The following is a 72,089-nucleotide window of genomic DNA, read 5'->3' on the forward strand; positions in this document are numbered from 1 at the left end:
GCTGGTCTCTAACTCCTGACCTCTAGCAATCCTCCTGCCTCGGCCTCACAGAGTGCTAGGATTACAGGCATGAGTTGTTTCTAGTGAGATACATTTCCGTAACTATATCTCCATTTTTTCCTCTAAAAATATTTTTTCTACTTAATGTAGAAAAAGCTTTCTTCTTCACTCCCAATCCCCACTCTCAATAATGTTTGGAGCATGTTCCTACAAATTTGTTTTTTGATATGCTTAATTTTTTTGAAAAACAACTAAAGAAATGGATTTGTACTTTATATATTGTTTTGAAAATTGTTTTTCAACTAATCTATGTTGAATCTTTTTATACCTGTATGTAGAGATCTGCCTTACTTCTTTTAATGACTGCATAGTACAGATCTGAGAGAACTATAATGTCTAAGAGAAATATAATACAAGATTCAAATGTGAGTCACACATGCAATTTTATATATTCTAATAGTTACATTAAAAAGGTCTAAAAAGGTGAAATTAATTTTAGTAATATATTTAGCCCTATATATCCAGAATGTTATTATTTCTACATGCAATCAATATAAAAATTAATGAGATATTCTATTATTTTTTCCATACATCTTCAAAATCCATTGTGTGCCCAGTTCAGACTAGTTACATTTCAAGCAGCTATACCTACTGTATTGGACAGCACAGGAAGAGATGTACCATGAAACTAACGATTTCCCTATTGAGGAACATTCCGGTGTTTATTAATATGAACAATTTAAATAAAGAACATCTTTTTGACATATCTTTGAGCACTTGTAAAAGTATTTTTATAGGATGAATTTGTAGAGGTGTAAAATGCTGGGTCAAAGAGACAGAACATATCGAATTTTAATAAAGTTGACTCCGAAAAAGACTGTATTAATTTACATTCTCAACAACAGAGTGTTGGAGTGTCCATTTCCCTAACAGACTCACCAGCGTTGGATATTACAACTATTTTTTGCCAATCTGATTGGCGAAGATCTTATTGTGGTTTGGTTAAGTACTGAGATTGCAAACTGGAATTTCCTCTTCGGCAGATCGCCTGTTGAGCTTGAATTTTTCTCTGGGTTAATGGAATCAGGTTACTAACCCTTCATTCTGTGTGCCTAGATCCCGAAGACTTCCCTCCTCTTACACGGTGGAGCTCCTCACAATTCACATCTGGGAACTGGCAGAAAAGCCGCCGCTCTTCAGCCTGGTGCAGGGGATGAGGGTAGTCCTCAAACTTTTGGTTCGATATGCAGAAATCGACATTGTTTGGCACAGACATTATCATTCCAAGTTCCCCATTTTTGTAAAGGTTAACCAGAAACACACAAGGTAACTATTTATCCTTTCTATATTCTTAGGCTATAAGAGGCATTTCTGCTATCAAGAAAGACAGGCTGGCGCAAAGCGTAGCTTTGTTGGGAGTAAATGTAAATGAGGAGGCCTTAATTACCACAAAGTCAATTCCCTCTGATTATTTCCACAGAGCTTAATTTTCCAATGTGAGTTAAGAGTAATTCGAATAAAATGAATAGAATGTATAAGTAGCCAACAACATGAGAAGGAAATTGAAGATTGAAGCCAGGGAAGAAATGGCTTCTCAGGTTAAAAGGAAAAAATGAGAAGGAGTCAGAGTTAGAGGGGCAGAATCAGGAGTTCTGTTTTGTGATAGGTGTAATTAGTCCTCCCGGGCCTTGCTCCCTTTTCCCCAGAGATTCCTTGCCTTAGCGGAGTTCTTTCTTCAAACTCTCACGCACACCTCTCCTAGCTGTACCTACATACATATATCATGAAGCTGGTTTTAGAAGTGGACAGTTTTGGGGGCTTCTTTTTTGTTTTGTTTTTTAGGCCATTCATTTTAGATCCTGTGAATCCTACTGTCAATGTGTGTGACACCTGCAATGCCTGGGACGAAGTTGCCCATGTGGCACGACGCAGCCTGTGTAAGCCTCTTTTCAGTGGCGTGAGAGCCAAACCCCCCTGGCTTTTCACAGACAACTGGTAAGCTGGGCCAGGAGATGCCATCCTTGGATCTCTATGAAGAAAAGAAAATGGACAGAAAATGCGTTGCCAGTAAGAGTGCTCTAGGTGAAAGGCAATATGAAGGAAAGTTGTCTTAATTCTCTGTTTTACTAAACTCAGTCTTTAACAAATATATTTATGTGAATCATCATTTAAGATAAAAGCAACTATGTTTTGGCCTTTAAGAGAATTGAAACTCCACCCCCCATTTGGTGGCTTTGTGACCAAAAGTTTTTTCTAAAAAAATTGAAATAGCCACAATAAATAAACAAATAAGTAAAATTCCCAGATCATTTGAGAGATTAACTGAAAGTGAAAATATCTCCTACTTTTTAGTTTCAATCAATTACGGTGTCAAGGTGACTTTTCAACTCACCTGGCGATCTGGAATTTCACTGGGTCACTCTTGTGTGTTCTTAGAATTTCTGTATGAAAACCTGCTTGCACCAAGTACTACTTATGAACTTCCAGACATCATCTAACAAATGGAAACATCTACATGGAAACATGGAACTATCTGGGAGATAAACAACAGATTGCTTCAAAATAAATTGTTTCCAAATCGTTTTATGACGACTCATGGGTCAGAGGAGCCGAACTTAAGGTTTGCAAACTGCTCGGTAACAAGTGGGGATAAATAAGCTACCCAGGCTATTGAACTGTCCAATTTTGCTGCAAGTGTTTTCACTTGTTGGGATCAACTGTTTTCTTTTCTATTAAGGTATTAGCAGCCGCTGATAATGAAAGCCAGGGCCCACCGGAAATAGACCAGAAGAAATTCCCTGACCCACTTGCACAACAGAATTCACCAGCACTGAAGTGTGACTTCAGAGTAATGCGAGTGATTAGGTTTTTCCACACAACAGAACCCTTACATGTAAATGAGCGCCGTCCCCTTCAGGAGAGTCCGCAGGGAAGCTGCATGCTCATTCCAGTGCGGGATTGGTCTGGAAGCATTTTGGGGTTTCCCCTCTGGGGAGAAAGTTCTTTTGAACATCCTTAGTGGTGGCAAAGTTTGTCCTTTGAGGATGGATTTGATTTTTGGAAATGATACAATGTATTCATAGTATACATCTGTTGTTTTTTTTTCTACCCAGAAACCTCTTTCTCCCAACTTTTGGTAGGAGACACTGCTTTCTTCTGTTGTTCATTCTGTATCTGAAGGCTTTCAAGGAGGAAATAGTTTTTAAAATGTCTTGTGAAATGGCCAACTTTTTCCCTGGTAACTGAACCCATATTTTGCTTAGGTAGCTACTCCTCCCCCACCAGCTCTAAGTTGTTGGGGTGAGCTCACTTGACACCAGTTCCAGGGGGACCGATGAGCGATGTGGGCCTGGCCACAGCCATTGATTTAGAGATGGACACATGACTCAAACACCATGATGGCACCCAGTTCTGGAACTTGGATTTGAATTGGTGGGAGGAGGATTTCTCATTTTGCTCTGATGTAAGCATGAAGCTGCTGGTTGCCACTTGCTGCCACAAGGAGAGAGCCTGCTTCAAATGGAGCCAACATGAAAGAAGGCAGATTTGAAACATGATGAATGATACACATGTATGTGCATATATGTATTTATCTATATAATGAGAGAGACCAAGTTCCGATTTGTGCTTCTAGATCCAGATGTACGCGGAGCAAAAACTACCCTGGAACTCTTTTGTTTCAAGAGCCAGTAAGCTCCCTCTTTGCCTAGCAGGTTTGATCTGGGCTTCTATCTTGCAACCAGGTGAGTCCTGACTGATCCAGTAGAACAGAGCCAGGTCAGGTCCCTCCTCCATCAGAGAGTAAGAAAGGCACGAAGACGTTTATGACAAATTTCTATTCAAGAAACATTCACTGAGCACCTGCTAATAGGCCTAATAGTTGAGATGCGGAGATGAATTAGTCAGTTGTAGGTGCTTTCAGCCTACAAAAAAGACTGCTTTTCTTCCTTTGCTCACATGGACCCAGAGGGCTATTCTAAAGGAAGAGTCAGTGACAGGAATGTATTTGGCAAGGACAGCACTCAAGTATGAGCAGAACATGTTATTAATTTCCCAAGGTGATTAATTTTTGAAGAAGACAAGAAATAGTTGAGGTTATGAATTGTCTTTGTAAAAATAGAATTGTCTTCCCTCTGTAGTCGTCCCTCCTGTGGAACATGAGAGCACAGGAATTTCTATGTAGGGGAGCAAGGACAGTATGGTTAGCACGTAAGATGTAAGTTTATTTCAGAGTTGGGAGGGCGTCTGGCCACTGTGAGACCTCACATTGGAGTGGGAGGGGGCGGGGAGTGAATGGGGAGAAAGGTAACCCCGTCACCTGTCCTAAATCTAGTTTTCTCTGTGGCATTGCTATCATTTGAAAAGGGTCCTCCTTATGTCAGCTTTTTTGGTCTTTCTTAGGATGAAAAGTTCAGAATAATCTATTTTGGCTTTGCTTTGAAATGAGTGAGGTGATGTTTCTTTGGTCGCAAGGCGTGTGATCCTTGCAACCGAGGAGGAAACGTTATTGCAGGGTGCGTGGGTCAGCAGTTCTCGTCATCCCCTCACGGGCCTCAAGCTCTCACCTTCTCCTGTGCTCTGCCCGTCTCTGCCTCTGCTCTCTGCACCAGCCAACTTCTCCCCTTCCTACTGGTCAGCTCCCTTTGCTGACTCATGGCTCCTGCTTCATCATCCCTACCACCTGCACAGACCCCAGCTCCCGTGCACGGATTCTGCTGACTGCAGCTCCTGACTCCAACTGGCCAGTTCCTTCCATGCTTCTCAGTTCACATCCCTGAGGAGGACAGACTGATTGGTCCAGTTTGTAGTTTTGAGCCAGAATCACTGGCTAGCCGATGGGGCAGCTAGCTGAGATCAGAATGGGGACAACGAACGTACAAGGGAGCCAAATGGGAACACTGGAGAAGCAGGAAACCTCAGGGGTGAGAGCCAGCGGGTCAGGCTCTGTGGCTGACCTGTCCAGCCCAGTTGTGCCTCATGTGCCCATGTCTTTCCGCACGGGCCCTGGTGAAAACAAAGTCTGCAAAGGGGCTTAGTGGCTGCCATTTTTAGGTCACCCAAACGTTCCTGTTTTCAGTGGTACCAACTCATAGAAATTTTCAAAGCGTTTGTAAGAAAGGTGGAGAAAAAGCCATCTCTTTGAGGAAGTCAGCAGGTAGAAGAAACCAGGATCAGAAGAGGCAGTGGCGATGGCAGTGGGTGGGGCCCCGGCAGGCTACTCTATGGGAACCCGAGGAGGATGCCCGGGGGGCGTTTCTATATGGTGCCTTAGACCCTCCTCTCAAAACCTAGAGCTGTGTGAGGTCCCAAGGATCAATACTTTAGGGACCCTGTGGCTTATCTAGGCTGCTCTGGGAGGCTTACCACCATGTAGGACCTTGCTCCTATAGGGAAATGCATCCTCAGGGTTGGACTGACTGACTTATACAGACAGACGTGTGGAACACAATTGCTGCTAAAGTTGGAACTGCCTATAAATAGATGGCAATTTAGAAATTTCACCTGGGAAACAATAATCACGAAGGAATCCACAGCTCTCAGAAAGAAGCTTCTGCTTGCATTTCCCTCCACTTACTTTGCTCCAAGGAGGAGAGTGTTATCAGGGTTTAGCTAGATTTAAAGAAGTGACTTTAACCATAGCTAATAGATATTTTCATGGTTTCTAGTAAAAGGGGTTAAAAGAAATACCAGACATTGAGGCCAAAGTGATCAAAGAGTGGGCAGTGCTCTTTTGGGAGAGAAATGCAGCCGTATCTCTTGGCCCCTTCTGCCTCTCTCCAGCTTCCAGGAGGGGAGGAGAGGCGACCTTCCCCTCTCTCCGTTCTTCCTCCTGTGCCCTGTCTTGGGAGGCCAGGGCTCTGCTGCCCAGTAAAGGGTGTGTTGGGTGGCTTTAGCTCACGAGTTCTCAAAATGAAGTGTGATCAGAAACACCTGGTGCAGTGGTAAATTCCCAGACCCTCTTCTGGAACTTGGTTACAAAATCTAAGGTGCAGCCCCCGAAGTTGAGTATTTAAGCAAGTACCCCAGATGATTCTGGGGCAGATAGTTCATGTACCGTATCTGAGAATGACAGCCTGGACCTTGGGGCAGAATCTACCTCTCCTGCTCAGATGAGGGTGTGCGTGTGTGTACTTCCCCGCCTGAGTCCTGGGTTCCAGGAGAGACTTCTTGTCCAAGGATTTGCTCCTACCTAGCTCAAAAGAGTTCCATGTTTGAGTCTGGGGCCAAAGTCAAGTGGAGTTATAGCTCCCTCTGGTTAGGCCATAGACCTCTGAGCTAGTACTTCCTGGGGTTCTCAACCTTGTTATTCTATGTGGGGAGCTTTTAAGAATACTGATTCCTGGGCCCCACTCCCAGAGAGTCTGATTTCATTGGTTTGGTAGAGTCTGGATAGTTAGGATTTTTAAAACTTTTTTGGGTATTCTAATGTCTAGCCAAAGTTGAAAACCACTGTGGTAGGGAAAGGGATTTTTATTTTTCTGGAGCCTTGGCTAAAAACAATCTTAATGTTAGCTCTTTAAATAGACACCATGGAAGAAATCTTGATGTCTGTATTTCTGCAAGGCAAAACAAACAAAGAATCAACAATATATAAGAGATAATATCTTGACTAGTGTTTACCTGTGGACATAGTCAAGGCTAATAAAAATATTCTTATCCTGGCTTCTTTTGTCCTTTGGTTAAAAAGAAAGGCACAGCATGATACAACTCAGAATTCTCTACAGCATCTCAGCTAAAGTCAACTGCAACACTTCTGGCTTCAAAAGCTTTCTCTAAAGAATCAGAAAAGTGTTAAACTTTTATGCTTTCGAGTCTCTTTTTTCTGAGACCTAACTAATCAGATTCATAGTTGGTATAGGTACAGCATTTCAGGAATATCTACGGTTTGCTTCTTTTCCTTTTCTAGAAATAGGTGAATAAATTTAATAGTAAAAATATGAGTGGAGTGTAGCTCTTGAACAAAATGGACAACCAAATTCTAAACATTAGCAGTACAATGACTTTATTAAATCTGTAATTTCTGATCCATTCACCCAAGTTTAGTGACTAGTTTCCTCCAAACCGTTTTTGTCATAATAATATGGTATACTTTAATTTTGTGAAAATTAAACTATCTCTTGTTAGATACAGTGTAATTCTGTATTTCAGGATGATGGCCTTTATCTTAGGCTACATGGGCTATGTCTGAATTACATTGGATCCCTGATGTAAAATTTGAGACTGTATGTATGTGTTCAAAAGTATGAGTTCTAAACAAGGATCCAGAGATCCCCTAGGGTAAACCATGGACTTTGGGGCGGTCCATATACTCTGGAACTATGCAATTTGGAATGTATGTGTTTTAGTCTGTTTTCCTAGGAGATGGTCCATAGGTTTTATCAGATTCTAACCAAAATGGTTAGGACCCAGAGCTCTATATGTTTACACAGAGAATCCTCCAGTCTAGTCCCGTTTACCACAGTGTGTTACTGAGAACAAAATACAGAAAAGGGAAAAAAATCTGCTTTACTCTTCTCTGGGCCACAATTACAGTTGTTTATGTGATGTACTGATAACCCTTGTGTCTCAGCTGAAGTTGATTTGCTATTAAATGAGCATCAAAGGGACCAGCAAAGATTCTGACTTTTGTCTCTTTTGCTGCGCTGTTCCAGGAAGAGTGGGTGGTTTTGATCAGTCAGGAAAAAAAAAAAAAAAAAAAAAAATGATAGTGGCCAAGGGAGAGCCTCTTTTTTCAGTTTACAGGGTAGGTGTGGTTTTTAAATTGTAGGGCAGAAAGTCAATGTTATATCGTCGCATCCGATCCCTGTCCTTGTGTCTAATTAGGTGTCAGTTTGAGGTGGTCATTGTCAAAGGCTGCAAATGCAGTAAAGATGTACCCAACTTTAATCATACCCAACATAGCAAATTGCGGCTTTTTTGAAATGACAATGTAAAGAATAATGACTCTGTGAAAAAAATTAAATAGAACGTTTCCGAAATTTTAAAATTTGTTCAACATAAAAAAGTTAATTCTAATTCCTTTTCAGGAATATAAGGGAATAAAGTTCTTTTCTAGGTGACATTTAGCCTCATGGGGAGGAATGTGACTTTTTAAAAATTAATATCTTTAAAATATATCTAATATTATATACTATTACCTTTTCAAGATATTAAAGTAGGACAATTATGTAGCTGAATTTTCCCCTGGTGTGAGAAATGTGATATGTAATGATTTTTTATTATTGAGGCTAATTCCAAAATACAGTAGTTTTCATGGGGGTTTAAGGAGTGTCAATTACCTTTGTATATATTTTGATAGAAGGTTAAAATCTCTTATTTTGTAAACTTTAATGTAATTATAATGGTCTAGCTTTCAGGAAAGGTTATTGCATTTACATACACAAGAAGAAAAAGAAACTAAAGTTGAGAAAAATGTTTTCTTTAATTTGAATTATTGAACTAAATGCAGAATAATCCTTTTCATGTTATAGGTATGGAAATACCTATGAGCATTTCAGATTGACACTGCTGCCATTCTTAAATTTGAGTTACCAGAAACCATCTAAAAATCAGTTTGTATTGGCTTTTGATTTTCTAATCAGTGGACTAACCATACAGATGCGTCAAATAGAGTTGCAATGTTTTATCCCTCCCTTAAAGAAGATTCCAGTGACTTAAACGTAATAATGACACTGCATTTCAGCTACTGGTTGCTTATATTCTTGAACAAAAACAAGAGAGCTAATGGTTCCTTCTCTCTAATGCCTGTTAAATGAATCAAATGCAAGGATTCTTTGTCACATGTTAATAATTTTTCAAAATGTTTTAACCTTTAAAATGCCCTTAATTTTCCCCATTGTAGACACTTGTCTGCAGTGGGAAAAAAATGAATTACTTCAAGTTATCTATTTGCAAATTAAAAATGAACATGATTGATTACAAGACATAAAAATTAGATATTAATTCTTTTTGAGGAAAAAGAGTGTGGCTACTATTCTAGGTGACATTTATCCCCATATGTGGAAGACTGTGGGTTTTAAAAAATTATTATTACAATGGCATTTTAAGCCACATTAAGTTTATCTAGTATTTTCATGCTATTACCACTTTAAGATCTTTGATAGTGAAATGTCCAGATAAAATCCACACTATAGCCTTGGATTATACCTAGTTGAATGTAAACTACTGCTTAGCTTACAGAGCTTAGGAAGAGACTCTGACCCTTGTATACTTTCAAAAACAATCCATATTGTTTATTTGATCCCAAGTATTTTTTAAAATGGCTGTCATGCTACTTCCCCTAGTTCTGGCTGCTGTCCTTCGGGGGGATGCTATATTGGGCCTGTTCTTCGAAACAGCATGTATAATCTAGCAAGGCACGTGTCAGCCAGGCCTGAGGTTGGAGCCAGGCCTGGAAAATACTTTTCAAACAATCCAGTCTCTATCCTTTCATCCTGAGGTGGAACTACTGAGAGTGTTATGGAAAAAATGCATTGAGTGGGCTGATGGGTCCTGTAAGAGTCCTACTGAGCTCACATTCTGGGAATGGAGTGGGTAGGGAGGATTAGTGCAGCCTTCAGTGGTAGCTACAGAGGCTAAACCCTCTGGGGACCTCCTTCACTGTGCTCCCTAATGTCCAGCTTCTGCCACTGCTGGGGGCACCGGGACCAGGCCTTGCTAGTGGTAGCCACACAGGGCTGTGAGGCTCAGCTGATCGTCACTGGGTGAGGAAGTGTCAGGGTCACTGTAGATCTGAGTCAGGGCTAAGCTCAGGATTTCTTTCTTTTCTTTGTAAAACCGGAGTTCTTGTCCTGCTTTCCTGGCTTCTTCCAACTGCCTCAGGGCCATTCGTAGCTCTTGAGAGAGAATTCCTGGTGTCTCCCGCTCCTTCATGATCCAGTCCAGGGCCATGTGGCTGCGCATCTTTTCATCTAGGGAATACTGGGAATAGTAGGAGATGACTTCCTGGGAGCCAAGAGATAAAGTCCAGAGTGTCAGGAAAGAGCAACACTGGCCCCTGCATGCATGGCCTCCCCTGCCCCCGGCATCTACTAGAGCTCTATCAATAACCCAAGCTCGCTGATGTTCAAGACCCGAAACCAAACCCAATGGGATACTTCTTAAAAGGAAATGAAGGGCTAAGCTGGTCCAGCAAAGCAAGTCACTCCAGACAGAGTCAAAACACACTACCAGGAATGACTCAATAATGTTCACAAAACAAAGCTCTGCCATTGCTAGAAAATACAAGAATTTCTTTGAAAATACATTGCTATAACAATTGGTATGAATATTACCTCATTTTTTTGTTGAACCCTCCTGCCCAGCATTATCTCCTTTGGCAAGATACAGAGATGGAAATAGCTACACAGAAGAATTTGGGCAGAATGGGATTTTGTTGCACAAATTGCCAGAAAGCAGGAAGCTTTTAGTCAAGGGCACCTCAGATTAAGACTTAGAAACCAGAAGCGTCAATGGTGCTGCTAGCACAAGAAAATGACAGTCCAAATGTCTCACAGGAACTACAGAAAACACTTTAGAAATGTATTATGAAAAGATATTTGCATCCCCATGTTTACTGCAGCACCATTCACATTAGCAAAGATATGGAATCAACCTAGGTGTCCATTAATGGATGAATGGATAAAGGAAACGTTGTATAAATACACAGTGGAATACTATTTGGGCATTAAAAAGAATGCAATCATATCATTTGCAGCAACCTGGATAGAACTGGAGGTGATTATGTTAAGTTACATAAACCAGGCACAGAAAGACAAATATCACATGTTCTCACTCCTACGTGGGAGCTAAATAAGCTGATATCATGCAGATAGAGAGTAGAATGATAGCTACCAGAGGCTAGGAAGGGTGTGTGGGTGGGAGAGGAGATGAAGAGAGGTTGGTCAATGGGTACAAACATATAGTTAGGTAGAAGGAATAAGTTCTAACGTTCCACATCAGAGTAGGGTGACTACCGTTAGCAATGATGTATTGTATATTTCAAAATAGCTACAAGAGAGGACTTGGAATGTTTCCAACATATACAAATGATAAATACTCAAGGTGATGGAGTCTTATGCATGTAACAAAACATCACATCTGCCCCATAAATATGTACTAATGTTATGTATCAATAAAAACTAAAAGGTGAAAAAAGAAATGCATTATGGAATGTAGATATTATCATTATTGATATCAAAATAATACCTTCATGGCACATTTTCTCTTACTGTTGCAAACAATTAAAAATTAGTCATTACCTGTCAATTCTTATGTGAAAAATTTGCCAATACATAGGAATGCCATGTATAGGTTTGATTGCATGAAGTAGATACGTTGCTTATTTTTATTTTCAAGAACATATGGTATTTATTTATGACCTTGACAAATTAAAAACAATCATGGAAGAGTGTTTATAGCCAACGGAGCATATTTCAAAGGCCTTTTGTAAAATCAAAGGAAAAGAAAAAAAAAAAATAGCCCAAGTCATTGTTGGCTACTCATTTCTTTTCCATCTTTGACATTTTGAAAGCTAGACTCCCTAAGCAAAGAACAACTAAAAACTCCTGGGGCTGCAGTGCACGAAAAACTCCTTACATCCACCCTCATCTTGCTGACTAGTAAAAGCTTTGTTCCTCATACAAATTCCTGTTAGGAAGTTCTCAAAAATAAACTACCGTCTTTCAAATTCTAACAGTGGGTAAAGGAAGGATAAATGTTGGCGTGCAGCAGGTGGAACCGTTAAATACGTGGGGTGGGGGGTTACATGGACTATTTTAAAAGGGGGGGAAGGGTGCTTCTTATAAGTGACAAAGAAAGTAAGAATCTATTACTGAAAAATGAAGAAACTTCTAAAGAAAAAATTGGGGTGACTGAATGCCAACTTGTGAACCTTTATAATCAATTCTGTTTTCCACTGGGGACGATTGGTGGGGATGGGAAATATTGTTCTGCTACAGCCAGCTTGGCCACTCTCCAGGAGGGTTCCAGAAGCAGTGCAGCCTCAAGTTTCTGCCTCAGAAGGTGGATGAGGGCACAAATTCCAAGCAGGCAGGGGAGGTGTGTAGAGTTGATTCAACATTTGCCTTAGAAACTGAGTCTATCTTAATGATTCCTTCACTCTGCGTTCAGTAAAGGTACCTAAATCAGCCCTCTGCCCAGCCAACATGCTTCTCAATGTGTATATTTGGTCAGTCCCTGGCTCAACTGGAGTGTTACATATATTTTTTCATGTGTCCTCTGCTCTTAATAAATAAGATACCAAATTTAAATGGAGAAAAATCTGAATAAAGGAAACCTAGGAAGGTGATGAGCCATGTGCTTGGTTTATACAACACGAACCTGGTCTTGATTAGAAAATCTCACCTGTCGGGAACACTTTGTTTCACGGAGGGCTTTTAGGCTTCCATTCCAGTGCAGTAGTTGGAAAATGGTCATCAGCTCCTACAAAACCCAAAAACCTATCATTGGTCTTGAAGCAGAAATGTATGTACATCAGTAAAAGCTAAGCATAACTCTGATCTCCAAATATATCAGGCAAACAGAATATACAGCATTGTCAGAACACTTTGGGGCTTTTCAAAGACCACAGTCCCCAGGCTTCTAGAACATCTTCTTTCCCTCCCCTCCTATATCTATACTTACATAATACAATGACTAAATAACTGGCAAACATCTTTCAACATTAAAACTAACATACTCTAACAATTCTACACCCAAGAAGTTATTGAAATATACTAGTACATCTAAGAAATAATGTATAGGCAAAGTTATACACTGTATAGTTTTTTGAAATTGCCTGAGACTGGCAATATCTTAAATGTTCATTTTTTAGAGGAATGGTTAAAGAAAGCACGATATATCCATGCTACTGAATACTTTGCAGTCATAAAGAAAGGACGAGAACACTAAGTTCCAACATAAAGAATACTATGATGTGTTGTTAAAAATAAAATAAAAGCAAGGTGCACAGCAGTGTGTATTGTGTGCTACTATTTGATCTGAAAAACACAGAAGATCTCTGTATACATATTTTCTTGTAAATGCCTAGGAAAGTTCTGGTAAAATAAAAGGATCTGGTAACATTAGTTGTCTCTGAGGAGGGAAAAAAAATGCCTGGGGGACAGGAGTAGGAGAGAGACCTTTCCGTGACATTCTTTCACTAAGCTTCTTGAGTTTTGAATCATATGACTATGTTATATATTTAAAAAATTTAAATGTTAAAATTTTCAGTAAAAAAATAAATATGTAAATATTATTAAATAACATTTATAGGAGGCCTTTGGTTTGGACTGAGCTCCTGCACTAGGCCTAAAAAACCAAACCAAAATGGAGTTACTCATGCTAAGGTTGCACAGCACCAAGTCAAAACTAAGCTGTTCACCTGACCTTCCCAGAAACCAGGTGAGAGAGAGCTAACAGCCACATCCCCACACAAGTCAGTTTTAGCTGGCCTGATAAGGAAGTCCCTCCTGCTTTAGCCTTTCCAAGGAAAGTAACTCTGAAATAACCAATCCACTTTTTGTTCTGTTTCCACTTTCCTCAGCCCTTTCTGCTTATAAAGCCAACTTCCTCTGCTCAGCTCGTTGGAACGCTCATTCTGTTTTATAGAATGAGGTGTTACCCAATTCTAGAATTCCAAATAAAAGCCAGCTAGATCTTTAAACTAAATTTGTTGTAATTTTGTCTTTTGACAGTATAAAACATATAATGGACAAACTACAGAAACTGTTAAAATACTCCTAAATGTATAAATTCAGTCAAGAAAAATGCTTTAAAATATGGACAATAATGTTATATTGACAGGAAAGCCCACCCAGAGTTCCCACCTCCAATGGCCAGGGCTGAGCACAGCATGGGGCCTGCCCCTTCCTTCCTTGGCCTGCTATCAAGGGCGAGCTAAGGTATATAAACATACTGAAGGTTTTTCTTTTCCTCATGTGGTTACAACTAACAGTTTTCCACCAAAGTTATCAAAATTTCATGTATAGATTTTTTCTTTTTGTCAGAGAGACATCTATTTTGGATTAATATCAGACACCACAACCACATACTTACTGAAAAATAACTTGATACAATTAAGGGATTCCTGGTCTTGAAAATAGATGTGAAAACTTAACATTTAGACAGACGTCCTACTGCCCATTCAAAAAAGCTGCCTTTTATTAACTGTCTTTACCTTTGCCTGCTCAGGAAAAAGTATTCAGTATGACAGTCAGGTTTCAGGCCTTTTAAAATTACCATGTACGCTGTAAAGCTATTAGATTATCAGAAGAACAAATAGCATTACTCTCATGTCTAAAATTGCCATTAGGATTACATGCTTTTCTTCTTTTCAGTCTGAGATACAGTCTGGCATCCTGTCTACGTTCCACTGCACAGTAAGCACTCCAAGAGCCCACGGAGACCTCAGTAGAAGCAAAACCACTGGCTTCTGTTAATTAAAATACACATAAATACCAGCTGAGTTGACCCAAAAGGAGACCCCACCGTGAGTCCAGTGCCCAGGAAAGCCACCCTTCTCAAGCCCTCTTTCCTCCACATCTTCCTGCCTCCATCCAGATTTTCACTCTATCATATCACTATGCTAATTTGGAAGAGAATGCTTTGTTCTAGAAACCAAATCTTGTCTCATCTGGGTTTCATGACTGTGCTTCTCAGCCTTGCTCTCAGAGTCGTCCCCGAAGCTGAAGAGGGTGAGTTTGTGCTATCCTTCCTACCTACCTGTGAACCTACTCACGGAATACTTTGCAGTCAATAAAAATAAGCAGGAACGCTCTCAACGTTTTGATATGGAACAGTCTCTGATGTAACAGGAGGACCAATATTTGCAAATAAAAAATTTCTTTTGGTTTCATGTTTTAAAAGGATCAACTGGAATTTTTTACTCTGTAGTATATGTTCATATTTTAAAAAGAGAAAAATACCATCTCACTCCTCCACCTGACCCCCCCCCCGCCCCCCCCCCCCCCCCCCCCGCCCCTGTAGCCGCAAGTCAACTTTATGTAAAGTTGACAACTCAGAAACATATACTGGATTTATTCTGTGGCTTCCGCCACCTATCTTGGCATTGTCCTTGTATCCTAGTGGCCCAGCTCGAGGCACAGACTATTGCTAACAGGGCTCTTTAGTCCATCCTCTGATAATTGTTGCCTTAGAGAGGTATTCTTCTTCCTCCAAGGTCTTCTGCGCTCTCATTCTTATCTATGCACTAACTGCGCCCCCTTCCAGATAAACTGCTGTCATTCCTGCAAATCCCCTAAGACTTCAGAATCCACAGTTCTGCTGTGAACAGAACCGGAAACCTTTCTCACGCCCCTTGACAACCTCCCTGCCTCAAAAATCTCCCCAAAGAGACTTGAACTATTTTTGTGTCCAGCATGAGAGTCATCCTCCTCACCTCCTGTGGTTTGTCTCAATTTCTATTCCATCACCAGGCAGTTTTTTTTCTTCTTCGGTAACACAACTGCCTCTTCCTCAGTGTTGCTCTTGTTCCTAAAATTTCCCCAGGGAACTGACCTCCTTTCTACCTTCTTATGTTATATCTAGTTTTTGTCCTCTGTAGAGATATAATATTAATCTGGCCATCATTATATAAAGTATATTTAAATAGTTCCACATTTTTCCTGTCTCGCTTCTTTATATCCCCTCATAAGACCAAATTCACCATCTTCGAATCTTCTTGGAACTGTATGAGCTCTAGGCTAAGCCCCAGGAAATCCTTGGTGCTCTGACGGATTTGCAGGAAATCCTCGAATTACTTCAGACTGGCAAGGAGAGAGCTGTTGTGGACTTCTGTGAGGAATCGCTTCCTGGTTCACCACGGTTCCTTGCTGCCTGGCTTTTACCATCTCAATTTTTTTTTTTTTTTTGACACAGGGTCCCATTCTGTCACCCAGGCTAGAGTGCAGTGGCGTCATCATAGCTCACTGCAACTTCAAACTCCTGGGCTCAAGTGATCCTCCTGCCTCAGCCTCCCAGAGTAGTGGGATTATGGGCGTGAGCCTGGCACTCTTAAAGGAAGTTAGTGTTTGTTCTGGGAGGGTCGGATCTGTTCCTCCCTGAAGTCTGTGGTGCTGGGGTGTTGGTTATGTGGGTTAATCCAGACTCCTGGGGGGCCTGTTTGGACAACAGGAAAGCAAGAAGCTGGCCTCCTGGGGTGAGGCAAGTGAGGCAAGATTTAAAGTGAGTGCGGAGAGTCATGCACGTTCAGGATGTTTTATTTAAAAATTTGATTTTTTATTATCATGAAGTTTTTGCATTAATTTTGAGTTTTTAAAATATTGCATATAACATTATTTATGTTGATTACTAAGTTCTTTAGCCCCTTTCAATGTTGTGCCCAAGACAAATGCCTCACTCTCCTAACTCTCATCTGGGCCCTTTTTGTGGGTCTGTCCCAGGGACAAGCCTGGCTTCATGAGCGTGAGGTCTGTGCAGCCGCACAGGGCCTGTGCCTGGTTTAGTGCTCTGCTGTCTTGAAATTCTTAATAATTTTTGGACAAGGACTCCTGCATTTTCATTTTGCACTGGGCCCTGCAAATTATATAGCTGGTCCTGAACACCAAAGTAAGTTTAAAACTGAACAAAGAATCAAGTTGTGTATTGTCTTTCTTCCGGGAAAATTTCAATTGCAGCTCTCAGGCTACAGCTCTTTCCTGGTTCCTTTTGTCATTCATCCCATTGAAACCGTCTAGGCTTTGTCCTCATAGCACTTCCCCGTGTCCTCTCTTATTAGTAACAATGTTTGGTTTTTCAGCTACTTTGTGGGGAGAAAATGCTCACTGCTTCTCTCTGGAAGGCCAGCTTGGTTCTGTGATTCATCAGAAATAAGAAAAACAAACACTGTAAATGGAGAACTTGAAAAACAGGTGGGCACCATCTCCCCACCCAAGAGAATGGATTTAAGAGGAAATTTGTTTATGGGATGAGGTTTTAAAAGGCGACCTGGAGAATTTAGCAAAGATGTAAATAAACAACTCTTCCTTGGATTGCATTAGGCTTCAGAATAAATATATTAACCGGCTTCAGGCAAAGTCTGCCTCGAGTCTGACCTTGACAAGACCCAGTGACTAGCGCTGCTCCAGCCCTCCCCCCCAACAGCAGGCAGTGTTCTCCGTGGCAAAGCTCCCTCCAAACAGGCATCCCAGCTTCCCTCCCACAGCGTGAAGGTAAGCAGAGGCCTATCATGTTTCCTCTGAGTGCTGGCTGCAGCACGGCCCCCCTGGAAGCCCGAGGGCAGTCTGGAGACACCAGCCTTGTTTTTATATGGTATAGCCATCCATGGCAAGATACAAACACACATCTATTACCCACCAGGGGTACTGAATTGCCCTGTCGGCTGCAGAAACAGCCTAGGTCTGTGGTCAAGTCCCATTATGTGCAGATACAAGCTGATGCATTTAACTCAGGCCGCTAAGGAATGCGCCAGGTCCCAGCAGGCAGCCTAGGGCTGGTGGAAGGAAAAGGGATGTGCTCCCCGGGCCTCCTCCTGAGTTGCTGGTATCCCTACAGGGAGGCAGTTTGGATTTTCCCTGCCCTCGCATCTGCCTCTTCCTTTGGCCCCCATCTTGCACCCAGACTCCTGTATGAGAATTTATGAAGCATTTCCACAGTATGACTCAAATTATTATTACACGTATTTAAATACCTTACTACACAGACCACACAGAAAACACACAGCCATAGCAAGGCAATTAAAGTATTACTAAAAGGAGGTTGAGTAGGGCCTTTCATAGTACTTGGAAGGAATTTTAAGAATTTTTCTTTTTTAAATCTCACCTCCATCTTTGGCAGACTAACCTAGCATTGAAAATCATTCTTGGTTTTTCTGAAAATAGCTACTAAATCACATGTAAGCTACTGTGTACTGGGGCAAGCAATGTTCATTTCATAACGAAAGAAGTACAATATTCTTTTGATGAGGGGCAGGAATTAAAATAAATGGGATTCCCCTTTGGGAGAAGCATTATGTTAGATGCTTTATAAATGTCACATTATTTAAGTCCCCCCAGAATTTTACAAAATGGGCATTATTATTCGTATTTTATAGATGAGAAAACTTGAGTCTCAGAATGGGCAAGCTCCCAGGCTTCGCACACAGGTCTGTGCAATTTTTTTAAAGTTTATGTTCTTTCTCTTTTATTATTTTTTTCTCTGTTTAGTTTTAGATTGTTATTTAAAAAATTGGACTTTTATAGATCCCTCCTTTAATTCTGCAGCAGGGGCCTGGAATGTTCTGTGCAGGAGAGCTACCCCATCCTCATCTGAAGCTTTAGGTTAAACAGACTTGTCAAGGGAATGCACCCAGTAGCCTCCGGCGTTTCAAGTAAAGCAGTCCTCCAGAAATACAGAAACTAATGGCTGCTAACCTTTGTGGAGCATTTGCCACATGCCAGGCACTACTCTGGACTCTTCCCCTATTGTCCCACTAGAGCCTCACAAAGCACTGTGAGGAAGGTACTGTTATCCTCCCTGATTCACACACAATAGAGGAACAGATTTTTGAGGTAAGGAACAGAGGCAGGCTAAAACTGGCCCACCCACTCCAGAGCCCGGGCAGAACAACTGAGCTGAGGAGCGCCCCATACACTCCAGAGCACAGGCTTGAGGGATACCTACTTGCTTCCAAACCAACACAGGCTATCTCAAAGGTCAGTGAGACCATGGCCATTTAAGAAGAAAGCTGGATGGCCAAGGTTTAGGATGAGTGATGAAAGAGCATTTTTGCTTCAGTCATACAGGAGGCTGATAAAGAAAAGTATTTATTTAAAAAAATAGGCAGGAGGGACATATCTACCTGAGATGTGCTATGTTATTTGTGGTCAGGAGAGGAGTTTGAAAGATACCAAAGAAGGTATTTGAAAATTGGTGGCTTCAGGGGTTAGCTGCAACATCAGTGTAAATTATACTGTGATGAACATCTTTGCCTATGAAACTCTGTATGTCTGATTGCTGCTTGGAATCTAACTGTAATCTCTGATTATTTCTTGGAATCTAACCTAAGAAAATAGAATTTCTGGGGATAAAGGTTCTTCATTATTATATCGCATATTGTTTTTCTACCAGCACTGCATGTGTGTGGATGTTCAGGTACATTCAAGTTTAATTTTTTAAAAGGAAATACATTTCATATTCAATCACTACTGAATTGTCATCTGCCCAGCCCAATATAGGATAATAGTTGTGTGAGCTCAGAGATCAGACTTCCTCGGTCTGAACCCTGGCTCTGCTATTTGAAGGTACAGCACACTCCTTCAATGATAACATGGAGATAATAATAATATCTACTTCATATGGTTGTTCTGAGGGTTGAATCATTTGTTAAATGTAAGCACTGGGCCAGACAAAGTAAGCATTCAGTAAGTGTCAGCTGTTATAACTATTGTTATTATTATTCATATAATTATTTATTTTGTAAATAATAGGTAGTGTAGTTCCTCAGCTCTATTAGCACTCATCAGCAGTGGATGTAAAAGGGTTATAGGTTGCTAAATTTTTTTATTTGGTTGATAATAAAAGGTGGCAGATTTTGTTTAATAGAAATACTGGACCCAAGGGGAATATTGGTTAACATATACTTCATCTATGACTTCTGCAAATTAAGAACCAGATGGACAAAATCAACCCTTCAAACTGTTTGAATTGGTTTAAGGGGGAACTTTGTACTGAATAGCTGGTGACATGTTATGGAGTCCTAAGACTGAGATGTTCCCCACCTGTTTCATAGACTTAAAAAATCTTTTACTTTCCTTCATAACAACAAAGATTGTGCCTTGATTGCTTGTTCGTTTGGGCCTACTGAGGTGTGGTGAAGATGGGGCTGCCATGCTGGATTCTAGGAGGGGTAAATTGAGATGACCACAACACTTGAGACCAAAAGAAAAACAATGTAGATTGTTGGGATAGGAGATGTCAGTGATAAGAGTTGCATTTCTTCCAGGCTTTTGGACTGGATACTCAAATAAACACATGGCAGGAAGACGAGTACCTGAAACTCCAGCATGGTCTTCCCCATGTTTGACTCCAACATGTAGTGATAGGCTCCAATGCTGGTGCTGGGGTCATCTGCATCATCCAACGTGGCCTTGGAAAGGAAAGAAGGAGAAAATATTACTGATTTTTCCTCCCCTTCTTAAAGTGTTGACAAATTAATCCTGTGACCACATAGCAACCCTTTTATTCTTGGCCTAACCCTAACAGGTGTTCATTCTACAACCAGTCTACACTCTTTGGTTGGTTTGGGATAAAAACCTTAATCTCATTATGACTCAGAGTAAAGAGGGTTTTGTAATCAGTTTCAATCTTGCTTTTGATTAGAATGCTAACTGATTATCTACTTGCCCATAGAATAATTTTCCAAAAGCAGCAATTTCTGTATCCCACGCAGGGTTTTTGTTGGTGGGGTTAACATGTGTGGCCACCCTCCATGGCTGCCTTCATTTGAAACACTGACTTTGCTCTGATTCCAGTGACAACCCAGCAAGATTATATAACTGACATGGAAAGAATTCTTCAATTGTGTGGACCATTCGTATTTTACTGCCATGATTCTTTTTTTTTTTTTTTTTTTTGAGACAGAGTCTCACTTTGTTGCCCGGGCTAGAGTGCCGTGGCATCAGCCTAGCTCACGGCAACCTCAAACTTCTGGGCTCAAGCAATCCTACTGCCTCAGCCTCCTGAGTAGCTGGGACTACAGGCATGCGCCACCATGCCCAGCTAATTTTTTCTCTATATATTTTTAGCTGTCCAAATCATTTCTTTCTATTTTTAGTAGAGGCTGGGTCTCGCTTTTGTTCAGGCTGGCCTCAAACTCCTGACCTCAAGCGATCCTCCCACCTCGGCCTCCCAGAGTGCTAAGATTACAGGCCTGAGCCACCGCGCCTGGCCTGCCATGATTCTTAACAGAGCTTTTCATAATACGCTGGAGTTTGGCCTGGAGACATGGATCTTGGTTTATATTTTTTCATTCCCTGACCACTTAATCTTTAAGAAACAAGGTGGGTGGGTGATGGGTAGAAATGAAATTCCCTTTCAATTTGGTTGTGGGCGTGGTGTTACCATAGTTCTGGAATGGCACTGGGCCTGCCCTTCTGTTCCTCACGGATGTGGATTCCTGGGAAGGTGGGCAGTGGAGACTTTGTGAGACTGAACAAACAAGTGCCAGTATCAGACAGCAGCAAATTTGTAGCTTTTGAATGCAAGAACATTAACACACTGCTGCTGAAATATTTATGTTGGCTTTTTAAATATCCCAGGGGAAGTCCATCCAGAAGCATGCAAACCACATATATTCTCTTTCCTTAGAAATTTCCATGAAAAAAATGATAAATTACATTTACACTGAGGGCCCCTCCCTGCTCCTGAGTAAATTCCACACGTATATAAATCAGGCATCATTTTCCTAACTTCTCTTCCTCAAAGGCACTTGAAATTTACAGGGCTGGAAAATAAAGGCTTTCTTTCATCCTCAGACCAGATATAGTACAGAGCTCTCTGCCACCTCGCGTCTCCCTGCCAGGTCGATCACTCTCCTTCCCCTGCCCCTTCCCTATGTCTCCTCTAAGCGATAAGAGCATTTATAAGGGGAAAAGGTCACTGCTAGTCTGGTAATGTTTCCTTCGTGATCAGCAGCTTCTCCAGAATGACAGAACCTTTCTAGTCAGATTAAGGGAAATGGGGAAGGAAAATCTCAGATGGGGTTTATCCGTGCTAAAGGCAAGCCAGAGGTGGCTAATCCCTTTGTTGATGTGAAGTCCCTGCCCTTGAGCACACCTGCCACAGGTGAGGATCCAAGGTTTATAGTTTGTAGGTAATGGGTGTTGGGAGCGCCAAATCTTTCATGGGACAAATAATTCAGTCCTGGATTGTCAAAAAAAAAAAAAAAAAAACATGTCCTATCTAAATTTCTAAGGTAGGGTGTTCATGTTTTGCTCTTAACGCACGTTGCATTTAATTGTGTCCATTACAGAAAATTTCAAAGCTCTCTAGAAGAGGTAATTGATATGAACCATGATAATTCTAATGGCTAACACATATTAGGTATATGGTTTTCCCATATCTGAACAGTCAGCGTTTCCTTAACACGTTAACTGCCATGTGAGTTGTTTTGAGCCCAGGGCCTAGTCATCTTTTCACCTTCGGGAGCTGTGAGAACTATTTTTCAAGTTGCATAAAACTCACACACAGAAAACCATAAAAAATAACAAATTTTTCATTGAATTAAAAAGGATCGTTTTATTTTTGAAGTTTTTATTCTATTTTTGTAATAAAACACATGGACCCAAGGAGAGAAAAAAAATTTTTTTCTAGTGTGGCAGTCAATGTAAATACAGATTACAGGGCCCCACACTGGCTGGAGAATTGCTACTTCCAGCAAGCACCTCAGATGATTTTTATGATCATTCAAGTTTGGAAAAACTAGAGCTAGTTTATCACTAGATTAAAGCAGTATTCAACTGCGTGCATTCTCAGGCCCTAAAAGAATCAACACTCCTCTAAAAACAAACATTCAACTAAACAAATTAAGGTGGATCAAATGATCTACATTGATTTAAAGCTTGATTCATTGTGGTCCAGGGAGGCTAAAGAAGATTACTGAGACGGGGACTGGGGAGTCAGTCCAATTCCATGATTTCCAATCTAAGTATGTTTTTTTCCCTGAAAATTAACAATTTAATGGGTAAAGATTGGACCTATACAATTCTTAAAATATGGATTTGCTCACTTTAGCATCTCCCAAGAGTCAAATGCCTCAGTCTTCTCAGTGCAGCCACCTCCTCCCCTCCCTGGTGGGTACTCACGCTGGTGGAGGCTACCGCTTCCTGCACACTTTCCATAATGAATTCCTTGGTGATCCTGCGAGACGGCAGCTCATTGAAGAGGGAGTTGATTAAGGCCACTTTAGCCGCATCCCGTCTGGCCTCAGCTCTACTTAAGCAACACTTGAGAAGGGAAGGAGAAAAGGAGTCATTAAAGGATTCAGCAGTTCACCATTTCATCCCTGAGTCAATGGGTCTCTGGATGTTTCTATTCATACGTTTGCTGTCTGCCCCTGTTCTTTCATACCCATTGCTAATCTCCCTGAAGATCATGCAGATTTTGTTTCAGCTCGGAGCCCGTGCAAATGTCTTGGTTAGTCTTCAATTACTTTTTGTCCTATTTCACAGTCATCCAATGTCTACTGTGTATCAGAGGTTTTGCATACTCTGTTAATTAGTAATGATAGCTACTATTGTGTGCTAGATGATTTACATTCATTATCAGGGCCTTCCTCAAATCCCTATTTCAGAGAAAAAATGTAAGGGAAAACAGGAAACAAGGAAACTGGAGATACTTGTAATACAATAATTAAGAACACAGATTCTGGAGTCAGACTGCTTGGGTTTAAGTTCCAGCTATGGTGTTTGCCAGCTGTTAAGATCTTGGATGGGTTAATTAGTCTCTCTCTGCCTCAATTTCCTCCTCTGTAGAATGGGAATAATAGCAGGTGAGACTCAATTAGTTGATGTAGATAAAGCACCGAGCATACCTGGCACACAGTAGCACTCTATGAGAACATTCAGTTAGAAGCTTTTATCTTGAGGTCAGTACAAGGGTGCTGCTATCAATATCTATTGTTTTTGCTTCTCCAGCATGTATCCCCACCTTCTTTCTAGTAACAGTTCCATGATTTTCTTGAGGACTAGCTTTCTACCTTGCTCTCAGTCCATGCAGTGTGGGTAGAACATACTCCATTCAGCCTTCTCGAAGTTAGGAGCCTTAGGCAGCTTATGATTAGTAATGCATAAAAAATTCAGTTTTCCCAAATGTAGTATTTCATTTTTATTTTAGTTTAATTTTTTATTTCAAAGTATTGCAGGAATACAAATATTTTTGGTTACAAGGATCATTTTTGTAATGCTTGAGTCAGAGTTGTAAGTGTGCCCGTCACCCAGATAGCGTTCATTGTACCCATTAGGTAGGTTTTCGCCCATCTCCTCCTCCCCCCTTCCACCTGGTTGATTTCCATTGAGTTATACTTCCCTCTGTGCACATGTGCTCATCAGTTAGTTCCAATTTAATAGTGAGTACATGTGGTATTTATTTTTCCATTCTTTAGATACGTCCCTTAGGATAACGGTCTCCAGTTCCATCCATATTGTTGCAAAAGGCATTAAGTCATCCTTCTTCATGGCTGAGTAGTATTCCATGGTATACATATACCACATTTAGTTAATCCAGTCATGAACTGATGGGCATTTGGGTTGATTCCACATCTTTACAATTGTGAATTGTGCTGCAATAAATATTCAAGTGCAGGTGTCTTTTTGACAGAAAGACTTCTTTTCCTTTGGGTAGATATCCAGTAGTGAGATTGCTGGATCAAATAGTAAGTCTTTTAGTTCTTTGGGGAATCTCCATACTGTTTTCCATAGAGGTTTTACTAATTTGTAGTCCCACCAATTGTGTATAAGTGTTCTTTTCTCTCTGCATCTACTCCAGCATCTATTGTTTTTGGACTTTTTAATAAAAGCCATTCTAATTGGGGTAAGGGGATATCTCATTGTGGTTTTTTTTTTTTTTTTTTTTTTTTTTTTTTTTTTTTGTTGAGACAGAGTCTCACTTTGTTGCCCAGGCTAGAGTGAGTGCCGTGGCGTCAGCTTAGCTCACAGCAACCTCAGACTCCTCGGCTTAAGCGATCCTACTGCCTCAGCCTCCCGAGTAGCTGGGACTACAGGCATGCGCCACTATGCCCGGCTAATTTTTTCTATATAGATTTTTAGTTGTCCGTATAATGTCTTTCTATTTTTAGTAGAGACGGGGTCTCGCTCAGGCTGGTCTCGAACTCCTGACCTTGAGCAATCCACCCGCCTCGGCCTCCCAGAGTGCTAGGATTACAGGCGTGAGCCACCGCGCCCGGCCTCATTGTGGTTTTAATTTGCTTTTTCCCTGATAATTAGCAATGTGCGTTTTTTCATATGTTTATTAGCCATTTGTCTATCTTCTTTTGAAAAGCTTCTGTTCATGTGTTTTACCCATTTTTTAATGGGGTTATTTGATTTTTTTCTTGCTGATTTGCTTGAGTTCTTTGTCGATTCTGGTTATCAGCCCTTTATCGGATGTGTAGCATGCAAATATTTTCTCCCATTCTGTAGGTTGTCTGTCTGCTCTGTTGATTATTTCCTTGGCTGTGCAGAAGCCTTTAGATTTAATCAAGTCACATTTATTTATTTTCATTGTTGCTGTGAGTGCCACTGGGGTCTTCTCCATAAATTCCTTGCCTAGGCCGGTATCTAGAAGAGTTTTTCCAACATTTCTTCTAGAGTTCTTATGGTTTCATACCTTACATTTAAGTCTTTCATCCATCTTGATTTAATTTTTGTGAGTGGTGAGCGAGAGAGAGAGAGAGAGAGAGAGAGATCCTGTTTCGTTCTTCTACATGTGGCTATCCAGTTGTTCCAGCACCATTTATTGAATAGGGATTCTTTTCCCCAGTATATATTGTTTGCTTTGTCAAAGATCAGTTGGCTGCATGTGGATGGTTTTATGTCTGGATTTTCTGTTCTATTGCATTGGTTTATGTCTCTATTGCTCTCCATCCTCCTAGCCTGGCTTTCCATGGTTCACATGGGACTGCTCAAAGTATCCTGATTCTTTTCTGTCTTGTCTCTTTTTGTAACAGCTATGAACACCTGTTCTTCAAGTTCCAGCTTGGCGTGGATCCTGGGGGTCCAGATAGAGGGAGGGAGCCCTGTGAGTGTTGGACTGGAGTTCTCTGGAGCCTACACATTTTGGAGGACCCAAGATGTGATGGTCTCTTTCCTGCAGGTGCCTGAGGACTCAGGAACAATTGTCTAGGGTCCTGGACTCCTGGGAGAAATAAATCCCAGAAAGAGAAGCCCAGGCCCAGGTCTGTTCAGTGGGGTGGCCAGGCACCACTGGCTTTGCTACTCAGTGGTTGTGAGACCTGGGCCGCCTGGACTTTGGGGCCAGTTTTCTCAGTGGATAAATAGGAAGGCCAGGCTCTCTGAGCTCTAAGGCTCCTACTACCTAAAATACACGATTCTCAGGATCAGCAGTGCTTGGTGACTGATGGGAAAGAAGAGGGAGAGTACCAGAGATCATGCTTCACTTTGCAGTCTCACAGCCACTAGGGCTCTGCACCACAAAAAGAAAAAGCCAGATCCCCTAGTTTGCTCTCAGCACATGCCCACCTTCACCCATCTGCCCTCTGTTGGTCATCTCTGCACTGCCCCAGCAACGCTCCAAACTCACGCTCTCCTGTCCGCCAGAGGCCTGCCTCTCCTCCCCGTCTCCACAAACCCAGTTTGAGTCGCTTGAGGGCAGGTCCCAGGTCCCCTGTGATTTCCCCCCAGACCTTCTAGAACAGTAGTGATTATGTACTGATCATGTACTTGACTAGGGCTCACTCCTTCCCCATCCCCTCTTCCAACCTCCAGGCCCAGGAGGGGCCCCTTGTGCACTGCAGGAGAATCTTCCACAGTGCCTAGGCCGGGGTCAGCGCTGGGAGATGCTTGCACATGGTTAGTGCGTGGATGCGGTAATTACAAGACCTCTGAAATGGCAAGAACATAGCACGGAGGAGAATTCAAAAAACATCTGCCAGGAGTCTAACAAAACAGAACAATAAAGGGCAGGGGGAGCTATTTTCACTTACAACAAAGAGTGATTTCCCACATACCCTTTAAATGAAGAATGGAGCTAAAGTTTTAACATTTACATGGAACGTATTTGGGGTTTTTCTCCCTGGTGTTGAATGATGAGCAAGAAGGCTTTGGGGTAGCTCTAGTGAGCAAGGCCATTCAAGGTTTAGAGCTCTTCCAAGTTTTAGGTCACTGTATTAAACCAGAGAGGGTTTGAACAGATAGACTGGCTTTGTGTTATGGGTTTGGCTGAAAATGTACAGGATGTTGAGTCTGCAGTCCTTCACTGAAACTTGAGTGCCACCTCTTCCAGGAAGCTTTCCCTAACCACTCCCACGTCTCGGCTGGGAGGACCACTGTCCAAGAAATAGTGGCCTAGGAAACTCAAATGTAGCCTAGGAAACTCAAAAATAAGCCACTAAAGCACCAGACATAATGTTCAAGAAATCCTCTTAAAGAAAAGAATGAAAGATATATACTTATTTTTTTAAAGTCCCATTTCAATATACCCTGTGTGGTATGTCTAATTCAGTAAAATAAAAACATATTAATACCTTACTTTCAGAAGCATAATTGGCCATTACATTCAGAGACTCTGGGACGGTCATTTTTGCCTGTGTAGGATATGTTTATTATTCTTTGGAAAATCAGTTCCCCATTAAAAAGCAAACAAAGTTTTTGCAAGTATTACCTGACATCTGTAGGAGCAGCTCATTTTAATAGGAATTTGGCTTCATGAAATCTAAAATAGAGCTGTCGGGGGTTTAGAATTTAGAGAATTAGATTCAGATCCGGCACTCTTCAAAAACAACTTCTATCTAAATAATAGGAATTCAAACCATCTTTCATAGAAAGAGAGACCTAGTAAACACTACTTAGATAAAAGAAACTATCTATTTTAAATAAGACCAGCTAAGTACTAGATCAAAAGCGCCACATACATTTACAACCAAATGGCCCTGCTTGGGAGATCAAAGTGCAGCCCAGCTGAGAGAGCAGAAAGAGCCTTTACCCAGAAAGCATGAAAAAGGACCACGGAGACTTAACCAATATCGAGATTTTAAAGCAGACACATGTCTTTACTTATTTTATTGTTTCAATGTACAGAATCTTTGCCTAAACTGGGGGAGAAAGTGTACCAATTAATAAGTACATAAAATAAAATAAATTCTGAGCCATCAAAGGGCCTTTCTTGCTATCGTTCTTTGTGTTTCTGAAAGACAAATACTGCAAAATGCCTATAATGTTAACCAGCCACTTTCTTCTAAATTCTGGAACCACAAGTCCAAGCCAGTAAGGGCTGCATATGTTTCTTTTAATGGGACCTCTCAACCCCTAAGAGCCTGTACTTGGGTAAGAAATTTAGCCAAACAGCCGTGTACTTGGTGTATCTAAATCAGAGTGTGGATGTTGCTGTAAGCACAGGCACTGTTAAAGTTACCATCAAACAGTGGGAAACATTGTAAGAAAATAAAATATGGTAAGTGACAGGACATTTTATTGATGTGTCCAAACCAGTCGTCAAAGACATCAGTTGTGGAGCTAGTGAAGTATGATGTTATTTCAAAGCAACTTCCTGCTAGAGTTAGACTTCCCGGGTTGTACGGTTTATTCTTGCTGTTTTTTAGCCAGACCCCAATCATAAATATAGATTTGTAAACTGTGCCTTTTCCGCTCACCATTCTTACTTGTTAATATAGAGAGACAACTTTTGTCCTTTGCACTTTGTGAAAGTGCAGAGCTGGAATATTTAATAGTCCAGATTTTACCAAAGTCAGCTGCGCATTTCTCAGGCATGTGGAGCCACATGCTTTCCAAGTGGCCAGCAGACCCTGCTCAGACATTCGTCTTGATGTTCAGATGCCTTTCATTTGCTGGTAGATTATAAACCACTACAATCATTTCAAAGCCTCCTGGCTCTAATCTAAAATTAAAGCAAAAAGAAAAAGAATAAAGAGTTCCTGGGCATTGCTCAGCAAAGCTACTTAAAGACAGTGGTAGCCAGTCCATGAGAAGCCCCAGTGGTCCCTGCCTCCCGGCATTCACTCCCTCCTGTCGTCCCCCCCGACACTGCACCAGGGTTGGTGAGGTAACCACTAGAATATGACAGAAATGATGTTGTATCACTTCCCATATGAGGTTTAAAAGTCACTGTGGCTTCCATCGTGGTCCCACTTGCCTTATCTTGGATCACTTGCTGGGGGCGGGGGGGAGTCAGCTGCCATGTCGTGAGTCCTGTGGAAAGGCACGCATGGCGGGGAACTAAAGCCTTCTCCCGACAGCCATCTGAGTGAGATCGGAAGCTGATCCTTCAGACCCAATCAAGCCTTCTGATGACTGTAGCTCCAGCTGACAGCTTGACAGAACCAACCTCCTGTGGGATCCTCTGAGCCAGAACCACCCAACTAAGCTGCTTCCAGAATCCTGATCCTCAGACCCGGTGTAAGACAATAGATGTTTGTAAGCCTTGAGGCAATTTGTGATGCAGCTGTAGGTAATGTGAAGGCTCAGCTCACTGCAGGTAATTAGGAAGTCTCAGCACACCTTTGAGGGAGAGCTCCATGACAGTAATCCTCACTGCTGACACTATCTGCTTGAACTGTGCTAAACATTTTATGTTTATTATTACAGTGTGTTATTACCACAATCCTGTGAGGTTAGGTTTGTTATCCTTATTTTGCAGGTGGGGAAACAGGATAAAAGAGGTTATGTATCCCAGGATCATGCAATTTAAACAGTGAGCAAAATAAGATTTGCCCCCAGGTCCGTCTGACTTAAGAGTCCAGATTTTTAACCATTTTGCTACTTTGCTCTTCATAGAAATGGTCACCCATTTTGGAATAGAGAGGATATGTAATTTGCCTAAGGTCACGTAGCATTCTCTAAATCAGTATTGTATTTTATACAAAGTTTCAACTTTGATATTCCATAGGTTATTTGGACTCCAAGAGTGTCTCCTCCCATCCCTGCATGACAAACTTGACTTCATTTAGAAGAAAAGGCCAACGAGGACGCAGGACGCTTTGGATTAAGCTGTGCTCATTGAAGAGGGGAATGTTCTGATAATTATCTTAATATCCTTCTCCCTCCTATTGTTCTCCTTTTGATGCTTTCCTGGACTGTAGTGGGAAAGAAAAGGGAGATAGAAAGGCCAGCTGTGAGGAGACCGGAGATCAAATGTCTCCTGTAGGAAGTATCTCTTTCTGGCCAGAAGTGCCCTCTTGATTAAATATGATCCCAGGAGATTTGGGAATTCTACCACATTAGATTGCTCAACAAATTTTAAGAATTGGAACTCTTTAAGAGTAAAAGTAATTTAAATTAAACTTCCCCAGCTTCACTGAATAAGAAATTCCCTCCAAGACCAGCTCATTCTGGCTTTATATTTTATTTTGGAGTTTAGATGACCAAGAAGGCACCAGGAGCCCACAGGGTATGCTATGAAGATTACTGCCGAGCCTAGGCCAGGAGTCTGGACCAATAGTTAAATAACATTAGTTTTCATAGCACGATCTCCCAGGAACTTGTTAAACATGTGTATTCCTGGGCCCCAACCTGATCTACTGAATTAGAATTTCTTCAGGTGGATCAGAGCAGGGGATCTGCATTTTAATCATCTTTCCAGGTGATTCTGAAGCAGATGGACCTAGGTCTATTCTTAGAGGAATGCTGCTTGAACCTCTGTCTTTGCTGTGTCTCATTTCTGACTAATAGGGGCAGAACTAGGTTTGGTGGGGCCTGAAGTTTACACAATTTGGGGGACCTTGTTTAAGAAAAGCAATATGGAATTATAAATAACAAAAAGTTGGCATTGTGACTTGTAAGGGGCCTATGCAGAAACTTCACTGGCTTCATGGTAAAGCCACTTCTGCCAACATCAAAAATGCTAATTTCTCAATAAAGAAATTGCTTCTACCCACGAGTCAAGGAAAGCAGTATTCAGGTTTTTAAAAAATCCTTTATGACAGTTCTTCGAAAATTAAGCCCCTAGGAAGTACACAAACACTGCTGATTAACTAAGGAGGTTTCAATTTTACTTTCCTGCTCAGCAATTTTTACTTCTTCCACGATAATTTTATAAGGTGTCACACTATGCAATGTCGAGATTTAACCAAGATTAATTATGGTCGTCCAATAGGCTGTCCTGAAATAAAATAGTGGCTAGTCAATTGTTTAGGATAAATAGAAGTTCTTAAATTAATTGAAATAAAATTTTGAAAGTCGTGTACATGTACATAGGAATACCTAACAAGAAATTGGTTTTGTTGTTAACTATATATGAAATACTTTAAAACTATTTATAGGTGTGTTACTGTTTATAGAAACACCTTCTAGCCAAGCTGCCACAATTTAGACCCTAAACAGTAACTTTCCTGGTAGGCCTCATTTGATTAATAATTTTTTCCATGCTTTGTATTAGAAAATAGGCAGGATCCATGTGTTGAGTAGTTGTTTCTACTCCAAAATCCCAAGGTTTTATTACACATATATTCCAACTAAAGTGGTTTCTTTAGGAAAGCATGTGGAAAGACAGCAATACAAGTAAGTTCTCTCCATCTTAAACAACAGACTTTCTAGAATTATTCATACACGTGTTTTAAAGACATCAAGGAAAACAAGGTCTGCAGATCTAAAATGTATAAAATCAAGTTAGGCACATTTGTATTCAGTGTCTACCAGTGGTACCCAAGGAGTTGTGGTTTATAAGGAGCAAAATTTTTGAATAAGAATAGTGTGTAATAGCAAAGGTGGCAGATTCTATCTACATGTGAACAGACTCAAAGCTGAAGATGCCATTCTCCCAGGGGTCAAGGGCAGGTCAGTGTTATTTAGGTGGCATTCACTCAATAGCACATTGTACCCAAGGGGTTCTCTCAAGCTGGGACTCTGCAGGTGGCAAAACCAAATAAACTGTCTCTGTGAGAGGTGAGAATTCTTGCCCAAATCCTTTAGGCTGTTAAGTCTGTCATTCAGGTGGTTGGGAACGCTTTGCGTTAGTGACTTGGAGTCCGAGTCTCAGCAAGTGACTTGCAGGGTTTGTACGTATCGCCTGCCAGCTCTGGTCAGTGTCACCAACACCTTGGTTTCATCCTGACAGCGAGCCTTCAGCATAAAGAATGCCACAAGCCAGGCCCTGCTGCTAATGGTCTCCCTTTCAGTTCTTTAAGACCTTGACTGCCCTGGCGGATGCATGAACATTTGCATGTGTTCCACTTTATCTAATTGTGGATATATTAGCATTTTTTTTTCCCTTCCAGATGGTGATGTGAAAAAGGGCAACCGTTGCAACTCAGTCACCTAAGTTAATATCGTGTCTCTCTATAGGTCAGGGTGGCTGCAAATATATTGGGAACAATTTAGAGCTCTGTGTGTGCTGGGAATGGGGGTCTTAGTTAGGTGTGGGGGAAGGGACTGGTCTGGGAGTCCAATTTTCAGAGAAAACTCACCAGTTCCTGTCAACTGAAAGAAATGTTTCATGCACATGGTGGGTCAGAATGTTATTTTTATAATATAAACCACCTGGCCTCCTCCTCATTTACCTCTGCTACAAATGCTATTTTACACACATACCTAGACCAAGGTCCCTGGTAACTATTACAAACCCATGTTGTGCTTTGCTCCTTGAGGATTTTTTCTTTTTCCTTTTCTTTTTTTCACTTTTTTCAAGTTAAGGTGAAGACAAGATGAATTGATCAGGACTCAAGATTTTGGTTTATTTTTTTACAGTTACTTTGATGTAAAGGGACTTGGCTCGGATTGCATGAGAGGGATGGGGGGGTGGTTAGAGAAAAAGGGAATCAGAGTTTCTTCCTCACTCAGCAAGTCAGAGAGACAGTGAGCATCTTTCTAAAGTTTATGAACTAGAGCTGGGAGACTCCCGTGGAGATAGTACGAAGTTTTTATTTACCATGGGGCCTTTCCTAAGCATTCCTTTCACTACACTCTACTGCTCTCTTTGGAGGTCAAGCATCTCTATTCACTTTGCTTAATAAGAGAAGAAACAGATTAAATTTAGGGAAGGAGGCTGGGGAATAAGTAAAGAGTCTCAAGACAATATGTGTTCTCAATTTTACAGGGAAGTCATCAAGGTCTGATAATTAGCTGACATATGACTTTCAAATGGGAAGGGGTTCTAACTAACCTTCCTATCTTTGGGTCTCATTAGGTAAAAAACAGTATGCTTTCCTGTGGAGATTTCCACCAGGAAATACCTCCTTTAGAAGTTAAGCTAAATTTCATAGTGTGTAGCGCATCTGAGTCAAGGTATACAAGTCCAGGGGCAGAGAAGAGGTCAAGCATAATTTCAAAGAGAAACACTTGGCATCAAAACAGCATTAGTGCTGGGCAACAGTCTCGATTTTATGGCAGGAACTAAATCTCTATTTGGGCTATGGAATGTTAAGGCCAGGCCCTATTTAATACTCAGCAAAAAGAGCATTACAATTCCATTTAGTCAAGTGTATGAATTAATCAAATTTTCTCTTAGTCATTCTCTCCTGGGAAAAACTTAATTTTATAAATTCAATTTCTTGTGATTTAAATGTACCTTTAGTTCCCTGGACTTTAAAAAGACTCATTCAATGCTTGAAAGTATAAAACGTGTGCTTTTATGCCTGATAATACAGGTGAAGTGTGTTTACTGCCTGAAGTTACTAAAACAAGACAAAATTAAACATTCCTACCCTTCTTTTAGGCATTATATTCCTTGGAAAAATAGTTTTTCTAGATAGGGTCATAGGCAATGGCTTTGGTTTGAAAACTAGAGTGGCATAAAAATCAAAGGCCATTAAATGAATTCATTGCCTTCTAGAGACCGAGCTTTTCGAGGAGCTTATCTGCTTTGAACGTACTATCTCAAGCCTGCCTACTATGCGGGCCTGTTAGACAACACCAAACATTGATTACAGATGAAAAAAAAAACTCAGTCAACACTTTGCCTATGGAAATATTTAATGTCTCAACTTCATGTGGTACTTGGCATTACGCAACTAGCCTGAGTATCAGACCCCAGTGTTTAACACCTGTATTTATTTTGTGTGAAGCCATTTTAACAATGACAACAAAATAGCTCTGTGCAAAAGTATGGTACCCCAATGAATGTGTCTCACACTTCAGATAGATCGAGTTATCACATGAATGTTTTCACCAGGAGGCATGTTTTTATTCAATCATAATTCATGCACATAAATAATCACACGCTGTAGGACTGCACTCAAGGAAACTGCTGCTTTTTACTCAAAATAAGAATGAAATTCACTAATCCAACTTCCTCCAGCAGACTGTCTATGGAAGACCGTGTCACTGGCTTGAAAACAAAACTTGAATCCCAAACCTTTTAAATCAAAATATAAAATAAGATAAAATACTCATGTTTCCCTCTTGGATTTGGAAACAAAAACAGCTGCTGAAACAATGAGTCTCTTGCCTTCTGAGGTCATCAAGAGGGGAGCCAGACATTGATCTGATGGCCCTTGCATTGCTCTTATTGTAAAAAATCAAAATTACTGCAAGTTTTCATGGTCATGATATGTGGCTAGGGAAGGATTATCTGCCTAGACAAAAGTGGCATAAAGAAAATATGTCCAAAATGCATGAATTTCTACTTGATGCTGGTAATATGAGAAGATGATTTCTTTTAGAAAAGATCCAATAAGTACAAATGTGTTTTAATATAACTTTCTGAAAAAAATAATTTTGTATCAATAGAGTATTTTACTTATTGTTTAGAAATTCAGAAATAAAATCATATTTTCATTTTTTTCTATACTCTAGTAATTTATGAAGACATGGTCTAAATGCATAGTTATGGCTGCTCTCTCTCTCTCACTCTTTCTCTTTTGCTTTTGTTTTTTGTGGGTTGTGGTGTAAAGACTCATTGAAAATTCTTTAATTAGTCTTCGCAGACACAATTCTCCCATTTACTTCAGTGGGAGGTTTATTTGCATAAAAACCAGTGGTTTGTGTCCATCAGAGCCTTTGACTGGACTTCTTTCCTTTGATTAATCAGAAAACTCAAGTTCAGTCTGAATACCACTTTCCTAAAGAATGAATGAGCATAATCTCTTACAGCTTTCATGAAACTGCCTGAAACTAGAGGGATTAGTCCCACAATCCAGTCCCATACTCCACTTCAAGTATTTTCAATTACTTGGCACCATTGGAGGTGACGTCCATGGCTCAGTAAGAAGGCTACTGCTGGCATAATGGTTTCTCCATGTTTCAGCACATGGTCTTGGCATTAATGATCCATCGTGAAATGATTTGCAATGCACAGGGGTGACATTTGATTATGCGAAAGGCACTGCAGGCATGAGCATGTAGGCTCCTACAGGCCAACTGCTAGCAAAAACACGATGAAATGTTATATGGTGAAAATAGCATTTAATATGGTTTCTGAACTGACAAAGAAAAGTGCAAGGACATTGCATTAGGAGAAATTTTCTCCTCCCCTCCCCCAGTTTTCCTTTCTCAAATTGTATTTTGGAGGGCCAAATGGGTTAAGGGCCAGATTTGGCAGTCAACCACCCAAACACATTTTCAAAATATATTTGATTCAGGAAATTCTGAATCTTTTTAAACAAGGATGTTAACAATCCTCCTGAGAACCTTAAAATATGATGATTTAAACATAAGGAAAAGGGGACCCTAAAATGATCAGAGAAATCACCAAGAGGCCTCCTTGGTAAAGAGTTCAGTTTTTCATTTTGTTTTCTATTTTTTTTAAGACCACAAGGAGGTTGTTGAATCTACTACCTAAGGGAAATGCTATCATTTTGGGTGAAAATTTATGAGATGATAGGAAAATTCATAATTCTCAAGGTAGCAAAACAAAAACAAAAACAACACTAGAACTTCTTAGACTCATATCCTCTGGATCCATTCACTGATCTATGAAACCCATTATACTCTAGATAGATTATAATGACTGTACATACTTATTACGTATGAACAAACATAATGCATACCTGGTGTGAGTGCAGCCAAATCTTGGTTATTTATGGTTGGATAGAGGAAAGTCACCACCCATAAGTTAAATCCAGAGAGAATCAGAAGGTCTTTTTAATCATTACTTTCAAATCCATCCACTTTCAAAACTTTAACCACACATATGGACAAAATAATACCAGCTGATTTTAATGTTACTGACTTTTTCTTCCCAACCCACCACCTTGTAAAGTTAGGTAAAATATCTTGGCTGACTATATATTATGTACAAGAATGGACAAACATTAACTTCATTTATTCTTGGGATTTGTTATTCATTCATTTGGCTATTCACTCAACAAAATTTATTAGGCACTTAACTGTATGCAAAACAGTGCTTGGAGTCATGGGGATATAAGAATACAGACCCTGTCCCTGAGAAACTTGTATTTTATTGCAGAGATGGAACATACACCTAAGTGGCTTTAGCATACGGTGGAAAACATTGAGCACTAGTAGAGAAACAGAGAGAATGGCTTTGGGAAGTCAGAGGAGGTAGAGATTTCTAGTAGGGAGATTCAGAGAAAATTTATGGCGAATGTGATGTTTGTGTGGAGTCCTGGAAGATGGCAGGGTTTAGCCAGGAAGGGAAGGTGGCAATAGCACTTCCTAAGTAGATCACAGTGTGAAAGCATGGGAGTGGCTGGGAGAGGTCAAGGTCCAGCCATCAAGTGTCAGAAGAGGAAATTGAGGAGATGAAGCTGGGAGGGAAAGTTGGGCCAGTTGTAGCCTTTATTGCCAGAGTAAGAAATTCAGACTTTAATAAGAAGGTAATAGGGAACCATTAAAGTCCCCTCTTCCTTTTACTTTTTATCGTAAAATACTTTTATACTTATGGAAGAGTTGCAAAGATCATACAGAGTTCCCAGAAAGTAGTCCATATCATCTAACTTTCATCTAAGTTTTTAACATAATGATTGATGTAGTATTCTCATATTACACTCCTGTGTGCATCCCCTCTCTCATGCTTAGTGTGGCATATGTCTTAGTTTCTTTCTTAATCAGAAATGCCAGAGATTTGCCTTTCTTCTTTATCTTTTCAAAGGAACTGTTTTGGTTGTGTTAACCAAATTTGCCAGTTTTTGTCCCATTTCATTAGCTCCCCTGAAGTTCCCCTAATTTTAAAAACAGATTAATGTACAAACTTGGTATCAAAAAAAGTCCTTTGATTTACCTTTTAAGCAGAATGTTGTTCCTACGTCCTGTACAGCCACAGAGCTGTGTGATTCTTTTGTCATGATCCTGCCTGGGAAGTGGTGGGCCATTTCCATCTGAAAACTTGTGCTTTTCCTTAACTCAAAGAAAATTGCTTTTGTTATTTTTTCCTCTCTATTTCCTTTGTCTCTCTGTAGAACTCTTACTAGATTAGTGTTCACCTGATGGATTTGTCCCCAATTCTCTTATATTGTCTTCTTCCATCTTTTGTCTTTTTGCTCTAAATTCTAGAAGATTCACTTTTTTAATTGTTATTCTTTACTAATTTGGCTATGTCTACTCATCTATTTGCTCCTCTTTTATTTTTTATTTTATTGTTCTCATTTGGCAATCATATTTAACTATCTTGTTCCCTGTTTTCTCCCTTCTCATAGCTGTTTTAAGGATAAATATCCTCTCAAAGTTTTCTGAGGACATCCACTGTAATACTCTCATATTCTGTGCTGCTTCAATTATTTTGTTCTTTTGTTTGCTTGCCTTGCTCTTTTCTCTTATGCATTTGGTTTTCCTCAAATCTTTGGTGATTTCATTGACATTCCTGGGCAAAGAAGTATACCGGTTTAGGTGGCTGGCAAAACCTTCCTGCTTGCTTGAGTAGGTCTGTTTCCCTCAGGGGGCTCCCCTGAATGGGAGGGCTGACTGGTGCTCTGCATAGTGTGCAGGGTTTGCTGACTGTCAAATCTCACCTTAGAACGCTCTATTCATGGACCTGCAGGCACACGTGGGTTGGGGAACCTATTCCTCAGTGGCTGCCTTTCTTCCCCCTTCCTTGCCTCTCATCCTTGTCATTGGTGTCTGGGGTTACACCAAGCTCCATTCTGAGGCTTCTAGACCCACATTCAAACATGCTCTCCAGTCAATTCTCTTTCATCCACCATAGGTCCAAATCTACTGCTGACTGCTGCTCAGGGCTGGGGAAGGCAATACTTCACTGGCTGGATGGGTCAAAGCTTTTGAAAGCTTCAATTAGCCTTAAATTTCCCAAGGACTGCCTCCTGCTCTTTGCATTTGTTCATCTGGTCCTGGAGTTTTTCTAGTTCTTTACTTTCATAGTATTAATACATTTTTCCTATGAATGTTTAGATTGTGGTATTTTCACATCTAATAATTTGATTCCACTTTCATCTCCCATAATTACCTCAAAGTTCATCTCTTCCGATGGCACCCTTTCTTGTTGCCTAGCACTATTGTGAATTTACTTGTTTTAACACATCTTTGACATTTTAAGGTATTTTAGATTAGAAAATAGTTCCAGGAATGTGCTAAGTCTACCCCATCTTGATTCAATCTTGCCTTTTTTTTTTTTTTTTTTTGCTATTTTATATTCTAAAAGCAGTTCATCTTGTTGATTCTGGCCCATCTTTGCAGGCCATTTGAGAACTGTTTGAATATTGTGGCTCAGCCTTAGTTGTCCTTATTAGCCTTAATTATGGCTTAGATGTCTGGAAGCCACTGATGACAGCTTGACCAGAACATGCTTTCTCTCCCACTCCCCACTGCACAGTAGGCAAGGTGGTCCTATTTTGATAAACAGTGCTGACCACAAGAGTAGGAAGTAGCCCTTTAAATCTTTATCGAAGGACACTGCTTACTTACTCTCTCACCTGTAATCTGGCTTGCATCCTATTCTCTCCACGGCCATTACTACTGTGAGCTTATTAAGGGTCTCACATTCATCACAGTCAGTGGGTACATCCCCCTGGACCTCTGTTCTATGGCTGACCCTGCTCACTGCATCCTCAGCCTCAACATGTCATGTCCCTTGGTTTCCATAAATTCTTTCTTCTGGTTCTTTGGCTGTTTCTGGCCAATGCTCAGGCTTTTTAGAGAAATCTTTTCCTTTTATTATCCCTGACCCCCACCCAAAAAACAAAAACAAAAACAAAAAAAACTCTTTCCAAGACCACACCTGGATCTTCTTCCCACACCACACATTCTCACTTGGCAGTGCTACCTGTGTCCGTGGCTTTGGCTCAGAAATGTAGAAATTCAACCCGTGACTTTCTCTTGAGCTTCAGGTCCTACATTTTTTTTTTTTTTTTTTTCCTTTGGCCAATTGCATTCTCTGCCTGGGAACTTCAAGGCACTTCACACTGACTGTGTTCTTCCCTTTCACAGACCTGCTTGCTCCTCCTCCTCGTGTATTCCCTCCTCCTGTATTCCCTCCCAGTGGCCAAAGCCTGAACCAAGCTATCATCTAAACTCCCAGCCTAATGGAATCCTGTCACCTTTTCCTCCTAAATGTGCTGTGTGTGTAGCTCATCTCCACGGGCACACATTGCTCACTTCCTACCAGCCTCTCAGTCTTTAGCGTTGTTTAGATATAAAGCATCTTCATACTGCCGTCAGAGAAATATATCTGAAGCATATTTGAATATATCACTCTTCTGCTTAGAATCCTTCAGGATTTCTGCTTTTATATAGAAGCAGATCTTCAAGCAAGGCATGAAGATCTCTTATGTTTTGATGTGACTGCTTAAATGTCTTCTCCCATTGTTCCTTGCCACATACACTGACCCTTATGTTCCCCTAATTCTGAAAATGCTGTGATTCCCCATGCAGAGAATATCCTCTTCCTTTTCCAACAGGCCAAGACACCCTCTGCTGCATGTCTCAGTTCACATTTAAATTCCCTGTGAACCCGTCTTTGACTTCCCCTAGGCAGCACAGGTTTGTGGGTCTGTTTATTAAATTATACCCTTCTCTCACTCCACAGAGGATTTGAGACAATGTAAAACAGATACATTGGGTAACAGGATAAAATACACGAGTGAGGCAGTAAGTTCAAAGGGAGAGTAAAGGTAGACATATATAAATAATGTTAGGTCTGAGGTGAGTCTTAAAAATGATATGTCATTAAGTTCTGTGGCCTTAAGCTATAAAGAGATACACTGAAAATTTGCCTCTGGGTTTCTTAGTTGTCAAAGCTAAGAGAGAAACTTGATTGTTTAAGAGTTTCACAGTGTCCATAAGCAATAAATACAATATCTTTGCCAATTGTTGGAAATTGAGAGATAATTTACTGTATTAAAGGGGTTCTTATAAAGGGGATTGGCAAATTTAGAAGTTCCTGCTGTCCCTGTGCGTTCATTGACCCTCAAATATAATCCTAAGTAATTACTGTAACTTTTTTTGTGCATTGATTTCCTCAGGGTATGAACCATATCCTCAGTACTTGGCCCAGTGCTTTGTATTTCCTAGTTGCTCAATGAGTATTTTTTATACATACTGGAGACCCAGATGCAAACGTTTTTGTATGAGTAGGTACAATTAGAAATGCACCATCTTTTACATCCTATCATAAATATAAAGATTCAACCAACTAGAAGAGTCTTTATAATAATTACAAAAACAATACTTGGAATACCTACCATGTACCAGATACCATGTTAAACACATTGCATGTATACTTTATATGGCTTCCAACCAACATCATGGATCTTGTTCCCCATCTCAAAGTTGGAGAGATTGAAAAGTTAAATAAGTTTCCCAAGAGTATACACGTAGTCAGAGGCAGAATTTCAGCTTAACACAGGTGCTTGAACCCACTCCTGTGATTCTCAATCCTTTGCTGTTGATTCATGCTTTGGTGTGTAATAGATTGATTAACATTTGATTAGAAAATTCATGACAGCAGAGACTTTCTACTGATGGAAGGGACCTGATGGAAGGATCTTGATAAAGAAAGCTTTGCCACCATTCCCTTGTTCTTTACATCTTGTTCCAGAATATTTTGAGGGAAAGGAAAGCAGCTATCTGGCAAATAAAACAATGTGCTATAAAATTCATTTTCCATAAAGAAATATCAGGGAATATCCTAATAGAAATCATTCCCATTTAAAAAAAATGGGACATCTGACTAATTATCCAGTACATATAACAGAATATGGCACAACTTTGTTCACTATATCCAAGGAAATTTATAATGTAACCATTTTACAAAAGGGTTTACTCTATTTTAATCCAGTGAATTTTCACTGACAAATTGATGGCGGCTTCTTACCTGAAAGTTGCCAAAACAGCTTCCCCCTGGGAGGGTCACGTAACTCACAAAGGGAGGCCCAGGTGCCGGCAGCGACTCATAGACCACCACACCTTCACTTGGGAACGCAGCCTTCTGCTGCTGCTTGCTCTCCCAAAATTCCTGTAACATCGACACAACGTTCACTGAAAAAGACAAGAAAGATCAGCAGTTATTGAGGACGGACATATCCTGGCAAAAACAAAATTTTATTTGTGAGCTAGATTCTGTAACACAGCAGTTCCAGTTTAAGGAAAGTATGTGTACGGTGGGGGGTGCTTTCAGCCATGAAAGAATAATCTTTATTTAAATATAAAGTATGTTAAAATATACAATTTTAATGCAAATGTGTATATTTCATAATGAGTAAGGCTGAAGTGGTTTTGGTACCCTAATTCTAACAATGTTGCGGTATATAAAATTTACTTTATAAATTAATTTTTAATATAAAATTTAAAGACCTCATTCTTCCTACTTTGAATGTTTGCCTTAATAGTCCAGAGCTGTGATTATCTATGGCCCCCTCTCCCATTTCTCACAGACTCTCAAACCTGCAAAGTAAAAGCCAAACTGGGAGGTAAAGATGTAAGCAGTGTAGTTTTAATAGGGACTCACTGTAAGATTTAAGAGGAGAAAGTCAGAAAGAAGAAAACTCTTTCATGCTCCTGCCACCCCCATCTAAAGGAAAATGAAAGGCAATTGTGGAATAAGGAGGAGGCTGGAAAAAGCCATGAGTGAAACTAATAACATGGAGACCTTGTTAGGGACAAGGTCTGTTAGATGACTTCAGAAAACATAGTAATGGCTAGAGCCATGTGTTTTAGATTAAATGACCTATGATAGCCTGCAGAAGTTCCAGATCAAATTAGGTTGGTTTGTTTATCCTGTACTGCAAATTAAATTGTGGAAATTAACAAGGATAATAGAATTGTAGAGTCGAAAGTGACCTTACAGGTCATGTAGGTAAAGCTCTGCCTAATGCAGGAATTCCTTGCCAGCACGCCTGATAGCTGCCCATCTGGCCTGTACCCGGCCACGTGGAAGGACCTGGTACCGGCCACATCCAGAGGCAGCCTACCACTGCTAATGGCTCTGTGTGAAGGTCCTTTTCGGGAGTGAGCTGAAATCTGCTTTCAGGTAAGTTTTGTGCAGAGATGGTCTATTTCTCCTTTCTGGAGCCTTGCAGAAGCTTACCTCCTCATCTGTATGGGTGCCCACCTCACACCTGAAGGCAGTGCAGGATACCTGTTGCTTTGCCAACCTGGCATTCACTCCCTTTCTTGTGAGAATAGCACAGAGGTTTTTTTTTTCTTGGAGACTCATCTAGTCTCCGGGGCTGCAGGTGGGGATTTGGCCAAAGCCAAGCCATTTAGAGGCATTGAGTCCAGGACTTTTGTTGAAAATGTTGGAAGTTTCCCTTTTTCGGTAGAGTTTCTGCAAGGGCAAGAGGTAAGCATGGCACTGCCCGAGGAAGAAGGAAAGCTGGCTGAGAAGAAAGTCAACACAGAGAAGGGTTGAACTAAGAGATGGAGAAAGAAAGACAAAGTTCTGATGGCATAGGTTGAGCTCCTGGTTCCAGCTATGTCCTAATCCAGGATCCGTGACTGGACTTTGAATTATCTAAACCAACACATCTGCTTTTTCCTTAAGCCATTTTGAACTGGCATCTCTCACTTGCATAAGAAGTATACTAATACAGCCAACTCTCATGTTTCCTCAAGTTGTAGATTAAATAGTTTTTGTTTTTTCAAACATTTTTTTGTGTAACATGGTAACTATGCCCTTTGCCGTTATCCTATATACATTCTTGGATGTGCTTCAAAATACTGGACACTGGTATTTTTCAGGGAGTCAGGAGTGTTACAGAGTTTGACCTAGAGACAAAACCATTGCACGACCACTTTCTAAGCTGTTTACTAGAGCACTGGGCTCCTGCACCTCCTCTGTAGGTCACCAGTCAGCTTCATGGTGTGTATTTCAGGCAAATTATAGAGACTCTTAAGGAATTGGATGCCTGTGTATATTGAAAAAACTGCAGTGTTTAGTATTTAAGAAATATTTTGGGAAAGAAATTGGGAAAATATAAGACTAGCAGAGGGGATACTTGAGTTAATAAAATACATATTGAAGTAGTCCAGCTGAGAATTAGTTATTACAGAGATTTTTAACTCATCCAAAAATATTTGAAATAATATTTTCTACCAGTTGATGTAATTCAAAATAGAATTATAACTTTCATTTTCTAAACTGTTTTTCTGTCCCCTTCTCCTCCTCTTCCTTTCACCTCGAGAATTTTTTTTTTTTTTTGAGACAGAGTCTCACTCTGTTGCCCGGGCTAGAGTGAGTGCCGTGGCGTCAGTCTAGCTCACAGCAACCTCAAACTCCTGGGCTTAAGCGATCCTACTGCCTCAGCCTCCCGAGTAGCTGGGACTACAGGCATGCGCCACCATGCCCGGCTAATTTTTTGTATATATATATTTTAGTTGTCCATATAATTTCTTTCTATTTTTAGTAGAGACGGGGTCTCACTCTTGCTCAGGCTGGTCTTGAACTCCTGACCTCGAGCGATCCACCCGCCTCGGCCTCCCAGAGTGCTAGGATTACAGGCGTGAGCCACCGCGCCCGGCCACACCTCGAGAATTTATGAGCTGGCTGATTTGTGTCTCTACTTGCAGTTGACCTTCAGAATTCAGCAGAGATGTCCTCAAGATTGAAGCCTGAAATTAAACCCAGTGACCTGTTACCCTCTTAGTCACCAAAGACCATTAGCCTCTTATAATAAGTTAGTTAATTGTTGAATCACTTTCAGCTGAGAACTGGAGTGGCAGTTGAGGACTCAGGATTATCTAGGTAAAATGAACACAAGAATTTTGGCACATAAAGCTACTTGGATTCAAAAGCTTGAAGATGAAATGCACTAAGTAATATTTCTGTATGAATAGAAGCAGCAATTTTCAAATTTTTCATTCTGAAATCTTGGGAGATTTCTTTGATGGGCCTACAGATGTCATCACCCGTAAAGAGTGCAACATATACGCATGCACACACACCATCCATCTTTCTGTCTCTATCTGCTCTTGTCGACTGGAAAACCAGATGAATGGAGTGCAGAGGGAAGAAGGCCAGCGTGCTGTTTGGAATTCCAAAGATTGGTATATCAGAGGATGCTCTATTTGTGAAACACACGCTCTTTTAGGTTTTAGAGGCAGCATCAACAGGTTTGCGGACAATCTCAAAGAAAATACGAGCAGAGGGTCAGGAACTGCTGAAGAAATCCTCCCAAGTTTGAGGATAGGCCTCTTTAGACAGTTTATCTCTATGGTGCAGTTCCATATTTAGTGCCCAGCCAATGCTCCTGCCTTCCATGTTACATAATAAATTTGAGCTGCCAAGTGTGTGATATCCATCCCTACATCTAGGAATCCATCTGCACAAGCGCCCGGCTCCACCTTATTTCCTACAGTTTCAAATGCATTTGTGCTGCTTCTCCTGGGCATTGTTCTTAGTCATTCCCTTGACCTATTTTTAAATGTTTCCTCTTTACTCACTCCTTCTCAGCAGCCACAAATGTGCTCAGAACAACAAATGAATGAATGAATGAATGAATGAAATGAAACACTCAACCTTGGGACTATTTATGGCTACTAGTTATTAAAATTTTCTCATTGTAGCCAAGTTGCTAGAAAGAACATTCTAAATTGACTATCTCTGCTTCCTTATCTTCCATTCATTTTTAACCCACCGTAATCTGGCTTCTCTCTACATTATTCCCCTGATACTACTCTGACAAATATCACCAATTCCTAGCGTTCAGTCCTTATTTACTTGACCTCTTAGCTGCATTTGACACAGCTGATCAATTTCTTCCAGAAACTCTCATCTCCCTGGGCTTTTCTGACAGCATTTCTTCCTGATTCTCTCTCTCTCTCTTTCTGATCATTTCTCCTCAGTCTCTTTCATGGGTTTCTCTTCCTCTGCTCAACCCTCATGTTGGTTTGCATGAGGTCTTGGCTTCTCTTGCTTCTCTCTCAACTATTCTCCCTGAGTGACAGAACCCATCTCCATGGCTCCCAAACTGCTCTGTACCTCCAGCTTTGTTATTAGACACGTCCATTTGGATGTTGCACAAACTCCACATATTTCCAAATTCAACTCATGTTCTTTCCCACAAACTCTTCTCTTCCTCCTGGATTACTTTTCTTCCTTCTTACTTACTAGGAAAGTGATGTTATCTTCTACCCAGTCACCAAAATCAGAAACCTCGCAGGAAGTTTAAACTTAATTTTTTCTTTCCATGTCTAATAAATGCCCACCTTTTGTCAGTTCTATATCCTGACATCTCCTACAGGCATTGCTTTCTCTCAGACCATACTGCCATTGGTGCATTGGCTTATACTCATTCTATCTCACCTAGTATACCACCCTCCCGACTCCAATCACCCTCCCGCCACACCCATCCTCCTACTGTTTCCAGGGTAATATTTCTGAATCTCACAGCTGATCAAATCAATCACATCTTAAATCCTTCTGTGGGGTCCCTCATTTCCTATAAAATAAATAACCCCTTGGCAAGGCATGAAAGACCCCATGTCTTACATGTCTCTCTCATTCTTTTTCTTATTATTTTGTTAAGAGATGAAGTCTCCCTGTGTTGCCCAGACTGGAGTGCAATGCCTATTCACAGGTGCAATCCCAGTACTGATCAGCATGAGAGTTTTGACCTGCTCCATTTCCAATCTGGGCCAGTTCACCCCACCTTAGGCAACCTGGTGGTCCCCCACTCCTGGGATGCTACCATATTGATGCTGAACTTACTGCAGACACCCCATTGGCATAGCATACTACAGCCCAGATTCCTGAACTCAAGTGATTATCCTGCCTCAGCCTCCTGAGTAGTGGGGACTATAGGCACAAGCCACTGCACCAGCTACCCTCTCTTATTCTAAACTCCTCTCCCCAAGTTCGCTCTACAGGCTCCTCATTCCCTCATGCTCTTATGCTCCTTGCAAGCCCTGTACTTCCATTAATCCTCCTGGAATACTCTTCTTTCCTCTGTTGTCTTCTTGGATGGCATCTATTCATTTTTTAAGATTCACCTCCAGCATCAGTTTCTCAAAAATAAAAACAAAACCAAAAATAATCTCTAAAACCTTGCTAATGAAAGTAGAGTCCCTTCAGAAACACCATGGATATCACCTGGGGACTTGTTAGAAATTCAGGGTCTCAGGCCATACCCAAGGCCTACTGAACCACAATCTGCATTTTAACAGGGTTCTCAGGCATAGGAAGAAGTGGCTACTCCCATCTCCCTTAGCATGTACCTACTATGTCCTATTATATGCATTTTCTCATTTAATCCTTATAGCACCCTCTTGAAATGGGCATTATCATCCATAACTTACAGATGAGAAATAAAAGAAGCTCAAGGTATCACACAGCTCCTAAGTCTTAGACCTGGGATTTTTAACCTAGTTTTGTCTGAATGTATAGTCTGTTTTTCATGTATCCCAAGATACTTCATAATATGACAGAACTTAAATTGTATTCATGCCTGCCTATCTCTACTAAGGAGATAATTCCTCCTTTGGAGGAAGAATTATGTCATGTTTCCCACAATGCCTAGAATACAGTAGGAACATAATAAATGTTAGTTGAGTGTTTGAATGTCAGGGAAGGTATAGAAGAAGTGCTGCATTTGTGAGCTGCTGGCAGGGCAGGCAGAGGGGACCCTCCCCAACAATTATACATCTACTCTTTCCCATGGGCCATTTTTCTGATATTCGTTCTTAACAAAGTAAAGCAAAGGCCAATACATACACTTTTTCATAAAAGTGAGATGACATATTTCCAGCTTGGAACTGTCATACCGAATGAGCAGTCTGTGTCCATGTGAACAGACACCTTCATAATCAATCTTCAGCCCATACTCAACTCTGGTTTAAAGCAATGGTGTGACACCCACCAACTGTGTGGCTTAGAAGGGGCTGTGACCGAGCCTCCTATGCCAGTCCCTCCTTTGAAGGAAAGATAGACAAAGGAGGGACTTCAAGAGGAGTAAGAGGAAATGACAAAGATTGCTGAGGAACTTGGAGCTGCCAGGCAGAGGGGCATGAGCCGAAGGCAAGGTCAGGTGTCTCTGCCCAACTGTGCCCTCCACCTCAGGGTCAGGAAGCTATGGTCTAGAACACATTGCTTTTGTTTGCATTACTTCTCCCAAAGTAAAGTTCTTTTTGAAAAGTTTCTGCTCTTCTCAATGGAAACTAGAAGAAAAGGGCCTTATCCACAACCAGGACAAGAGAAATCAGTCATTCACTGACCCTGAGCACTAGACAAGAGGGAGGCAGTGAATCCTCAGCCAGAGCCCTGGGGAAAGCAGGTAGGGAACACTCTGGCTGACTGTGGAGTCAGGACAAGCTGAGCAGCATCTCTGGCTCAGGGTTCACAAGTCATCTTTTGGTTTTGCTTTTGTCGTGGTAACTGATGTTTAACTGATACAATTACCATAAAGAAATAGAGTACTGCATGGCTGAGGCAGGAGTGTGGGAGAAAGTAGGAGGAGAGAGAATTGTTGGGGAGAGCCCAGAACAATAGCATAAAATCCAGTTCCTTTTTGCGACTGCTGTCATCTCATCTGAGAGTAAAGAAAGCAATTTATCTCCGAATTGACTTTACAGATCAAATATCTTAATCAATTGCACTGCCCCAAATTGCTTTCTCGGACAGAAGTAATAGACGCCTTCAGCAGTTCTGAATATTTTGTGTATCCACAATAAGAAAATTTGCTATGTAGTTTATAGACATTAGTGTGGCTACTTTCTTCTTCACTGTGTTTTGAAGTTTGACCATGACAGAGTTTTCAGAGTAGTAATTAGATCCCCAAGCAAGTCTCTTATAAGTGAGGTTTTCATTTTCTCCTTCCTCAAGCTTCCTTTTTTTTGTTATAAAGTTCAAAATCGAAGCTTTCACAGTTAACTGATGAAGACATCCTACAACGTGGAACACTTTGGCTATCTAACCTTTGACCCTCTCCAGCAGAAATTCTCTACCAGGTTTAGCCAGGGCAGTCTCATTACACCTCCCTGAACACCTGGGACTTATTTGTTATCTGCGCTGTGGTTCAAGTTCTCCCTCTGATTTTGAGTGTTGTTTCCGCCCCTCCCCTCCCTTCCTTCCATCCGATTTACTCCCACACTTCTGGGGAAACACCCCCCGCCATCATGCCTTACTCACTGGTTCCCACTACACGTATCTCCTTTTCTGAACTCTCATTCCATTAGTGGCCCTGTGTCTCAGCACTTAATCTCCTATAAACCACGCTAATAAAATGGATATGGTGCTCCTGGCTAAATTTATCAAGTCAGACTTGGCTGGACTTCCTCTGGCCAGAGGAATGACGTGCCTTGTGGTAACAATTCATCTTACACAGTGCACTTTTCTGTTATTTAACTCACAGCAGACTATAGGATTCTAGAGAGCAGGGACCCTGATTCGTTCTTCTGTGTAGCCTCCTCGGTACCCAGCACAGGGCTAGCCACCTAGAAGCAGCCATTGATTTCATTTGGAATCTGAGAAAACTCAATGGAGTCCAGACGGTTTTAGTGCAATTGAATGAACGTGTGGAAGATGAGTGACATCACTACAATTCACGGAGAAGTCAGGATTTCCTTCTGGAATAGGTTTCACGTGTGAAGCACTGTGGTACCCGCACAGTAGGAGTGTGATGGTGGCAGCCATGCCCCAGCTGGAGATGGCAGAGAGATGCAGCCTAGCCAGGGTGGACGCATGGCTGCTAGCCACTTGCTCCCTGGGTTTGTGCCTTCACGATGACTAGAGCCTAGGAGAATCCTGAAGGGGGATGGTAAGCCTGTTTGTCTTGATGCCAACTCTAATTGATTTATGTTGACTGCCTGAAGCACTCTGTTGAAAAGGATTTGAAAATGGCTCTGGGATCAGTGGAACAGAACACCATAATTACCCAGCAATGTGGCACTGGCATGGTCTACGTGCTGCCCCTGACCTTGATGGTATGAAGTAATAAAGAAGTCCAAGACAGGTCTCTGCCCGCAGAGATTTACAATCTAACTGGAGAAATAATATATTCATTGTATCATTAGTGAACAAAATTTTAGAGTGGTAAATTGTAGAATGGAGGTGATGTGAATGTAATATGTAAAGCTTAAAAAATTTATGGCACAGTAATTAAAAAAATGCAAGGGGGAGAGTAGATGAATGTGGGCTGAAACGATCAGGGAAAATCTGTGTAGGTGAAAGGCGTAAGCAGGGGCCCTCCTCCGAGGAATGAGGTTTAGACAGGCATGGAGGAAGGGAGAGAAATCGTGCTCTCAATGGAATGAGGATGGCATTTGACAAAAAGGGTGAGAGAAATAATTAGCCTCTGCTGAATTGTGTAAGGGAGCAATAGGAAAGGGTGCCATTGGGAAAAGGGTATTTGACAAGAGACTGGGTAAGGGGACTTAGCTTCTTTTAATAATTGGAAGTGAACCCCATAATCTTGTGCCCCAGCTTTACCCAAGTGGAAGAGACAGGCAGGAACATAGAGCCCCTTGTTAAAGTGTCGTGCTGTCTGTGGTGGCTCCATCCACGAAGAGGAGCCACGAGGAAGGGCCCAGAGAATGTGCTGTTGCTCTTATGCATCTGGGTGAGTCCAAGGCAGAATTTCTCTGAGAGGAGTCTGGGCAGAAAAATCCATAGCTTGCAAGGAGCATGAAGTCCCTTCACAGAAGGACATCGATAACTGGACACCCAAAAGGATTTTATCCTGAAAACTCAGAGCTTGTCATGTATATATATTATTGTATTTTCATTTTCACAGATTGGATATGATGGTGATGCCAGTAGGGACACATGATCTGTTTTCATATGGGAAGTCTGAGATGTAGAGAATTTAAATGCCCCATGGATTAGAAAGTATGTTATGTTAATAGAAGAGTCTTCAAATACAGACAATACTAGTTTATTATACCTTAAAATGTGCACTGCATCTTGTCTCTCCATCTTTTTTCAGCAGGCAGGCAGTTTACTTAGTAGTTAAAACCTGTTCTCTGGAGCCAGAGTACCTGTGTTTGAAACTGGCCTCTATCACTGTGATGTATCTAACTACTCCTTGCCTCAGTGCATCTGTGAAATGCAATACCTACATCACAGAGTTGCTGTAAGGCTTAAAATGGAAAATGCTCAGAAGAGGGTTTCACACATAGTGAGCACTAGAGTGTTAGCTATTATTTGTGGTTTGAGAAGGTAAAGGAAGAAAAGGCATGATTATATGTTTGCATGTTTGAAACTAACTGTTCCTGGATTGGAAATCATATCATTAAATATTCTAAAAATAGTCTGCAAGTCTGAAAATTCTCTAATTGAACACATTGTGCTATTTAATTTATTTCCAAGATATGTGAAGAGTTCAGAGATAGAAAAGGGAATGCTCATTTGATAACATCCACTGGTAAAATCAAGCTTCATAATAGCCACAAAATGGATGAAATGCTACGTGTCTCAAAATCTGCAAACATGGATTTTTGTCCCAATTTTTCATTTTCTAATGAAGCTAAAGGCAATAGACTTGCTCTTAGCAAAAACTACAATGAGGAGTTAACTTTTATTTTACATTAATATTTAATGATTGTGTATGCTTCAGGAAAGTAGAAACAACATAGTTTATTGCCCAGTTTGATCACCCAGTATGACATAAGTCCTGCATAGAAGACAGTCATTTGTCTGCCAAAAGTGATCTTAAAGGTCTGTTATAAATCTATTAGAAAAAAGGAATCAATTTCTTTAAGCCTTACATGAGGAAAAATTCTAGCTGGGTAAAATTACCCTTGCCAAAAACAATTAAAGGCAAAATTAGAAAGGCTGCCATTTAAGGATAAATCATTAAGAGGCTTTCAAGATACTAACATATTTTTCAGATTGATTCTCTGCCTCTAAACAGATGGATTTATGTTATGTAATATTTTAATATAAGCTCTAATTAAATTATCCTCGGCAGGTGGTATTTTAAAATAAAGTTAATTAGTATTTTCTATTTTAGCAATTCAATCATGTACAATGTGTTCTTATCAATGTGATTTCCTAGTTTTGTTGGGAAAAATAGGAAAAGGACCCCGAAATAATTTGAGGAGCAAGCTCACAGTGTAATGCTGATTTGCCATTCATGCAAAATGGGTTGAAAAATGGAGTGCCTTTGAGTCTTATATTGGGCTTGGCTGAACCCCAGGACACTGACAAACAGAGCCGGCTGGCTAGCTGTTTATAACCACACTCAGCCTTTGCTAAGCTTTGACCAGGCTGAGGTATCTATGGACACAGCTTGTGTGTCGGATACAACATATAGGAATCTCCAGCCCCTTTTTCTTTTGTGTAGACACTCTTTCAAAGGTAGCCACGGCACACAGCAGGACTGAGACAGCCTGGAGTCTCACTTTGTTCCCAGCAGAAGGACTTTCCTTTGGTAACGCTCCCAAGTCAATGCTTAGCTTCTTCAGCAGCTGGAAAGCTGATTGTGTTTCTTCTTTTGTTTGCTTTTTCTTTTCTTCTTTCACTCCCACCCCCTACCTAAAACATTTTCCTGAGGGAATTATGATCCTTTAGGTTGTTTAACAAAGTAACCTCCCAAGAGATTGTACAAAACATGCAAAAGGGATGTATTTCTTTTTGATTTAATTTTCACCTTCAGAATTCAAAACTGTTGAACTGTAAATCCTTTTGGGGGAAAATTTAAATAACTCTTTTTTCTGTATATTTGCAAGTGCAAGGTAATTTTTTTTTTTTTTAAGGAGGGAGAAGAAAATTAGTATGAAGGAGCAAGAGGAAATCACAAAGACAAATGAAAATAAAAAGTCATTAAGTATACCATAGTTAAACAGCAGCAGCAGCCCAAGTTCACATACGTGATTTATATGTGTACCATGGGTCAGATGATGTCATCCAATCTCAAAAGTTGTATAAAATAAAAACTTGATATAACCTATTTAACCAATCAGAATGTACATATCTCTCTCATGTTCCACCGGGCAATGACATTGCACTGTATTTAGAAGAGACTTTGTAGGACCGTTGATTTTAGACGACCAACCAAGGATCAGTCACACTGGTTGCTTTAGTGGTCAGTTCTGCTTAGTTAAAATGGTCAAATCTCTGCAAATGTGGCTTTAGGCATGTATCTTCCTTCCCTGTAAATAGTCATTCTAAGAATGCTCTTCAAGATCTTGCCACAGCTATTTAACCAGGGTCTACATACCAGACACAGAGTTTGGCCCTAAAAAGTATGGTGCATGACTTTGGTGACCCACAGTGGGGGGTAGATCTGGAGGATGAATGCAAGGATGGGCAATTTAAGCCACTGTGCCAACATGGTGTACAGGATTCTGAGCTGCTCTGCTGGGATGTCTGTTTATCTTTAGAGCCTCTTCTTCCTCCATGCTCCCTCTTGTCTATTCTGGCTGTCAATTTAACCCTGCATACAAATAGCCTGTGACAATAGAGTCAAGGATGGATGGCTTAAAAGGGTCTGGGACAGTGTATTTCATCATAAAGGAGACTACCCAGCAATGGAAAAAACCTTTCCCCCTTTTTTAAGAGAGAAAAATCAATGAATCAGCAATCAACTCATGTCTGTGCACCTGCTAAGTGCCTGCCCCTGTGGGAGGCACCTTGGGGTTACAGAAAAGTGCAAGGTACAGCTCTCCCTCCTGCGACTTACAACTTAGCTGTGGACAAAAACATCCCAGTGAAGTGATAACATTCAGGACAGAGCCACATGAGAGAAATGTAAACTAAACAGTATAGGCTGTAAGTGCCAAAGGAGTGGTGACTAAATGTGGGTTTCCACAGCTGTTTATCAGGATGAGATCAAAATAGGGATCAACTGATTATCATCACAGTAGGAAGAAAAACCCTGTAATTCAAACATTTCATGGACACCAGAGTGAAAATATAGAGAGACAGAGTATAATAATTGTCTATTTTTTCAATATTAAACTTTCAATAGGATTCTGTTTTTTTCTTTTTCTTTTAAAACAGGATTGTTTTAACTACCTTGACAGACTAAACTTATATGAGCATTTGAACATGGAGGAAAAGAAATAAGAGCCTTTTGGTTTAAAACTTCAATATGAAATGTATTAAATAAAGAAGATTCTTTTATGAAAGGCTTCTAAAGTTGTCTTACATTTCTTAAATCAATCTGTAGCACATAATCAGTAAAACCGTATCATTTAAACAGAAAGATCATAACTTAGAAACTCACCCTTATGCAGCTGTATCCTATTATGGGCTGTAACTTAACACATGAGTTTCAGAAGTTGTTAAAATTGAGTTCAGACTAACAAATCCTAACTGTTAAAAAAAAAAAATCTCTGCTGAGATGAGACAGCAGTCCATGAAGAGGCCCCAGATTTGATCTCCCAGGGTGGGTGTCTGTCATATTTTATCATTGATCTGCTAAATCTTATTTATCTATGAGAAATAAATGTATTAGGACAGATAAGGCCATTGAGTGATCAAGAAGCTACCTTTTTTTTTCTTTTAAAAATTGTCCTCTAGGGGTGAGATTTTTAGTATTTACACTTTACCAAATGTATATTTCCTGAAAAAAGAAAAAGAACCAGCTCATATGCCACCCATAGCGGAACTGAAACCTATATTTTTCTTAGTATAAATTCAAATAAAAATAGTTGTATCCTGTAATAAATAAAGTAAAATTAGCATTTGAATAGGCTTTAGTAGAATAGATATCCACCGTTTTGATGCTAGAATTATCAGAGTTCAAATTATTGTAATTAAGATGCAGTCATTATTCTAAAAGGAGCTAGCAAGCAGTGCAAGGTTTTGTTTGTTTGTTGAAGCTGTATTCTTCCAGGCATACTTTATGTAGTGGAGTGCAATGCAATATATGTAGGGATTTTATTGCACAAGAGACATCGTCCCTTACATCCTATTCCATTCCTTTCTGTGAAATGTGAAAACTATAAATTTATCATCAAATTTATAGATTTCAAATAACTACACTAAAAAGCATGGCATGGAGAAAATACTTGACTCTTGAGGATTTTCACTCTCTCATGCTGCATATAGCTAGATTCACGATTACTAAGATGTTTTTAATAGGCCTATAGTCTGTTTCAATTTTTCCAAAGGGTAAAAATGTACTCTTTGAAGTAAAGTATTCACCTATATGATATAAATAAAACCTTTCATGTAGAAAAATGTTTTTCCAAATGGAAGAGTTAATGCACCTCAAATATGTGAGAAATTTGCTTCCAATTGTGCAATCTTTAGTAAAGATTCCATCTTACTTTTTCATTATAAAATTTGGGAAAAATATCAGTGAAATCTAACATATCACTTTATAAGTCAATGCTAGAAATCAACTCATTCTCATGGCTTCAATGACAACTAAGATAGCTTTTAAACAATCTTTTTGAAAATGTTTCCTTGATTTTGGCCTTCGATCAGTGAAAGTGGTTTCTCTCCATAAACCTGTTTGACATTCACAAATCTTGCATCTTGCCTGAGTTGGCAAATGGTTTCTTGCTGAGAAAAAGCTGCAATCCTGACTTAGGTATCATGAAGTGTACCTCTAACAGATGTCAATATAAACTTTTCCCCAATGCAACAGAAGGCCATAAACTTCTAGGACTAATCTAGGATCACCGTTAACTCCAATAGCTCCCTATTACCTGCATGTCAGCATGACTCAACCTGCCTTCTGGGCTGCTCTCTGCCTGCCCCGGTGCATTGTTCCTGTATTGCCCAATCTGTCTTTGGACAAGCTGGTCCTTCTCCTAAAAAATGCCCTTCCTGTCTCCACTTTCCTGTCATATTCCTGTTTAGATGTGACTACTTAATGGGGTCCCTTCAGACTCCCAGAAAAGTTAATTTCTTTCCTCTCTCTGTTTTTCTTAACAGATACAAGTTGAGCATCTTAAATCTGAAAATCTGAAATCTGAAATGCTCCAAAATCTGGGATTTTTTGAGTGCTGACTTCAAGGAAATGCTCATTGGAGCATTTCATATTTCATATTTTCAGATTTCAAATGCTCAAGTATATATAATGCAAATATTCTAAAATCCAAAAAAATATGAAATCTGAAAAACTCCTGGTCACAACATTTCAGATAAGGGATATTCAAACTATACTGCCATTATAACACTAATGACATGGTAATTAGCACCACTGAGAGGCAATGTCTTGCGATGTCCAAAGGTGAGGAGTTGGAAGACAGAATTTGAATACTGGCTCTGTCACTTACTAGCTATGTGATCTTGGGCAAGTCACTTTAACTTCCAGGAGCCTCAGTTCTCTCATCTATAAATAACAATAGTACCTACATTATGGGCTTACTGTGAAGAATAAATGATTCTAGCATAGTGCCTATCACATAGTGAAGACTTGACATCTTAGTGTTACTATTACATGGATGAAGGAGGAGCCCAAAGATGGCAGATAAACATATTGTGCTCTCATAATTTGAAGAGTTAACACTTAGATTAGGATCTGAAAGTGTAGCCATCTTGAATCACGTGGTGATTTCTTTTGAGAAAGCACATGAGGGCTTATCAAACAGTGGCAAACAAATAGAAAGCTCACATACTTCTTCACAAGTGTGGATGGGGCTGGTTTTAGGGTAGCTCATCTTTGGTTGTGATGCATGACCCATGAAAAGAAATTGGAAATTGCACAAAACCAAGGATGGAAAGCAATGTGGAGACATGCCATATTTTGTCTGCAGAGATTCTGTCTAGTAGTGTGGAGACTTCCAGTGCAACTTATTACAAAAATGGAGAACAGTCCAGTGTCAGCTTGGATGAAAAAATTTCAAATTGAGTTCACCTTATTTAAAACCTCTTTCCATTATTTTTCATATAAAATGTAAAATAAGGGAAAGGACAAAAAGAGTTATGGAATTCATTTCCTTCCAAGAGAGAAAATAAAAAACAAATCACAACTATTAATATTATAAGATGAACACCTTGTGCAAAATAACATGACAGATTTAATGTATTGCAAAGTGCCATTTGCAGGACCTTCTTGGCTGAGAAAAACATTTGAATTTTATTTCTTTAAAGGAATGTAACTATTCCCGTGTGCATATGTCTCAGACCAGAGGATTTCCTGGGTGCTTTTCCTGACCAACTTGAAGAGAAAATTCAGTTACTATTGCTTGTTTTTAAGCAAATCAAAAGCCAACGGAGGGTAACAAACGAATCAAATGATCATTTACATTTGCTGCATTATGTGTGACCAAAGAGATAGAAAAAAACTGCCTTTACATTCACAGAAAATAAATTTTGAAACAGTGGCTTTTTTGTGTATATATTCCTATGTTCAAATGGGCTGGGTTTTAAAAATTCTTGGACCAGTTTTTCACCTTGTAGAAAAGCAACGTAGCAATTTTTCTTAAGGAATTGGCAATGATGTGCTCAAGCGCTCAGCCCTTTACTTCTGGCAGAAAGAGATTGGAGGGGGAGGGGAGGAGCCAGGAGTGACTAGGAGAGGGGACTGCTCAGATTCTGCCATTCAAGGCTGGTGGCAGCTTTTTAGAGGCTGCCAATAGGAGTGTGGTGGCAGCAACTTATGGGTGTGCCAAAGAAAATGGGTCCATACACCAAACTCTGGCACGTGCAGCACCCACGGTTTGCCAGGGCATGGCGAGGGCCCAGACAGACTTTTCATGTCCTGCCCCAGGAAATAAACAAGCCCGTTCCCACTTATTCCATGAGGATGGCAAGATGTTTTGGTGTTATGAAAACTCCTGGTACAGAAATTTGCCATTTGGCTTACTTTCATTTAGTCATTTTTCAGATTAGAAAAGCCGCAAGGAAGAGGATCAGCAGTTTAATATTCATAGCTATTATTATTAGGTCATGGGAGAAGTTGCAGGGTGACAGTCCTTTCTAGGGTAAGCCAGTAATGCTATCTGGGCAAATTTAGTTCTATGTTAATGAATGAAATATACAAAATAGGACACTTTTTTATTTTTCCATATAAAAGAATTCCTGCAAAGTTCTGGAGGACAGAACTTAATGTATGCTTCATTGTAACCCTTTTCCTATTCTATCTCTCTTCTAAACTATAAACAATTGCCAAAAGTTCAGCTTAAAAAGTGGGCCATACAATTTCAGATTTAAACTTCTTAAATTTTCAATGAGCTGGGTGAAAAATTTCCCCTCTATTTCTTTTTCCTGCTTCCACTATCCAAACCGCCAGCCTAAGACCCCTGCTCCTATACAATTTATCCAAAGCTTTGGGCAGCCCAGGAGCCCTTTTATCCCTCACTAGTGAATTCAATACTATTGTAAGAGAGAGACATTCTTTCCTTCTCTTTTCACTTAAAAAAACATACCAAATCTGAATAGACTCCAGGCTAGACTAGGGGAGGGACTGATTTTTATTGGATCTGACATAGCTATTGACAAATGCTTGAAGACAATATTTAAAAAAAGAGGAAGAAAGAAAAGGCTTTCACTTTATGCCTTAGAGGACAGATTGGTTACAATTTAATTTCCAAGAGGAAAAATTTACAGAATAAAATAGCCTAACATTTCTCTTTCTTCACCATGCATATGAGAAATATAAACTAAAGGGACATCTGGAAAAGAACACTATTCAGCAATCAGAAAGTAAAATTCAAACCATTGATGTTTTGATGGAGACAAACATAACTAGATTCACAAAGAGGAAAGCTGTAACCTATTGAAGTTAAAAAAAAAATTCATATGCATTTTACCTTTTGGGCAGTGCTATAGCAAAATTCTATTTCAGAAGCCCTTTGTAATATGAAACCTACTGTAGATAAGATACAACATGAAGATAGTCTGCTTTGCAGCAACAGGAAATCAAATTGGTTCCAGAAACAAAGTTATATGACAAATGGTTTAATAGCATTGCACGAATTGGAAAGCTTGATTGAATTATTTTTATAATCACTAAAAAAAGAGATTTTGAAATAACTTTGCCATACCATGTAGATGCAGGGTGGGAACCCGGGGGAGTGCCGCGGAGGTTGGGAGGCATCTTATTTTATTGGCCTTTTAACTAAAGCGTTATAATTTGTTATCACAAAATTTAAGAGCACAGTGGTGATTTATTGTTAACTGTTGTTTGCAACAAAAATTTTCACACATACAATACCTGATTTAACATAATAGAGATACGTTGTGGAGTATTAAATAGGTTAACAAATTACATACATTTTATTGTCATTTCCAAGTTATTTTTAGTTTTAATCTAAGTACCAGTCAGCCTAGCTTTATTTAAAAAGCATCTGAAAAAGTTTATTAAGTCTTAGGCAGGTCTTAGATTTTAGGAGAGACTTCTAAACAGTTAGCAAGATGTATTACTGACAAAATAACCTAGCACCTAATGCCTGTAGGTGAAATGAAATCATTCTTCTGACTGAAGTCAGGAACAAGTTAAACATCACTTAGACCACAGCACACGACTACAGACATTTAGGAGAAATCGTACTTAAATAGGATGTGACTAGACGTTTAGGACTATTTTCTAAAAAGTCAAAAAACTTCTTTCCCCTTCAGTACTTACAGTCTTTGAAGACTAGAGCCGGGTCTCTGTTTGGCAAGACTTGGGCAATGATGTGTCTCAGAGATTCCAAGGTTCTGTCCATCTTGGGTCTGCCTGTGTGAGCCTCCTGCACAGTGTCCTCATGCCTGAATTCTTGCAGTCCTGGACTGAATTTGTGCAGCTCATTGATGCACTGGATTACCAAGGAATCCCTTTTAACATCTGCCAATCAGACATTTCCCAGAATCTAAAGACCCCTCAGGGGGCCCTCTTCCCAGGCTCACTTATCTTTGTTGTATGCTGAGCTAATTAGCTTGAAAGGCTGGCTGACAGGCGGGTTCCCATTGCTTCCTTCTGTTAAACACACCCACCTACAGGCTAGCTGGGGAAGCTCGCTAATCGTGGAAACAGCTTTCCTCTCCAACCAGATTTTGCCTGAATGCTGTGCAGCTTTCTGACTTGGGTATTTCTTTTGGTCCTCCACGTTCAACTGAGTTGTCCTCAAAATATGGAATCAAGAAGGTTATTTCCCAAGGAAATTTCCTAAGTAACAAGGGAGCTTCCAGCTCAGAACTGCCAGCCACATATTATTAGTATCATCAGTATAAATTTAAAATTTCAATGTAATTCTCCTTTGCTAAGGGAGTGCTATACAGATTGTGGATGTAGCCAGTCACCAGATTATGCTTTGCATTTGAATTCAGGAGCAATTCGTCTGGAAGCCAAGGTTTGTTTTTTTTTCCTCCACCCAAATTATAGTCACTTTTGTTGGGCAGTGGCAAGTAAAACCTGGTGGACTGTCTTACTGTTTGCCTGGGAATATTTGTTTCCCTATTTACCCTTTAAGGCAAATCAGTCCCAAGATTGATTTTAATTAATTCCCTAGTCATTCGCTTCTTTTCATTTCATGATAACTCTTTCTATTAAAAATTTCAGAACAAGCAAAAATATTTTTCAGAAAAATAGGTAGTTATTAAAAGATCTTAAGAAAACAGAGATTCTTTTTCTACCTATGTATATTCTACACTGCCCATAACAATTTGTTAAATAATCTTTCCACAGGAGACATAAATATAAGTCACGGGATTCCTTTGCAACAATAAAAATTTATAAACCAGTTATAAAATAACTAATTTTAGTGGCTGTAACCTAAGTTAGTTATTGAAGGGTTATTGAGGATTTTTAAACTTTTATTTAAAATATTTTTCCAGGGTAGGCACAAGAGATTGCTTTCCAATGTTTCTTCCAATTTTCAGATTCCATAATTAGGTTGTATTTTATGATGCACTGAAATAAGTCCTTTAAAAACTATGTAAAACCCAAATGCCTTCCATGTGATCAGCTTCTTCAGCTAGTTGGTAGAAGAGTGGGCTTAATAAAAGGAAACAGAAGGAATGGAGCTGTAATAATAATTCTTGTTATAATGACTATCACTTAGCAAATGCTGGCAGGAAGTATATGCCACACAGAAAATAGACATGGGCCTGCCCCAGAGCACAGAGACATTCTTATAAAATAAGAACTTGAAAGAAATAGCACTTTGTATTAAGACACTTCTTTAAATAGGGTCCCAAAGCGCACTTAACAAGTCCTATACCAAATAGGAAATTGTCAACATCCTTGCTCTCCAGGAGCTTAAAATTTAAAACAGAAACTAGATGGCTTGTGAAAAAAAAACTGTTATTAATTGATTGAACACAAAGTATAAGTGAATGCAAGTACTTTCATTCTAATATTGAATTGGAAACCAAGATGTTTAAGATTTCCATTAGAAAGCCAGGAAAAATAATATGGGCTTCTCAAAGAAGTAAAACTGATGATATAAAAAGATAAAAATAAGAAATGCTTGGATTTCAATCAATAAATGGTCATTTCTATGGGCTTAAATTTAATTCCAGCAGTGTTTAAAATACTTTGGTTATATCGTGGTAGAAGGAACACTGAATTTGGGATCAATAAGGCCTAGGGTTTGATGTTCATTATCCATGTAACCTTGAAGAAGAGACTCATCTTCTCTGCTCAGAGTTTTTATCTATAAAATTAAGGGATTAAGCTGGATGTTCTCTTTCAGTTCTAACATCTATGATTCTATGGCTATATTACAAATGAGCACAAATATCATCACAAATATTTTAGCCTTCTGTAAGTTCACATATTTATTTCCTAAAAGCTGAACTTGTCTTCGAACAAATCACTTCTATTTCCACAGTGAACCGGATGGACATCCATTCATCAATATGAGAGACGCAAATGAACTTGATGAATTCAAAGATGCTCACCGCTAAAGCTAACTACAATGAAAGGTAACAATTTCTTAAGAAAACTCATCTTCAACTTCCATAAGATTTTTCTAAAGAAGGCAAACTCCATGAACATCTTCATAGAGAACCCCAAATCAGCTTTTCAAAGATAAATTCACATAAATATTATGATCTTTGAGTTATATATTAAGAAATCAAAAAGGAATTCTAAGAAAGGTGGATTATACAGCATTCCAGTTAGATAGTATAGTTTCTTTATTCCTATTAAACTCAATCCTTCAGCAGTTTTCTTAACCTTTGCTTATGCTTTTCTTCCTGGAATACCCATAATGACTTTTTACATTAAAGCGCTGTTGGAAGATAGTCTAGAAAAATAACTATGTGGTTTCTTCCTATTCTTTCTTTGATTAAAAAGCACCTAATGGAGATGGAAGAGCCTGAGGAACCCCTAAGCAATGTGTCTATTTTATTACAAATTCTAAAATTCACGTTAGATTTTACTGTAAACCTCAACCATCTGTAGGCATATGCCAAAAGCAAGAGTACTGAAACAAGGGTAGATGATTATAGTGAAAACCAAAATGATGTTTTTACAAATCCTGTTAGAGTGCTAACAGGAAGGATGAGATATGGCATCCAGGTGACATATTCAGTGATCAAAACTTACCACCCAATGGCAGAAGAGGAAGGCACAGTGCAGCAGCACACTTAGCAAGCTTCCAGGGAGTACAGAGCTCTTTGAGATGAGGAATCAAGGTGGGATATTTTGCACAATTTCATGGACAATGCAACAAAAAAGTCTATGGAAACAGCAATTTTGCTGGTAAGGAAAATTCACTCCTGTCATTCCAACAATGTTTTTGTTGTTAGCTCATTACAGTCATGAAAATGATAAGGAGGTGGGGGCCACCAATTAAAAGAATATCCAGAATGTTAGAAAACATAATAGATGCATTTGAGAATCATCTTTATCTTTAGTTAAATACAGGAAGAACCTCTCCTCATGCCATAATGTGCTCTACTCTGGAGGAGGAGGCTGGGGTAGGCGAGGAGGAGAGTGGGCCTGTTCGTGAGTCCACAGGTGAGGCTGATAAGACTCCAGGTCCTGAAAAATTTCAGTTCAAGCCATGCAGACTCCAAAGAACAGGCCTGCAGTAACTGAACCTGAGCCAACTTATCCTGTTCATCCCTAGGGAGTCAGGTGGCTGAAGGAGGGAGAGGACCCTGATTGAGATTTAGGAAGATTATCTTCCCTGAAATAATCTCTTCATTCACTTGCTAATGCCTTTATAAATATTTACAATTTAAGAAAAAAACAGATAAAATAAAAAGTAATTGAAGTCACGCAGTTACCATTAATATGGAGAGCAAATAGTTTATAAAAACAATGGGAAATGACTGACAGCAGCTCCTGGATTCTAGTGGAAAGTGGGTAGAGGGAACTGGAAGGGCTTAAATGCAGAATTGGCAAAAGCAGGTTAAAGCTGTGTTCAACAGTGTTTCTGAGGATTTATGGGACGATGAAGAAGGGGAAGGGCTGGGAAGAATCTAACTTCCAAGAGGTAACAACTAATGACTGTTTAGAGTCAAGCTTTGTTTACCCTCAACTAGGAAGAGACCAGTAGGAGCAGTGAATGGCTGGTTAGCGTCAACTTTGTTTACTTTCAACTGGGAAGGAACAAGTTAAAGGAATGAATGTCTGCTCAGTGTTTATGTATTTACTCTCAACAGGGAAGAGAACAAAGGAGATGTTTGAATCAAAGTATTTATGAGAGGGTCAGCTGGAAAGGTAACTTCAGATGGCTTCTAGGCAAAAGTTCTAAAACACAAGTAACATTAAAATAACCTATCTTAGACATTTGTCCATTGATACTTCACTACATTTAGAAAATCATCAATAAGAAGTAATCTCTTGACCTACATGAAAAATAATTAGAAAATTGATTAATATCCCATCTACAGATGAAGGGAATGTATATTTCTTCATTTTTACAGAAAATTATGAAAAAACTCCTAGGACCCTGCCCTTTATCCTTGCTAGTGCAGAGCCAACCCTTACAACCAGAAAGCACAATGAAAAGTAAACCTCTCATTTACCTGAGGTTTTGGGTTGTTATATGTATTTGGGGGCCCTGAATGAGTCCGTGTTATCTTGACACTCTTACACAACCAGTTATGCAGTCCTGTCTTAGTATTTGGTATTGGAGAGAAGTAAAATTTATTTTTTAAGAAAATAATTTAGAGGCCAAAATTGGGACAATCTTTGCTAGTGTACGAGTTAACACTTTCAGGATAAACTCAGCCTTATTAAAAGGTGGGAGAATTTGGATGTTCAAATTTACAAGATTAGAGATAATGATGCCAAGTCCTTGGATCATTAGATATGTGTTCCATGAAAACTCATTACTTTAACTGTGATTGGCTGACTTTCAGTATAATATGTATTTTAAAAAGGATAGTTTAAAAATTTTGTTTTGGCCGGGCGTGGTGGCTCACGCCTGTAATCCTAGCACTCTGGGAGGCCGAGGTGGGTGGATCGCTCGAGGTCAGGAGTTCGAGACCAGCCTGAGCAAGAGCGAGATCCCCGTCTCTACTAAAAATAGAAAGAAATTATATGGACAACTAAAAAATATATATACAAAAAATTAGCCGGGCATGGTGGCACATGTCTGTAGTCCCAGCCACTCGGGAGGCTGAGGCAGGAGGATAGCTTAAGCCCAGGAGTTTGAGGTTGCTGTGAGCTAGGCTGATGCCACGGCACTCATTCTAGCCTGGGCAACAGAGCGAGACTCTGTCTCAAAAAAAAAAAAAAATTTTGTTTTGTTTTTGGGGTGGGTTTTTGTCAGTAGCCTTTACAACATTTTCTCTTTCATAAAAGTTGATCTAATTATTGATTCATCTTCCTTTTTCTCAGACACCATCCCCCCTACCAGAACAGGTATTTACCTTTTTGGGTGTTCAGGAAAAACCTTTATACAAGATGTGGTTATAAAATGATCAGATTGATCCTAAAAAAGGCATCTGAACTCCAGCTGAGTTTCTGAGCAACTCCTTAAATGAAGAGAGGTGAGTATAATGGGGATGCTGGGGGATGAGACATACACCCCTTACATGGGTTAACCGGAGCTGCCTTTTATCTTCTTGAGATAGTCATGTTTCTGGGGGTGTGAATCATATAGAATGTTTAAATCTTTGCAAAAATAATGAGTAAACTAAAATGAAAATTTAGACTATGAAAAAAATACTAAGTTAAAACAAATCTAGGGAGAACATTAAACAAAGGACTTAAACCTGGGATTAGCTGATGAACATGTTAGATTCAAGCAACCTAGTAATTTCACAGCTCCATTTATTTTAGATGAAGCTTCCTGTAAAGATTGCTTCATCAGTATAATATTAATTCATCTCAGGCTACACTTACGGATATGCTTACATTAAGATAAAAGCCTTGTGCCCATCCATTTCACACTGTAAACTATAATTTCCACTTCACTTCCTATGCAGTCACCGCCACAGCACTGCACTTAGCATGCATTCTGCTGACAAAGAAGAAACATTCTTTCTTTCCAAAATTTGTTGAAAGGAGGAATAGGAAACTGTAGAAAGGGGGCCTATTTTTCCATTGAAAACTGGAGAAAGACCAAGTTAGAGTATAATATATTCTTCTGATTCTTCCAAGGTACCTCAGTAGCACTGAGCTCCAGGAGAAAATACTCCCCCAGCACTGGCCTCCCCGCAAAAAGAAAAAAAAAAAAGCAGGAATGTTCCACTGAGGGTGGCTATTGAGATGGATTTTCTTGGGTGTGTGATGAGATAAAAAGACTTATGGAAAAAAATCTTTGTTTTCTAAAACGTGAGGAAACTTTATGGAGGACAGAACTCAAAACCTGGCTGTAAAGGTTTCTCTGATACCTCCTGATACCTCCACGGCACCAGGAGGACCAGTCAGATTTTGTGGACCTAGTGACTTTGCAGAAGAGACCCCCAGGCTGAAGACAAGCCCTAAGCCACCTGAGTATGCTGGTTTTCCTATCATTCACCTTTTCCTCCTTCTCCCTCCCAATCTTATTCTATGTGACTTTGGGCAAGTAATTTTAAATCTACAGATTTTTTCTCATCTCGAAAATAAAAACAAGGTAATAAAGAATCAACAGTAACTATAACTTTATCCTATAATAATAAAATCCTATAATAGGATTTTATTCCAGATTGTCTTGACCTTAATACTTAGCCTACTATTAATAACTGCACAACCTTTTAGATTCTATTCCAAGTTCCCTCAAATCCATTCTAACACTGACAAATTTCCTTTAGCTCCAACACTTCTTCAAAATCAAATCATTGCACTGCTCAAAACCTACAACTGTTCTTTTTCTGAATACATCTTTTTAAAAAATTTCAAAAAAATCATCTTTAATTTGGCTCTTTCCTTTATCCTGACTACACTATGCAAGCATACTTCATTCATTTCTGTCTTCTGGATTTTGCTGCATGATTTCCTCTTGCAAGCTCTTTTTCAGTCTACCTATTCAACCAAATCCTCATTTCCCAAAACAACTCACCAAATGATGCTGGACTTTCACTCAGACTGTGCTTGGAATTTCCTCAGCACTAATAAGTGGTACCAAGCTCTTAGGCAGTCTACTTCACATTGTCATGTAGTTGTTCCATGTGTTTATTCTTGTTTCTCCAAATACACTGGAGGCTTTCAGCCATCAAAAATTTTATGTTAAAAATCTATGTACTCTCTTCCCTACTAACACTTTCTACATCATCAAACACTTGGAAAACTGATGTTTGAACACATATTTTTCATCCCAATCTAGGCCAAACCTCTTCAACCAACAGCAGGATTATAGTAAGTGGAGTTTTTATGACTCATTTATTTCAAGTGGTTACCTTTTTTTAAAAAAACGGAAGTACATAATGTTGTGATAAATGTCCCAAATAATATATTTTATATTATGAGGCATAATTCTATTTATGGAACTAAATGTATGATAATCTGATTCTAAATGTTATCTAAAATGTTAATTTTAATGTTATCATTTACAATATTAAGGTAAAAGAAAAACAGTCTTTGAAATGTAACAAACATTAGTCTTTGCAAATGAAGAGTTTTCTCTTAAAATTATTATAAACCTTAAAGTTATCCCCATACTCCTGGTTATTACACAACTACATAACCCATGGCCAATCTGAACTTTAATCTCCAGCCCCCTCACCCAGTTGCATAAGATGGCTCCAGTACTTCATAAAGCAAACCAAGGACAAACCAAGGTATGGCCTGAAGCTCTCCAGGGAGATGTTCTCAGGAGGGATAAAGAACACTGGCGACGGCAAGCCTTAGCTCACCCAAAATACTGAATCCGTGACAATGAAATAAACCTATACTTAGGAAATGCTCTGCCTGAGAACCTAATAGATAATAGAACACATCTTTCTACCCTTTGGAAGTGGCCGATAAACCTGCAGGGCAGCAACAGGCAGAGCTTTTTAATTTGGCAACTATGTATTGTGTCAGAAAACTTACTAAGCAGTTGGCTAAACGAATGATTAGCTTGAGCTGCATTAACTCTCTGATTAGTACCTTTTAAGCATTTTTACGGTTCTGGAGGAAGCTCAAAGGTAGCCAGCTGCATACCAAAGAACAGACCAATGGCTACAGATACAAGATTAGCGACATTTTGTAGGAAAAGCTTATTTAATGGGAACAGTAGACTACACAGGTGACAAAACATCTGAGTCTCGATAAATACAAAAGATCAGAGTTGTATTATCAGTGACCTTGAAAATAGGAAAGATGGTCAGCCTGTGGAACCTTAAGAACTCATTTTAGCAATACTTACCAAACGTATAGTCTATATAGGCACTATGCTAAGCTCTTTAAAAGTGTTATTTAATCTTCACAACAAACCTGAGATAGGTACTAATATGTCCTCATTTTACAAAACAAAAAGTTGAGGTTAAAAACAATACAAAAGGTACCTGCAATTTGGGAAGTGGTAAAATCAGGATTTAAATTTGGAACTCCCAGACTCAAAAAGTGTTTTCACAATCATAATATATAGCTTCACTACATTAGTAATAGACTTAAATTCTGTTTTTCTTCATTGTTCACTATGGGTGTTTTAAAATTTGAGGGTTTCAGATTGTCTGATAGGGCAAACTCCAAGTTCTAATTGATAACTATCCAAATCTTTAAAAATAACTATTATATAATTAGACCCTAGTTTTCAAACAACCAAAACATATCCAGAAAAAATTAAATTCATACCAGATCACTTATTACTAAGTCTTCAGTAACTAGTACTAATCTCTGCCCAATGAGGTGAGGTCTCCACTTCTAATTTGAATAATTTATTCTTTGGCCCATATGAAATTTTAGGCTATTAAGTGTAAGAACCATGTTTATTTGCTTTCTGAGTTTCTCAAATAGTAATGAGCTTTTTATGTTATAGGTACCAAAAGTTGACTAAATCAATTGAGTAAAGTTTTGCAGGATGAGGTAATATAGTTTTATTCCCAATTTGCTTTCAACATTCTGAATATAAATTCCAAAATACACATTCTATGGTTCTATTAAGCTGTTTTCAATGCTATTTTATGTTACAAAATGCTTTAAAGTGGACATATTATAAAAAATAAACCCGCAATTTAAAGACAGATCTAAAGTTCCAAGCAGAGCTGAGTAAATACTTCCAAAATTAGTCTAATTTTCAAGGGAACTGGATGTGGCATTATCTTGCATCTATGTATTTAAATGAAATAGATAATGATGGATCTCGCAAATAGTACAATTAATTTTGCAAAGGTGAAAGGGAATTTGCTGTTTCTATCAATCTTGGAAAAGAACATGCTGTACTTTCTTTGGTAGATCATAATCAGGGATGCAAGTAACCTGTTTGGTGACTATGGGGTGACATTGCCATCTAGTGGCCATTTTTTTTACTGCAGGTGATCTCCTTATGACTTAGCAGCTAGGAGACTTCATACCAACAAGCATATACTTAAACACTCATCTTCACATCTCACTGAATTACAAAGTCCTTGAGGAAGGGACCATGGCTTACATTATTTTCTTTTCTGCACTTTTGTTAACTTTGAGGTGAGAACATCTTCCAGACCTACCTACATAATAACATTTCACTATTCATTCCCTCTACCTCCCTAGACCACTAACTCTTCTAACTCATGCTCAGGCCTGTGTAAAAGCTGGTTACTGTAAAAATCATGGTGGGACTATCTTGAGTTTCTGTTTCTACAACCACATTACCAAAAATCTAGTTTTTGCCAACCTATTAATTAATTAAATTGTGTATTAATGGCTTATCCATACTTAAAAAGACTCAAAAAATAGAAGGCAGTGAATTCTCCCAGTGGCCAAATAAAATGTAACCAAGTTGTCAGCAGAATTTCAGAAAGATAATCATTCTAATAACTGTGCTTTATTGAATGCTTAGAATGTGCATTGTCTCGTGTAATCCTCAAAACAACCATACAGAGTAATTACAAATCCAATTTTACCAGTAAGAAAACTGAGACCGAGGAGGAAAAAGGGAGAGAAATATGACTTGTTTAAGGCTGTTTCTAGTAATAGGTGGGAAAGCTGGGATTTGAAACCGAGTAATCTACCTGTTCTTGGCAGAGAACAGGAGCAACAAAAATGGTGATATTTAGATTTTTTAAAATATGGAAATATCTCTAATAAAGTTATTCTGAAAAAGATTTATCATAGTTATCTAAATTACTTTGAAAAAGCCTTAACAGACAATTATTCTTTGCAAGACACATACTGAATGAGTCAAATTTAAAGATGAAATAGGATTTATTTATCTATTTATATATTGGCCTGGATCCAAAAGGCTAAAAGTGGCTTCAAAGGGGGTTATAGTAACTTAAAAAAATAAAATATTAAAAATATATATTATTCTCCCCAAAAACTAGCTGCTTCCAAACTTGATTTAATATTTTGCATGTTTTCCCTTCGTTGTTTGGTAAATATATTTGCTTCTCCTTTCTGTAATCGACGTCTGACAGCTGATTTTTGCTGTTTTGTCAACTGACGTTTCACCTTCTGTTTCACCAGTTCCTAGAAAGATTTCATAAATTAGTATTACCATCAATGAACCATTTTCGTAAGGAGTACACATTCCATAAAACATATTTACATTACTAAGATCTTTCAAATGTGTATGTTAAAAGCGTGAATTTAAAAAATTCCAAAAACTGACAGTACTATTTGGAGGTTGTTATAAAATAGGAGAAATTAAATTTCAAACAGAAATACAGAGATTATATAGCACAAAGTATAGTTACAATTCTTTAAATAACAAATCACCATAGTGCCACCTAGTGTCTACCATGAAAACAAAACAAGATGAAAACTGCTTGTTCCTCTGCTTCCTAAGTTAAAAGTAGGCATGATTCTGTAATAGAAAATTATTTTTGAAAGCATTCACCATTGGTCACTACATCCCAGAATGCCTCTGCAATTTCAGGCGTGAAAATGACCTGATGGCAGCAGTTACACATGGAAAAGTCTAAAGTCTTCATATAGGTTTTTAGAGTTGCAGAATGCTTTCATACAGTGAATGACCAAAAATTCAAATTACTTATTAGTTAAGATACAGGATGCACATGTCACATAACTTACAAGATGAATAAGAAATCTGAAATATTCAATTCACAATGAACTTTCCTTTCCCTGAAGCACTACAGCCTGTTATTTAATTGTATATAACGTTGCACCATCAAACTTGTCTCCTAAAAAAGAAAATAAACACACCAAGGGCAGAAGCAAGGGTCTTCTTACTGTGCTCGGCACAAAGAAGAATTATTAAAAATCTGTTAAGCTAAACAATTAAAGAATGGATTTGAGGGGTAAAAGGGGGCAAGAAGAACTAGTCTGCTTTTTGCATTGTTTCTTGAGTTGTATATGTATAATTATGAAGTTGTAGCTCAGGGGAGTTAAATGTAGACTTTGGATTATTTTATATCATTAAGCAGACTATAATTAATTAACAGGCTTTAACAAGTTGTCCTTCTTCTAGTTTAATGATTCTTAGTGGAAGTAAAGGTCTAAGAAGAGAGGGGGAAACAGTGCAGAACTCAAGTTTCTATAGAATCTGATACTCCATGAGACGCAGCTGCTTCCAAACCCAGGAAAGCCTGAGAATAGAAAGACCTGATATTCCAGAAGGTTTAGGACTGAAAACAGTAGAACTGGCTAAAAGTTTCAAGACCCTTCCTGACCCCAGGAAGCTGCCTCCCAACTCCAGTAGGAGCCCAGAATCTGGAATCAGAACATCTTCTTCTTAACTACAACACTGTAAGCTTGAAGATAAGAAAATAATGCCTTTGGGATTCTGGAGGAAAATTTTTCCAAACCATAATCCTAATATTTAAACTCCCAAGGAAGTGTGAGGCAGAATAAAGATATTTTTAGTAATGAAAGGTGCCACAAAATTCATTCAAAAAACAATTGACATATCACCAAATAAAAAACTAAGTAAGAGAAAGACATGGGACTATGAAAAAAGGCATCCAATTGATAGGAAATGAGAAGTCTCAAGAAAATAGTAGAGCACGCATCACATTTAAACTGGAGTGCCCAGTCCTGCAGCATATTCCTAAGGGAAAAAAAGATTGGTTTCTTTCCTAGATAACTTGCTTGAATTTTCCCTTAGTTCTTTGCTTTGATGAGACTGTAAAAATCATTTCAAGCAAAATAAGCAGATGATGGGTTATCACGCATGTATCTCCCTCCAAATCAAGAATGCTTTACAAATCCTACAACATTTTCATGTTTAAAAATGGCAGAAAAATTATGCTTTAGTATACTAAAAATAGTGAAACATGAAATAAAATATTTGTGTATTATTTTTGGGAGTACACAAATATCAATAAAATCTGTGTTCTTTTTTTGGTTTTGCTGTCAAAGCAGAAAGTTCTACTAGGTAGTGGCCGTATACATATATATTTATTTAAAAGCAATATACCTTACTGTTTAATTATAATTGAATTCTGTTACATACTAACAAGAACAGAGTTCACAAATGGCCTATTTGGAGATCCATGTTATTCCTAAATGGTAAGTAACAGCGACATACCTTCACAATACTGGTATCAGAGGATAAGAGTGACAATACCTCCATGGGCCAGTGAGAAGAGCTTTGTTCTGGGGAACATTATTATGTCTAGACTGATTCTTTCTTTTGGGTAGTTCTGAAAGAAGCTTGGCAAGCAAAAGAGCTCCTTAGTAGGGGCTGGACTATTTGTGCTCATTGTTCTGCCCAGAAAATGTCCCATTCAAAATTTCTTGGAGTGTTGTTGCTAAACGTTTAAAAGGTCCAGCAAGAACTTGATACCCCAAATTTTCTAATTATCTGTTTCTTCTCTTTCAAAATTTAAGAATAAACTAGCTAGTGAAGCTGGTGCACCTTCACACTTCAGTCACACTGCTGTCACCAGCTAGGTAACTTTGAGCAAAGTCACATAACATAACTGGGACTCAACTTCCTCATTGTTAAAATGAAGGGATTAAACCACATGAAAATCTACAAAATCCCTCTTTGTATCTAAATTTCTATAATCCTTCAAGTTCAAACAAATTTATACACTGCATTTTTCCTGCAAGGTTTGATAATTCCAGCTAAAAGTGAACCCTCTCTTCTATATTATACCACTAAATTTGTACCTAATTTTATAGCATTAACATACGAGGTCCAAGTGTTTGAGGCTGGCTTGTACACATCATGATCCTCACAGTGCCTGAACTCATTAACCTGTCCACAGTAGTGACCTAATAAACGTTTGGTAAATGTTGAATGAATACATACCGGAGGAATTGTTGAACAGCTTACAACACTGCCTGTAGAAGTAATACTCAGAGTTCTTGCTCTGTACTGATTAACATCTCCCAGATTTTTTTCATCTCTAAAATAAAAAAAAAAAAACAAACCACAATTTACCTAGCTAATTTTATAATGCAATTAACCCAGAGTTAATGTTATTCCTTACATGGCAGTAAAACTTACACATGATATACCCCTGAAAGATCATTATATTTAAGATTTCTGTGAAGGTAAAACTACCTACAATTCAGCCCAATGTTTTAACAATTTTCCATTTATCAGCATTCTGACAGTCATAGTCACTATCAAAATTTCAAAATGGTAGAATGTTTGGTCATCAAAATTTATGACTTTTCCACAATTCTTATGTCCTTTTTCACTGAACTATACAAATCTGCCTCTCACAATCTAAATTTCTGAGGTACTTTCTTGCTACCTTCTCAAAATGACAGTAGATACAATGGAAACAGAGATAGTACTGAGTCTGCTCTAAGCTAGAAAACACTACAACTATGGAAACTACATAACTTGTTTCTTACATTGCTCAAAGTTTCAACTTGTACAATGTGTGAGAACTCAGAC

The 72,089-nt window shown here is 39.4% G+C and overlaps 2 protein-coding genes across 2 annotated transcripts in view; both read right to left on the bottom strand.

The window, feature by feature from the left end:
• Nucleotides 1–9,657: 9,657 nt before the first annotated feature.
• On the bottom strand, nt 9,658–58,493 carry LIX1 (limb and CNS expressed 1). The gene is made up of 6 exons (XM_069492733.1): nt 58,412–58,493; nt 40,828–40,991; nt 22,782–22,922; nt 19,970–20,065; nt 12,346–12,423; nt 9,658–9,945 (listed from the first exon to the last, which is right to left on the bottom strand). Exons 1-6 carry the CDS (start codon nt 58,491–58,493, stop codon nt 9,658–9,660), a joined length of 849 nt encoding a protein of 282 aa, XP_069348834.1.
• Nucleotides 58,494–68,309: 9,816 nt separating this feature from the next.
• RIOK2 (RIO kinase 2) overlaps nt 68,310–72,089 on the bottom strand; it is a 19,672-nt gene continuing 15,892 nt past the window's right edge. Inside the window, exons 9-10 of the mRNA XM_069492302.1 lie at nt 71,493–71,589; nt 68,310–68,743 (exon numbers count right to left, since the gene is read on the bottom strand). Of these exons, the coding sequence (XP_069348403.1) occupies nt 68,579–68,743; nt 71,493–71,589 (262 nt within the window). The 3' untranslated portion in view covers nt 68,310–68,578. The remainder of the gene's footprint in view (nt 68,744–71,492; nt 71,590–72,089) is intronic.

The sequence above is a fragment of the Eulemur rufifrons genome, chromosome 17 (genome assembly GCF_041146395.1).
Source record: "Eulemur rufifrons isolate Redbay chromosome 17, OSU_ERuf_1, whole genome shotgun sequence".
In the NCBI taxonomy this organism is placed as follows: Eukaryota; Metazoa; Chordata; class Mammalia; order Primates; family Lemuridae; genus Eulemur; species Eulemur rufifrons.

Coding starts and splice junctions, on each gene's coding strand:
- LIX1 (XM_069492733.1), bottom strand. CDS start 58,493: ATGGACAGAACCTTGGAATCTCTGAGACACATCATTGCCCAAGTCTTG. Junction 22,923..40,827: donor GCTGTTTTGGCAACTTTCAG/GTAAGAAGCCGC, acceptor TCCCTTCTCAAG/TGTTGCTTAAGTAGAGCTGA. Junction 9,946..12,345: donor AAACAAAGTGTTCCCGACAG/GTGAGATTTTCT, acceptor CTTGGCTCCCAG/GAAGTCATCTCCTACTATTC.